Raw genomic sequence first — 72,089 nt, forward strand, 5'->3', positions numbered from 1 at the left:
ATCAGGGGGAAAATGCCCACCCAGTATTTACAGGAACATGCAGACCTTGGCACACAAAGAACCAAAATCCACATATTTTTCCTAATATCTCATAATTGGGAGGTATGTTTTGTGATTTTCATCTGTTGTAATCTAAAGTCTATGAAGTATGATTGTGCATCCTCTGTGATTTTCAGGTCAGGCTAGACAGCACAAAGTTACGGAAGACATATTGGGGGCTTACCAGGAACATACAGTGGGTTGGCACTGTCAAATGATTAACATTGGGTGGCTTTCCTGTCAATCTGATTTGGCTACTTTTTATTTGATTTCTTTTTTTTGTCAATCTTGTGTTTGCCCCTCCCATGGAACATTGCCTCTTCCCCATCTCTTTGATTGGCTATCTTCTAGACTTCCTTTGCTTGCTTTTAGGGAACCACTTTTTTCTTTTTGTTTAAGCACTCCATGAGAGTGCATGTATTATCCAGCTGTCTCCTATGTGTGCTTCTCTCCCCAAAACACACTTGTGTTGCTTCCACTCACCTACGTGCTTCTATCTACATGCTCCACATAGCTCTGTTTCACCGGTGTTCTCTCTCTCTTGTTGATTCTCCCCTGCCTGCCTGTTGTGTTGCTTCTCCTTGATGGAACATGCTGCTTCTAATTCCTCTCGAACTCACTCATCCATTATGAGTCTTTTTTAAAGTGCTTTTGTTCCATGTTTTTAAAAATCTCTTTCGGGCTACTTTAAAGAAATGTTCTGATCCATCTTAGATCAGTAAATAAAAAAATAGTGTTCCTTCTTACCTGCATTCATGTGTGTTGAATGCATGCTAGTTCCAACCAAATGATCGTGTCATTTTGTCTCTTTTTATGTTAGCCATGCTGTACAGCAACTGTGATGTTTTATCTATAGCATGTATAAAAACTTTAGCAATGCCAATAGATCTTATAGACAAGACCTTTTGGCTTTGGCAGTGCTTGTTTTAATCACATTTATTGACACTTTTAAAAATTGACCTTTTGTTTTAAATAGTACATTCATGTTTATGATGAATATATAGCTTTAAGTATGTCCTTTGTAACTGATATATTGAATGCCAAATAACTGGTGAGCATTTATGTACACAGGAACGTAAGATGTAACTTAACAGATCAGTGATTATTATGTGTTAAGCATGTATCTGTATTTCTCCATCTTCCTTTCAGAAGCCCAGATAATGATAAATGTAGATGCAATTGGGAAAACAGTGATAAAACACTAAATTAGACTGGTGTTTGTCAAACATTTGCATGAGTATTTGTGATTGTGATGTTTAAATGAGAACATCAATGTGCTAGGACTACTTACGAAATGCAGCTAACTGAAAGGATGGAATTTAAGCACCTTAACAACCTTCCATGATTAGCAATTTGCTGAATAGTCAACAGAAGACCATTCTAAAGCAGTGGGGAAAGAAGAGAAAAGGCCATACCACTGAGTTCAGAGTGCTTGTGGAAACATCAGATCATCAGCAAAAGCATAGAGCCAGATCAAAGCAACTGGGGGGTACCTGCTGAAAAAGTTTACCATTAATACAATTAAAACCCTTCTAATAAAGGCGTGGTGGCAACATTAATAGCCTTTAAATTCATCCACCACTTACCAGGAATCTGGGAAACTTCACAGACCTTTATGAAGGATAAATACCAACCTCAGCTCAATATTCTTAGTCAGCTACAGTCACTGAATTATATCAGAAGGTAAGTCCTAGCATAGTCACCTATTAATAGAATTTCCGCTCACACCACCAAAGAATGCAGACGTTGACAGATGAAAGGAAGACTCTTTTCCAGCAGCCACACCTGCTGCAAACACAGAGGGTTACAAAGCTCACTTGTTCCCGAAAAGACAGCAACTTATCGAAGCAAAAGCCAGAGTCATTAACCTTAGGGACTGGTCAGGAGGACATACCCATCTCACAGGGCCAAAAGGCTTGATTTTACAGCCTGATCTGGACCAACTTCTTATACCTGCCTTGTTGCAATTGAACTCAGTAAGTTACTACTGATCAACACCTCAAACCCAGACAAAGACTTCAAGTTAATCTGCCAACAGCACTGGGAACCGTGGAGCAGATTTACAAGCCCCTTGTGCCACCCGTACGTCATTTTTCCCATGTTAAAAATGAAGCAAAAGTGGTGTAAGGGGCTTGTAAATAAGCCCCTGTGTGTTTTGTGTTGAGACAGAAGAAAAACAACCATGACACAGTCAACTACGTTGCGCCTGTCTCCGTGACCTGAAGGCACCACCGGAGCATCACCCTGCTTCACAACGCAACCCTGGTCTCATCGACGCCGCCACATGATGCCAACACCACTGCTTGCACCATGACCTGTGGGCACTACACCTCACATTGCCTCACCACCCTGGTCTCATCGTCGACGATGCTCATGCTGACATTGATGCCGCTGCCAACACTGTGGCCTGTGGACACTACTCGTGAGGTACACACAGCATCGCTCCGTCCCACACCGCAACCCTGGTCCACCGACATCAGTGCCATTGATTCAAGCATCATTAACCGTTGTCGCTATTTGCACTGCGACCTGTGGGTATGGCACGAAGCATCGCCTCACTTCACACCACAGCCCTGGTCTCACCGACTACACCGTCTCCGAGCTGCAGATGCACCGTGACTTGTGTTCACTGCACGATGCATTGTCCCACTTCCCATCGCAGCCCCAATGCCATCAACAGCAGTGCTCCTGGCTTTGACCCCACGAGTTCGATTCTCAATGCTTGTGACTTCAAGGGCCTGGTGATTCCTGCACCGACCTCCGAAACCAATGACTGCTTATGACGATGCTTTTTCAGAGCTCATCACAAGGTCCACGAAGCCCTGCATTTCCAAGGTACTGTTTGCGGGTCTTATAGACACTGTAGCTAGCTCGTGACCTGGCGGTCATCCTGAACTGTTGGATTTGTATGTTCATGATGCCATGATAGCCCCGTATGGAGCTATCGACTTCAAGGAACTGTATTTGAAGCTTATCCTTGCAAAATTCATATCATGAGTACAGTATGTTGGATTTTTATTGTTTTGGTCTTGTTTCACACAGATAAATATTGACTATTTTTCTAAAACTGGTGTGGTGTCCTTTTGTAGTGTTTTGCACTGTATTGCTGTGTGTTATGTGCAAACGCTTTACACATTGCCTCCGAGATAAGCCTGACTGCACCTGCCAACCCACCAAGGGGGTAAGCAGGGGTTATTTTAGAAGTGTAACTCTCTTATCATGACCAGAAGGAAAGGTCTCTACATTGGCAGGGCACAAACCTGCCAACTATAGACCCCCATTTCTAACATCAATCATCACAAATCACTCACTCTCCATTGCAATTGTAGTTACCTCTTCCAATCCTAGCACAGGTAGGTTAGGTAATAGGTACACAATTGCATCTTTGGCACAGGCAACAATTTGGAATTTGTTATTGGCACTGTTGTAAATCAATGATCTTCTGAGGCAGCCCTGCTAAGTGATACAAAAAAGTATAGGCATGTAAGGGAGGGAGGCAGGCATTGACTCCAATGTCATGAAGGAATTGTGGAGGCTTCTTCACTGAACAGTGGTCCAACTGCAATCTGGCAATATGTGACTAGAAAATAGTGGGGCAGCATACAAATCTGACATGAACATAATGTTCCACTAGCTATTTATTTTGATTTTTTTGCAAAAAAGAAGTTTAACAACGAGAAATAATAAAAAGGTTCTATGGTGGCACTGGCATACTCAGTCCTTAAATTAGAGTTTGTACTCAAACGCATGTGGTTCACCCAGACGTTGATCAGCTAACACACTTGATTCTGACACACCATCCTACTCCTGTGCTGTTTCAGGAACTGTGTAATAGTGTGGTATGAAAAGTCGGCTCATTTTTGATCATAGTCAATCTCTCCTTGTTTTGCGGTGAGAGACTGGTCCTTCTCACTGTAACAGTGCACCAACTGCACTGAACACATGCTCAGCAGACAAACTGGCTCGAGGACAAGCCAGATACTTTATTTCCAGCCTGCTGAGCTCTGGCCAATGGCACATCTTCCCATACCAATACATCAATGAGTTTTCATCCACATAGACTTATTTTGGATTATCCAGATACTCCTGGATCATACTGTGGATGGTCATTGGTGCTGCCACTTGATCTACCTCTTTTGACATCGCCTCTACACTGGACTTAAGCCCTGCCAATTGAAACCAATACAATGCAGAGGTTGGGTCTGGTCCTTCTGTTGCTGTTGTTGCCGGTGTTCTGGTTGATGGTGTTGTTGCCTGCTGTGAGACAAGACTCCCCTCTCTGGAAGTTGAAGGCAGCACCCCAGAACTGTGGAGTGGGGCTCTAAGTTTCAGCCATTCTTCTTCCAGGTCTCCTCCTTGCTCATCAATCCTTCTCTTGTATATTGAAGTGGGCAGAATTGTTTTGTACCATGGATCAAATAGTGTGTTACAGATGTGATCTTTAGATGAGATGATGTTCTCTTGCAGCCTTGCATTGGAAGCCATTGAGTAAGCTCTCAACCAAGGCATGCACTTCTGTGACTTTATTCAAACCTGTGGAGGCAAACCTTTCAGACACCTTCCTTAGCTGGTCCTGTAGCAGATACAACAGCAGGATATCTTGACCCATCGTTCTGTCCTCCTTGCTAACTTCCCATGTTAAAACCTCAAAAGGGAGTACCATCTGTGTCAGGCATGTGACTGGGCCCCATTTCTTCACATCCACGGTCATAGGTTTCCCAATTGCATCCCGTCCTTGTTGAATGGCATAGTCATTGATCTGTTTGTACTGCTCAAACAGACGTCCAATGTGTATGCACCTCCTGTATCAGGGCTTTAACTGGTACACTATTGGCAGGCTGATTAATCCACAACTGCTTACGGGCTTTAAAAGAATGGCTGAATGAGTGCAGCTTCTTCTGTAGGGGGTCAGTAGTTTGCTGACTATATCTGCTATTTTTAGAAAGACTTGCACCACCAGGTTGATGCAGTGTGCCAAACACAGGACCCTAAAATAGCCACTGTGTGCCATGGTCTTGACTATGCTATGGCCATTGTCCGTGGCAACAAATCCAGTTCTGAGATCTCTGGGTCCCAATCACTTTTCTGTCAAATTCCTCCAAGATGTTTACAGCTTTATGTGATTTCTCCATGGCAAACATGGTCACTGGTGCATGCTGCTGAACGCTCGTAAAAGTTTCGTCAGAGCCAATACCTGTAGATATCTTTTGCTTTAGCCCCGTAAAAGAGATCCAGTGTGCAGTGATGCACATGTAATTAGTTGCCTGACAAGTGGTCCACATGTCTATTGTCAGGTGGATAGTGTGAACATCACTTTGCTGCAAAGATTCCCCATCCAATTGCAGCACAGCATGATGCAGCACTGGAACAGGAACAATGTCAAAAATGTCTGACTTTGAACCTTCCATTTAGGGCAGATGGGTACCAAAAAATCTAACAATCCCATGTCTTCTATAAAAGAAAAAGGTAGGAGGTCTAGCGCTAACATTTTTGCTGACTTCCCATTGTACAAACGTGCCATTGGGTAGTTGCAGTTGTAGGGTCCCTCCTGCCTAAACATGAGTCATCTTGTGCCATTGTAAAGTCACTGTGGTGGGTGATTCTGCTGACGCACTAATGGGGACAGGGCTGCTTTGCATGAGGATGTCACCCTCTTCTATCTCATTATCATCTCCCATTGTGATTGGACTTGTAGCTGATGTTCCCCGGCACTCCTCAGCACAACGTTCAGCAATATTTTTAAGGTGCTCCTCCCACTTGAATGCATGGTGTTTTTTTATAACGGTCGATTGGCATCCAGCACCATATTGTGAACCAGGCTTACCTCTATGAACATTCGTCTGGGAAATGGTGCATAATGCAATGTGCTCCCTTTCTTTGCTAACTGTAAAGAAGTCTCAAACTGGGGAGAAGTACTTTTTTACCATGCCACTGTGTCAGGGCTTCGGCTGCGAGGGCTCACAGCATCATGTTAAAACACATCCCGGGCTCTGTTCCTGAATTTCGGAGACCACAGGTGTTTGTCACTAAATCCTAGGCATTTGGACGGGCGCTCCCAAGATGGCGGCACACCAATACAATCCCCGGTCTAGTCTCTCTCGTTTGGTTGAAAGCCATATTGCAGACACAGCTGTGAAGTGCGGGGGCAGCGCTCTAAGGCGCGCACTTCACTGTTTACTTCACCGTGACAGGACCTATGCCCCTTAGCTCTTGTAGTCAGTCAGAGTTAGGTAGTTAGTTTTTGCCAGGCGTTAGGCGTAGGTTAGTTCCATAACGCTGTTCGTCGGATAGTTAGTTAGACAGAGAATTTTGAACATTTAACTGAGTAAACTCCTCCTTACTAAGTAATTTCTGAGAGACATTCCGAAGACTGGTCTTCTCCTCAGCGTTTCCCGAGGGACTTCTTCAACCAGTCCTTACCCTGAACTGAGTACTTCAAGAAACCACAAGTATTCTCCTGTTGGAGAGGAAGAATATATTTTGTGTTATTGTAAACGACATATAGAAACATTGTTTTTAGGGAGTTGTCAAAGTAGTTTTATATACTTACCTCAAACATAGTTTACTGAAACTACAAATATTCTAGAAACCTAAGAAAGATAAGAAAGAGTGTGAATTTCAACAAGAAAGCTAGAATAATAGTTTTCAGAAGAGAAGCAATTGCCTGACGCTAGAAGGGTAAAAATTCAGAGAACTCAGCAGGTATTATCAAGATAGAGCCCTCGGTGTGAGTTTGGAAGTTATTAACCCGTTCCGTGCTCATGTCGGGCAATGGCCATCATGAGCACTACCTCGCTAGTGCTGCGCACATCCGTTGGCCGATGCAGCCCCGCCCACTCATTAGAACTCCCGCACCGCGGTGAAATTTGCGCCGCGGTTAAGGAGTTGATGATATTGTTTGTTTTTTAGTTCACCAAGAAAGAAAGAATAGAGACAGAAGTGAGTTACCAAAAGAGAAGCAAGAGGGAGCTGAGAGAGAGAGTGGGAAAACGATGAAAGCGAGGCAGTCTCTTCTTGTCCCCTACCCCTTTCCCCTGGCAGGGTTCACATGACCCCCTGTGTATTGGGGTTCATGGGAAGGCCTGTAGAGAGAATTGGGAATTCTCAACATTCTGCTCCCGCGAGTACTGGATTAGAAGTGAGTATGCCAATGAGTACCTTGACACACTGCCAATGCCTGTAAGTAGATGGGTATGTCGTCGATTGCCTCTCTGCAGTGAATACTTCCACTGATTTAGGAGTTGGTGCAGGTCTCAGCTGAGGCTTGGCAAATATGAGAGATGGAAGTGCTATTGTAACACATCCCTCAGAGCAGGTTGAATAGCAGTATCAGACTACTCTGTACATTCATCATCATCATCATCCTCCTCATCATCCCCTTCCATAACTCTAAGCCTTTCAGGAACATTCCTTTTCCCGTGCCTCTCCTGCCATCTCCCGAACTCTTCCGGGGTCCCATCTAATTCCCTATCACCATCATCAGACGTGCAGCTTGGAGAAGATGGTGAAGTAGTAGCCTTTCTTTTCCTTGTTTGTGATCTGGGAGCCAATGATTCTACAAGAGGGGGTTCTTGGTCATCAGGAAGCTCAACCTCCTCTACTGCTCCTCATTCAGGAAGGTCTACTATTACTTGCTTTGTCTGCTGTCCACTTTGCTTCGTTTCCTGAAATGATTGGGTACTACTTTGTGAAAGGGACATATCCAATTTAATGTCACTGTTCGTTGGCATCACCATGATTGCAGTGGCTGCCTTACAGGCTGACATGGTCCTTGGCTTAGGTTGATGCAGGAGTGCTGCTAATAGCTTGTTCCCCGGAGTCCGGTGCGGAAGGCACACGACGTTGTCCGAAAAAGGTTTCAGCCGACACAACACTGGTGGAAAGCTGCTTCTTCTCACTGACCACTTTCTTTGAGCAACTTTTTTGGGGCCATCTTAAAGCTCTCAGTTGACAGAGCACTTTAGCTGCACAAGTGGAGGCACTGATGTGTGACATCACTGTATAGGCTGTCTGTTTAGCAGTACTGCGGCTGATGTCTCTTCTATTGTGCACCTATAAGCAAACACGTAAGAAAAACATTTTGTGAAATGACACATTGCTGCAGTTTGAATTAGTGCAGACAAAGGCAATATTAGTGCAGTTGGTTACTTAGGTAATAAGTAATAACCACTTGACAGTCAAACCACAACAGCACACCATAACATTTAATTTCACATCAGGATAACACACACAATAGACGGATAGAGCTCTTTCCTTTATGTCCAGAAAGGAGACACCTGTGGCACTCAAGAAACTGCATGGGTAAATAGAACAATAATCTTTTTAAAATTGCATGTACATTTGTTTGTGTATGGCAGGCAATGTGGCCTGGGGAAATGGAATAATCATTAAAAAAATGGATGATGCTGATGTGTCTGTAGTGCACCACAGCCAGGGTGTCCAGGAGGAAATAGAGGTATACCTAAAAACAGAATGCTGTTGTGCTGCTGTGCGCCTATGGTGGATGCATGGATGGATAGATAGATAAATGGATCGACTGAGGCAAAAAAAAATGATAAAAAATTAACAAATATTTAAAAAAATTCCAAAAATTAATTATTTTCAAAAAAGTTAATTTTTGTAAAACATATTTAAAAAAAATCAAAACATTTAAAAAAAAAAGATTTTTTTTAAAATGTAAAAATAATTAAAAATATAAAAGAGTAAAAAAAAACAGTAAATTTTTTTAGAACAAATCAAAAAGATTAAATAAAATGTAAATAAAAAACTATCAATAATTGTCAATGTTTGGAAGGATCAGAAGAAATCTACTATGAGGCAAAGATGTGCAAAATAAAAAAATGCATGTAATATATAAGCACTGTTCATTAAAATCATATTCTTAATATTCATACTACAATGATCCTCAAGCATATTATCAATCTGATATTACATTCATACATGCAAGCCTATGGCGAAGGCACACTGGCTGGAAGCACAAAATGGCTGTTAGCCAGTGCCACATGGTCAAACAACAATACTGAGTAAGGAGACATGAGGAACAAATAAAGCATGCAAGTCTATGACAAAAGCACATTGGCTGGATGCACAAAATGTCTGCCAGCCACATAGCTAAACAACAATAGAAAGCACAGAGAAATGGTGAAAAAAGACAACAGTCAGGCCTATGGACATAGACTCCACAAAATGGCCCATGGACACATGGCATGAAAAACAAAGGCAAATTAATGGGGGCCTATAACAAACACACAGTAGAAAGACACAAGAGGCATGTAACACTGAAGAAAACACTACCAGTGATTCAGTTATGCCAAAAACTGAGCTATAACATTTTTACAACATACATCTTCACAAGGCATCAAATCTTACCCCACAAATATACTTTTTGCACACAAAAAGAGGTGAAATACCAAAAAAAGAAACCTCACCACATTTTTTATTCAGTCCAATGCCATCCCAGCCATAGATGATGTTTTAAAACAACAAATACCACAGAAAAACGTGTTTCATGCACCCATGACTAGCAGTGGCCTGAGCCTACAGCAGTAGCGGTCCGTGGAGGGATTTCGGTGGGGCAGAGAGGCGGGAAGGGGCAGGGTGGGGAAATGTAAACACCGGAATATGGATGAACGGAGGTAAGTACACATTTAAATAAATAAAACAAATTCTTTTGCGCGTGCTGCATCGCAAAATGCGATGCAGCGCGTGCAACAAAATTCGTTTTATTTATTTAAATGTGTACTTACCTCCGTTCATCCATATTCCGGTGTTTACATTTCCCCACCATGCCCCTCTCCCGCCCCGCCTCACTGCCCACCGAACTCCCTCCGCGGACCGCTACTGGCCTACAGGATGGCCCCTTGGCAGACTAGGTCACATAGTAAAATAAATAAATATTGCAAATTTAACAAACATAGAGAAAATGTACTGTACTGTGTTCCTTTACAAAAGAAGAAAATAGAAATGCAAAAATATAACTAACCCCCTACTGACCAAATGCAGGCCACCCACCACAATAACTTTGAAATATCAAATAAAAGTACAAACAAATATTGGTGCATGCCCGCTATCAAACAAACAACACCCTTATACAATAGTTGTTTAACTTGGCTGCAAAATCTCAAATAAAAAGTCCCTAAATCCAATGGTATATATGCAGCAGACAAGGAGAGTAATCCTTCCAGCTTAAAATCTAAATGAAATGTGACCAGAAGATGGACAAAGCACTGGGATTAAATTGTTGGACAGAAACAAGAAGCTAGAGTCTTGGGGTACTTCCTTCTGTTGGAAAAAAAGTTTTAAAAAAAGGCTTCTGCAGAAAAAAACAACTCCAACAGTGCCCTGGAGTAGAAAATCCACTCAAAAAGCCTCTTTAGCTGCTTCTCAAGCACAAAAGCTACCCAAGATCGATGCATTTGCAACAATGAATGGCACAACATTGGGGCTGCCGTGGCTGGAAGAAGTGCGAGTGAGCGCGCAGTCTAGTGGGGGCTCGCTAGAAGTGTGAGCGAGGGTGAAGTCTTGCACGTGCTTGCTAGCAGCCTGAGAGTATTGTGGCGCTCACCAGTGAGTGCCAAAACAAATCTTGAGAGTGTGAATGGAAACAAAACTCTGCTTCACACCTGAAAGGTGGATTTCAGGTACTCCGCATTCCTCCGCAGAGCGCAGAGCGCAGAGCACCGCAATTTTGCAAACTCCACGAGCGGAGCAGAGTTTGTCTCCCAGGCCTAGTGACAATCTCACAATGTCTTTCATGTGCCACTTCAATGACTTGCAGTCTTAGACTTTCAGGAATTACAATTGTCGACCCTCGTAAAATAATTCCTTCTTGCGTAGCTGACAGTTCATCATGCACATTCTTGAATTCTATGATATTCGCTGTCAGTATCAAGGGGTTGAGCATGTGTTCTCCAGAATTTATGCATAATAATGTCTTTGAGGATGAGCATATTCCTATCTGCGTTGGAAGCAGGATATTTTTGCGCCACGAACACAGCTGCAGGAGTGCTGGATCTCAAAATGAAGTTAACGTATGCCTCTGCCACTTTAGAAGGGTACCCTGACACTGTATGAGCACTCAAAAAAAGTTGGCAGGGTTTTGATATTTTCCTGGCCAGTGCACGATTGTGTAGTCATACTCTTACAGTCGCAGACCTCACCACTCAATGTGAGGACGCAACTTGGCATTTGCATTGCCAAAAATAGAGAGCAGTTCTAGGTGATCAGTAACAAACATAAAATGTTTCCCACACAGAAACACATGAAATTGTTTGCTAGCTCACACAACAGCTAGGCTTTCTTTCTCAGGTTACAAGTAAGCAAACATCAGCTAGCATAGGCTAGCATAACCTACAATATGCCTTTGTGCATTTGCATAACCTCTATGTTGGCATATCCTTGCCTGAGGTGCCCCCTCCAGTCCTGGTCCTCGAAGTGGATTCTGCAGCTGATTTCTTGCAAAATCCGATGCATTGCCTTGACTCTGTGAGAATTTCCACTGCATCGCCCTTCGATGCAGATGCAGAAGCTGCTCGACGATGAAGAATCCACAGCCTGTGTGGCTCCAGCACCGCTGGACCCTGGCTGGGGGTCTAGGCAAAAGTTCCAAGGATGTATCATCCACTGGCACTGAGTTTTACAGGAGCTTAGGGGCAATCTCCTCTCTTTGAGAACAATTTCCATACTTATACTTCCCACTGCCCTCTCCAACATCCAATTAATTGAAGTGCACTTCAGTGGAGTAGCAGGAGCAGGTAATGTGCCAGATGGTTTTCTCTAACAATGGTGACAACACAGAGCAACCATGGGGAACCAACAATTGGGGAAAGGACACTCCAGGTGCTCCTGCTTGGAGCGAAGAAGGACATTAGCAAAGATGAAAACAAAATGATAAAATGTTATCTAAATGGAATTTTTTCCTAAAATACATATCACAATATACAGTTTAAACTGTCAAGTTAAAATGTCCCACGTCGCTGAGGGCATGCACTCTCGGAGGCTCTAGATGATACCCAGCCCCTCCACATCGGAGTAGATTTGAAAACAGGGGCCTACATTCTCCCTCAGGTGCCCCCCCTTGATAAAAGCAGCACAGAACCGGCGTGAAGTGTGAATGAATAGTGTTCTGCCATAATAAAGCTACATTAATATAATCATGTATCGATGAAAAAAGTCAGAGTTCCCCCACACTCACTCCTCAATCTTGAGACCCTGGGCGTAACAGCATGGAGGCAGAAGCAACCCCAATGAAGCTCAGGAAGAAGTACAAATGGTGACAAAATGGAGGAGTACCTGAGAGGAATGTAAATCCAGTCTAGCTCACTATACAACAACTCAATGCAGAACCATGGGTGGTGGCTCTGCCTCTTCCTGGTGCTGACGGGTGAAGGACAGGCCCACCCATGGCCTGGGCATCGCCCGCGCATGTCCCAAACAGTGGGAGAATCAGGAGTGTTAAGTAGCGCAGTGGGATCCTCCCCCTCTTCTCAGGTGCATGTGTCTCCTGGTGCAGCGTCTCTTGGGGTAAAGAGTCCCCCAAGCAGCGGCACAGCAGTATCATTTACTTGTTAAACCCAGACCCAACACAAAGAGTACTGGTGGGATTTACAATTCAACACAAATCGTGATTTGTGTTGGATTGTAACCCACAATAACACAATGCACTGCAATGCGCATCCTTACATTACGGTTGTATGACACAACCACGATTTTCTATACCATGCATTCCTTAATGCAGGTGGAACAACAAATGCGTCTGAACTACGCATTCCATTAACAACGCAAGTCATTACAACGACTTGCCTTAGGGGGGCTCTGGACTTAGTATCATTTAATATTCTTACTCCAGTCCCTGCAACAGTAGGGAAAGCATTGGGCAAGATAGCGGCCGGTAAGATGGCCGAGTGAGCCGGTCTGAGTGCTCTCCTTGAGAAACCCTCCCACGGCGTTCTGGTCTTGGCAGCTCAGAGATTAAGTGCTCATAAAATGGTTCAATTTTAATGAATTAAGAAGGGGACAAACCGGGGATGATCTGGTGGCTGTTGTTTGCACCCCTGAAGGACCCGACTTGGGTGCTGAGATCGTTCTGGATAGGACGCTGCTGCCTGGCGGTATCTTCCTCTGCTAGGGAAAAGGGAATGGCGCCGAAACAATTACCAAAGTCGGCGAAGGTCCGCGGTGCGGTGGTGACAGCGGCAGCAACAGCGGGTCTCTCTACACCCGTTAATGAGAACTTAAATACGGGAAACCCGGGAAGCTTCAGCGGTGGCAGTAGCAGCGTTCAACCAGATGCAAAAGCAACGCTGAATCGAGGTAAACAAACAGCACCTTTGATTTTTAAAACTCAGACTACTAAAAGCAAGAAGCCCGCTCAGGAAGGCAAAAATTAATGATAGGGTAGCAACTTCCAGCAATGTTGTGCCTGTTGCTGTGTCTGTTGTTGTCCCTCACTCTGCCGCAGCGGCCCTTTGTCCAGATATCCAGCGGACGTGAGAAAAAAACTACAGCCTCAGCGTAAGGTCCATGCTCTGAAGCGCCTGGTAAAGGGCTCAGAGAGTTGTGCCGGCATTGTTTATTTTTTAATATTGCCTTGTGCTTTTAACGCTGTGTCACTTTAAATCTGCTTTTAAAAACTCACTATTACTTAATTGCTCACCTTCACGCTGTGTCCTGCGATTCCCCGGTCCACCACTGAAAGTTCAGATTGTGTGGAGGGAAAATACCGCAACACAGGAAGTGAGGAAGCCCACACTACTTCCGCAGGTCAGCATTCTAGTAGCTGATTCCAGCCCTTCAAAAGCCACCTGTCTGTAGTCACGCGCAGCGGATGCGAGAAAAAGACTACAGCCTCAGCGTAAGGTCCATGCTCTGAAGCACCTGGTAAAGGGCTCAGAGAGTTGCGCCGGCATTGTTTATTTTTTAATATTGCCTTGTGCTTTTAACGCTGTGTCACTGTGAATCTGCTTTTAAAAACTCACTATTACTTATTTGCTCACCTTCACGCTGTGTCCTGCGATTCCCCGGTCCACCACTGAAAGTTCAGATTGTGTGGAGGGAAAATACTGCAACACAGGAAGTGAGGAAGCCCACACTACTTCCGCAGGTCAGCATTCTAGTAGCTGATTCCTGTCCTTCAAAAGCCACATGTCTGTAGTCACGCGCAGCGGAAGTGCGCAGCGGGTGCGCCAAAGGCGCGCCAAAAACAAACCCGTCTGCGCCCGTCCACGCCAGACCGGGTCCAGGGCCCACAAATCCTGCATCTTGTTCCCCCATTCAACATCGTTACTCCATTACCCAGCTCAAACAGCTTAATAGAACTTTAAGAAACGCCTGCACACATTCCATCCTGCCGGATAAATTACCCGAACACTGTCCTCATTGTCTGCACAAATTTACCCCTCCCAACCTAGAGCCTTCCACTCCCTCTGCGTTTTTCAAAATTTCACTACTAAACTGTAGATCCCCCCCCAAACATACTACCGAAATCTGGATGCTTCTCAGAGATCTGGATCCAGATGTACTATTTCTGATGGAAACATGGCTTACCTCATGCGCCGAACTCGACATCATTCAAGCCCTCCCTCAAGGCTTTGTGATGCAGAGGGTCGATCGCGCAATAGGCAGGGGGGGCGGGATTGCGATTATTCATAAGAACCAATTCATCTGCCGCCTGCTTGGGAGTCCAATCACCGACTGTGAAAGCACCCATTTTAACATAGAACTCTCACCGAGCTTATCATTTTCGGGTATCTTTATTTATAGGCCTAGGCTAAATTTCCGTTCCGCTCGCGGAAATTGCGATAATTTGACACTTTCGCGTTCCGCGGAGAGCGCTAAAATGTCAATATTTCTGCATTCCGCAGCTTAGCGATAATTTGTTTCTTGCTCGCGCTGCAAAATAATACATTCTCGCGCGCGCGCGATCACCTTACCTGAATCCCCGCGTTCACCGACAAGTTTTCCCGATCCGGTCGCGTTCTCCACGACATGTTGGATTGTTGGTAGCCATTTGCGCCGTCTCGCGGCAGTTCGCGCCCGCAGTAATGTCATTGGTCACGCGATCACATCTTTCTTCTCGCGATCATGCACCGCGAGAAGAGTGAAAACAAGATGGCCGCGCCCGCGAGCAACCGCATTGGTAAGTTGGCGAGCCGTGACCACGCAGAAAATACCGCGAACGGGCGGGAAAAAAACTTCCGCATCTTCGCGATATTTCCGCGTGTTTGCGGAGATTTTTAACATTTTCGTGATAATTTGCGAAAGTCACTTTCGCAAATTCCGCCCACCCCTACTTATTTATCGCCCCCCTGGAGCTCTGGGCTCATTCCACCACTCGCTGCTCGAGGCCGCAGCTAACCTAGCAAGTTCAGCACCCAAATTCACTCTCCTGGGAGACTATAACCTCAACTTTGACGATATCTCGGCTGGTAACGCTAATGAGCTGACTAGGGACCTCTCTGCACTACATTTGATGGAAAAGATTCTACAAGCCACCCATGTCAAAGGCCACCTATTAGACCAGGTTTTCTCAAATCTAGTGGACCTCAAAGGAGTTGACCCTATTCCCCTCCCATGGACTGATCATTTCTTGATAAACCTTTCCTGGAGCCTTCAACACACGAATCCTCCCCTCCAACCCACCTGGACTTTTGACCGTCCTTGGTCCAAACTTCCTCTGGAGAAATGGATCCAAACCCTAGAAAGAACCCAACCCAAAGCTAACCCCTGTCCAACAATTGCCAACAAATTTTTTTCAGATTGTGTAAATCAATCACTGGACTCCGTCTTCCCCAAAGTCAGAATAAAAAAGTCCGAAAGGTCCTATAATGCCCCTTGGTTCTCTTGGCTAGCTTCTTCAACCACAAGGTACAAACCATCCTCGAATCCCTTCCTCAGAGGAACGAAGCTCAGGAAACACCGATCAACCCAGACCCTCACACCACCAAACCCACTCTGGAGACCTTTCCCCCTATGCCCCTGGAAACTCTTCTCACTTTGCTATCCACCATTAAAAGTGGATCACCAAAAGACCCAGCTCCACTCTACATCCTGAAGAAAGCAATAGCCACCTTAGCCCCCTAAATATACTGAACCTGATTAACGCCTCACTCAACACAGGATCGATACCTTCCAGCTGGAAACAGGCCATGGTTAAGGCTTTACTTAAGAAGCCTAACCTAGATCCTGCTGAAATGGGAAACTACCGCCCAATTTCTCTTTTACCAGGAATAAGCAAAGTTACTGAAAAGTTTGTCAACCAGACCCTTTTGGGTTTCCTTGAAACTCACAATCTGCTTCACTCCTCCCAGACAGGATTCCGGCCTCGTCAGAGCACGGAAACAGCTCTGCTAGCAGTAGTAGAGGAAAGCAGAAAAATCCTCGACTCAGGAGGTTCCACGGCCATCATCCTCCTCGACATAAGCGCAGCATTCGACACAGTGAACCATGAGACCCTAATCAACCGTCTGAGGAATATAGGAGTCACAGGCACTGTGCTTCAATGGATGCGGTCCCTCCTAGAAGGAAGAACGTTTTACGTCTTTGAGGAGAAAGTAACTTCTGAACCGGCCAATTTAACGAGTGGGGTCCCACAGGGCTCCTCTCTTAGCCCGACCCTTTTTAACGTTTACATGTCCCCCCAGGCAACCATAGTTGCCCCCCATGGAATCCGCATAGTGACCTACGCGGACGACACGCAACTGGTGGTAGCACTCAATCAGGCTGTTGAAAATTGAAACAGCGATATGATTAAGCATTCACTAAAGACATGAATCCCCCTTCCTTGGACCAAGTTTCTCTTCTTATGTTGACTAATGTCTGGACTCCATTTTGTATTGTCGTGTCTCCACATGCTCAGCACGAGAAGAGTCCTATCTTCTTGTCAGTTGCTCTCATAATCTGCCTAGTAACAGTCTATAAATAGCTCCTTTGTCCGTCTGGCGCATGCCCAGACTTGACCACATCTGTTATCAGTTAGCCCTTGCTTGACCATGTTTTCGCGGGCTTAGGAGTATGTTAACTCCGCCCACATATTGATTCTGTATCGAAAATGACCATAAAAGGTAATGAATTTTGCTTCATGTTGTATCCACCCACTTATGAGGCCCTCTGTTGTGTATAAAAGGGGACTGTGTACGCAAGTTCTTTGTGCTACTCTATGCAATACTGAAGAGTGTTGTATGGGTTGTAGGACCACCCTTAAGGGTTAATAAACTCTGTCTTTGTATTTGCAGTTTCCGTGCCAACTTCCTTTTAGCTTTCGTTACAGAAGGGCGAACCTTTGTATTTGCGGGCCTAGCTGGGGCCTGTATTCATCAATTGGCGCCCGTCACGTGGGGCTCATCGGCGACTCAGATGCTCGAAGGACTGGTCGTGACGAAGGTGAGGAATTTGCCAGGGATGTGATCACTGCCAGTGGCGTTTTAGTCCTGGCATCCCGAGGTTTTCTTCCTTCCCTTCCGAACTGACCTTCTGGGCGGCGCCGGTCCTCGACTGAGACCTCTTCTGTCGGTTTGCCGCGACAGCCGTTTGGGCGAATTTTGGAACTTGGCAGTTGGAACCTGGACACTCTTGATTGGTAAGAACCGTTGTACGGTACTTGCTCCGAGTTTTGAAGCCTGGGTTGGCTATTTGAGTTTGATTTGTGATGACCGGTCATATTTTGTATTGATTACTGTGAGAATATATGCGTTGCAACACATATAGGCAGGTAATGTGGAGATATTTCTCCGGAGCTGTGTAAATTTGAACGGCGCAAAGTTTAAGTGCCATTTTTTTGATAATACTGCATATTTTGCATTATTTTTGAGCATGCCTGCTTTTAGCGCACTCCGTAAGTGGTGCTGCTGCTTTGGAAACCGGTTGAACCTCGAGGAATCTGCTCCAGCCCCCCCAGAGGGGACTCCTAATAGGGATATGTATGTGAAGCATGGTCTTTCCTCTATAATGTACAGCACAGTATGGAGGAAATACACCAAAAAGGATCCTGAGTTGCGCTGGCCTTTGTATGGATCGTTTGATATGCGTAAGATTGAGTATAAGGAACAGTGTATGTGTAAACGGCGTGCTCGGCAAGACATGTTTGAATGTGTACGGTTATGGGTGAAGGAAGTGCGTGAGCGAGAGAAACGTGAGAAAGCGCTGTTTGATAAAGAGCAACGGAAAAATGATCATGTGCGAGCACAGGAAGCCAAGCGTCGGGAGGAAAGAGAACTGGCGGAGAGACAAGAGAAAGAGCGTAGGTTGCAAGTCTCGGGTCAATATGCTGTCCGCCAGCCACTTTATCGTGTCCTTACTAATCTTGAAGATGATTTTTATTTATTAGATCGTTCTCCGCCCCCTTATGATGGCGCGTCCACCCCGAGATCACAGGAGTCTGGATTGGTTTCGGATAAGGTAGACACGCGGTCTATGTTATCAGTTGAGCGTATGGGTGAGCTTCGGAAAATTTCTCTTTGTGCACTTAAGGGCAAGTTGTCCCTTGCTGAATTGTTGGACTCTTTGGAAAAGTGGCGGGATAGAGAGAAGTTGTATTTTCTGGAAACCTTTTCTGATGAAGTGATTACTGCCTTTCGGAAATACTCAGAAGTTTTTGAGCCTGATGATGTAGTATTAGATGCTAAAGCATTACGTAACGGTGTTTTTTCTCCCTCTAAGGCGCCTGATGCGGTCCGACGGCTGTTTGCATTGCGGGACGCGGCGAGTGACCTTAAAGAGAGAGCGCGCCTAAAGGCAGGGGAGGAGGAGCAGTCGGATCCACGTATCGGCGATGACCAATCATCTACTTCCCTTTCAGATAAGAGCGAACTAGTGCATGCTAAACCGATGCGAGAGGCGGCACCTTTGTATGTTCCTCCTAAAGGAGCGGGAACTAGTTCGGATATTACTTCCGCCGATGCTAAGGGATATTTTGTGTATAATTGGGTCTATACTCCCTGGCATAGGGCTGATGTTATGGCATTAAAGAATGCATTGCCTGACCCCCGCAAGAATCCAGCGGCCTTTTATGAAGAGGTCGAAGGGGCCTTGAATTCTTGTACTATGACTTTAGCAGATATAGACTTGTTCTTTGGGCTCATTTTACCACCGGATATGTGGAGATCTGTGCGGAAGGTGGATGATCAAGCTGCTTTTAAGGCCAAATGGTCTGAGATTGAGGATGAGGATAGGGAGAGAAAACCCGCGCAAAAACCACTGCGGATTATTTTAGATCTTCCTGCTGCTATCTTGACCAAGTTGAAAACGATTATTCCCCCTAAAAAGATTGACTGGAATATGTTAGCATCGTGTAAACAGAAGGTTGATGAATCAGTCTCAGATTTCTTTACACGCTTTGAGGAGACATTTCATGATTTCAGTGGTCAGTCACTTACGGATCGACATCTTTTTGTGGATAAATATGTGGCGAATTTATTACCGGGAATAGCAGCTCGTTTAAAAGCGAGTGAAAGTTCTTGGTCCACCTCGTCTCCGGCATCCCTCCTGACTATGGCTCAGTATTATGAGCATCAGGAACATGAAGCGAAGGGGAATGAGGAGAAGAAAGTGAAAGATTTGAAAACTAAGGTGATGTTAGCACAAGTATATGGTCCGCCTCGTCGGGGTGTAGAAAGAGGTAGGGGAGGATTCTATGGTCCCCCTTCGGGTCGGTCAGATGTAAATAGAAATCAATGTGCGTATTGTAAACAGTCGGGTCATTGGGCCAGAGATTGTCCGGTGTTGTATGCATCTCGTCAGGACGTGGTCAGGGACCACCGAGAGGTAGAGGGGGCTTCTCGAATTTCAGAGGGAATTCTAATGATCGTGCTTGTTTTGAACCTAATGCACAGCAACGAGATAGACCCAATGTATTTGATCGGCAAAGTCAGTATCAGATGTCTGGGACTGACCGCTCTGGATACCATGATTCGCAGCATGCATAGGATTGCGTTGGATGGGGGTTAGAATCAGTTGAAGTGCCGGTTGATCAGAAGGGTCCTTATGGGTTCTACTGATCGGTACCTAGTTGATACAGGAGCTACCCGCAGTGCGCTATCCAAACAATTGGTTCCGAGGGCTCCCCCATCTGGCTTAATGGTTACATCGGTAGGGTTTGATGTTACACTCTCTCGAAGCCCTCTTTCCCGACCCCTTGCATTCCATGTTGACCACTTTTCTGCGCCGTGTCCGTTTCTGCTTGCCCCGAACACACCTGACAACATTATGGGTCTTGATATGCTCAAGTACTTCAGAGCAACGATCCGCTGCTCCCCTACTGGAGTACGTGTGATCTTAAATGATAATCACCCCATGGCAGAACGGATGTGTGTGGTTGCGGAGGATACTGCATTAGCTTCCCTCCCTCATTCTTTGTGGGCCACTTCGGATACCGATGTGGGACAGATGGTGATTCCGCCTGTCCACATTAGTGTCCAGGAGGGTACGGTGTTACCGCGCCACCCTCAGTATCGTATTTCCCAGGAGGGGGAGGAGGCACTCATACTGATTGTGCAGGATTTGATTAAGGTGGGAGTAGTGGAGGAAGTTCCCTATAATGTCTGCAACAGTCCCATTTTACCCATTTTGAAGAAGGATACCGATGCCAGGGTTTATCGTTTTATTATTGATTTAAGGGAAGTGAACAAGATTGTGATACCTCAGTATCCAGTGGTTTCTGATATCACGGCGTTACTCACTTTGGTCCCGCCAACGGCGACCACGTTTTCAGTTATTGGTTTGAAAAATGCTTTCTTTTCCATTCCTATCCACCCTGATAGCCGATATCTTTTCGGTTTCACTTTGGATAATAGGTCTTATAGATTTTGTAGAATCCCTCAGGGTTATACAGAGAGCCCTAGTATTTATAGTCAAGCATTGAAAAGGCAATTGGATTCCTTTGTTCTGCCTGAGGGTGTCGCCCTTATACAATATGTCGATGACATCTTGTTGGCGGCCGACACTCCTGAGTTGTGTGAGCAGTGTACGTTATCCTTGCTTTCCTTTTTGGCATCTCACAATCACAAAGTGTCGAGGAAGAAATTGCAATTTTGTAGACCGAAGGTGACTTATTTGGGTCACCTTTTGTCTAAGGAGGGGCGTGCACTCACACCAGACCGTATTCAAGCAATTTTGGACACGCCAGTACCTTCCACACAGAAGGATGTGCGTGCATTTTTGGGTCTTGCTTCTTTCTGTAGGCAATGGATATTGGGGTTTTCACACATAGCTAAGCCATTGTTAGCACTTTTGACAAAAGACACACCGATCCCTCTTCCCTGGTCAAATGAGTGTGAAATTGCCTTTCAGCAATTACGACAAGCCCTTTGTTCAGCACCAGTGTTAGGTACCCCTGATTATACGAAGCCCTTTTCACTGTACGTGCATGAGAAAGATGGATGTGCATTATCAGTTTTAGTGCAGATGCACGGCGACAAGCAGCGCCCTTGTGCATATTTTTCGGCTGTACTTGATCCTGTTGCCCGAGCGTTGCCTGGTTGTTTTCGCTCGGTTGCAGCGACAGCTGTGTCAATACCCCAAAGCGAGGGAATTGTGTTATCTCATAAGCTGTTGGTATTAGTCCCCCATGCTGTTGATGCCCTGCTTAATCAGACAAAGACGCAACTTTTGACCAGTGCCCGTTTAACGGGATATGAGTTGACGCTTTTGGCTCCTCATATTACGTTAAAGAGGTGTGCAACGTTAAATCCAGCCACATTGTTGCCGTTCCCGGAAACTCAGTCTGAAGCACGAAAAGCACATGACTGTATTCTTGTGACTGAGGAACAGACAAAGGGTCGTATTGAGCTCCAGGATACGCCCTTTACAGATGTAGATGGAGAACTGTGGGTGGACAGATCATGCCTGAAGCTACCAGATGGTACGACTTCAGCAGCATATGCAATTACCACATTACGAACAATAGTGGAGACTGCACGCATACCGCAGAAATCAGCTCAAGCAGCGGAACTGATAGCATTAACACGAGCATGTGAGCTCAGTGCAGGATTGTGTGTGAATGTTTATACAGATAGCCGCTATGCCTTCGGAGTAGCGCACGATTTCGGCCTACTCTGGAAGGAGAGAGGCTTTCTAACGTCACATGGAGCACAGATAATGTATGGGGAGTTAGTTCACAACCTTTTGACTGCATTAACATATCCAAAGAAGATTGCTATAGTTAAATGTAGTGCCCATAAGAAAGTGGTTGATAAAGTTGGAGAAGGGAATGCTTTAGCAGACCGGGTGGCACGAGAGACTGCGATGCAGCCTGGTGCTACTGCAATGTATGTTGTGAAGTCACAGGCAGAAAGATGGCACGATGCTAGGAGAGAAGTGCTGGAAATACAGAGGACCGCTTCCGATAAGGAACGGGAGCAATGGTCCAACTATGGAGAATTAGATGATGAAGGGTGTTGGAGAAGTAAGCAGATGGATAAGTGGAAGTTACCCACAGCCTTTGTACAACCTATGGTTCAGATGGCACATGGACTAGAGCATGTCGGAGCTTCCGCAATTGTTAAATTACTCACACGAGTTTGGGAGCATCCGGAGATTGCTAGTAAGGCAAAGAGGGTAGTGCAGACTTGCATGATTTACCTGAGGTATAACCCAGGAAAGGGTACACGAACTCCAGCAGGAGGATTTGCGACACCTACTGCACCCTTTGAGGTTTTGCAGATGGATTACATTCAGCTCGAGCGCTGTAGCAATCTGAAGTATGTTCTAGTAGTGGTTTGTGCCTTCAGCAAATGGGTTGAGGCATACCCTACGAAAGATAATACTGCAATGACTACAGCCAAGATGCTATTGAAGGAGTTCTTCCCTCGATATGGTGTTTGCAGATTGTTGTGGAGTGATAACGGACCTCATTTTATAGCAGACGTTATCAAGTATGTCCTGAAAGGCCTGGGAATTACCCAAAAATTTCATGCAGTGTTTCACCCTCAGTCTGCGGGATTGGTCGAGAAATATAATGGTACTCTGAAGCTTCAGATCGCGAAGATTCAAGCTTCGACTTCTTTGACTTGGCCAGACGCTTTACCGCTGGCATTATTGTCAATTAGATCGATACCGCATTCTCGGACCGGTCTCACGCCTTACGAGATCGTGTTTGGACGCCCAATGAATATTTGGGGTCCACCAAAACCGAGGTTAGTGTATGACGTACCTTGTGTAATGATGAATGATTATCTGGCACAGTTAACGGATAATTTGGTTTCTATTCACCAACAGGTTCGAGAAGCGCTCCCTGATCGGTCCACAGGTGAAGGACATAACCTCCGGCCTGGGGATCATGTCATGATCAAGGTGTTCGAAAGGACGAACAGTCTGGAGCCGAGATGGGTTGGTCCTGAGCAAGTCTTGCTCGCAACGAGGACAGCTGTGCGTGTCTCCAACCGGAAGAACTGGATCCACTCCTTGCACTGTCGTAAAGTGACGCCTGGATTGGTGGCACCTGTTGTGTTGACCGACCATTGAGAAATCCTGACTGCAGAGAAAGGCCGTGCTGTGGAACCGAACGACACTGAGGAGCTCTTCCGGGACCAAGCTATTCCTGGAGGAAGAAGATATCACCTTAGACCAAGGAAGTGATTGCTGTATCCAGAGTTGTCAGAACGGCCCTTAGGTTAGTGAAACGGAGAGCCAATGTGGCAAGGGGGGGATCAGCCCTGCATTAGTGTACTGACACCCGTCTTGGCCCGTTGGTGAAGAAATCTATGGCTGCCTAAGGGGAAGAGTTCTGACAACCTTTTAGTTTCAGGAAGATAGTGATTTCTTACTACAAGATGGAGAAGAAGAAGATTTTTTGTGCGACAAGCTTTATTATCATTGTGGCTATTGTTGGTATAACCACATGGTTTGTTGAGGATGTGACTCCTGCCCGTGAGTTGCTTGTTTTGACCACTCCAGTGCCTGAGGAGCACTACTTTTATACCCTTCCGTATGAAGAATTGAAGCATCGTCAGTCTTATTTGAATAACACCTTCATCCAGATGTTGCATCATACCCATGTTGCTACGAATGCTACGAATTGTTGGATATGTGGTATGATGCCAGCTCATCAGAAGAAAGGAGGAACGCCATTCATACCTCTTCCTTTTTCTCATAATGGCTCTTGTAGAGCATGGTACACTTTGCTTTTTGCCACACGGAAACCTACAGTGGGACGACTACTTTTCAGACTTAATAAGGAATGTCATCAAGATAAAGATGGTTATCCACAAGCGAATGGGACAATATGGGAATGGGAAGAATATCGACCAGACAATGAATCGATCCCCTACATTTTCACGAACACCAGAGACACTACAAGGAATGAACAATTTGTGATTCAAGTGGCACAAGCTCAAGCGGACCTGTGTGTCCAGAGTGTGGGTTATATTCCTGTTGGTGTTAGCGATTGTATTATTGTATTGAACATAGACGGGTTGAATAATAGTACTTTCTTAGCCTCCCATAACACATACTTTGTATGTGGGAATAAGGGTTATTATCGTTTGCCAGCCGGCTGGTCCGGAGTATGTTATGTGGCATTCTTATTACCTCCTGTATTCTTGGCACCTGCATCTTATCATAAAGATTTGAAGTTGTTGAATAATGTGACTGTAAATAGGTATAAACGTACTCTATCTATTGATGATGTTGATCAAACTGATACTAGCTTGCAGCAGTATATTGATTTTAACTTAGGATTGTTTTTCTTTGTTGGAGCTGCCCTAAATAGTAGGAAAGTTTGAAGATTAACAAGAGTTGTAGAGGCTGTGACAAATCAAACCGCTGCTGCTCTTGGGAATCTTACGGAAGAATTACAAATTACTAGAATTGTTGCATTACAGAATCGTATGGTATTAGATGTTATGTTAGCTGACCGAGGTGGAGCATGTAAAATTATCGGAAGTAGTTGTTGTGTGTTTATTCCTGACCACACGCCATCAGTTTATAATGCTATTAATAAATTGCATAAAATTGCAGCTGAAATCCATACAGAAAATGGCACTTGGACCTTTTCTGGATGGTTTTGGGCATTGATCACTACATGGGGGTGGAAGGTTTTGACTGGTCTCTGCATAATTGTAGCAATTCTGTTTTCTTGTTGCAGCTATTGCCAATGTCACCTATCAGAAACATTTAACCAAAGAGGTGGAAGAGATGATGAAAATTGACATATACGATGATTATCCTAATAAGCCGGATGTCTTCAGTAAATGCTGAAAGGGTCGTCTGTTGAAAATTGAAACAGCCATATGATTAAGCATTCACTAAAGACATGAATTCCCCTTCCTTGGACCAAGTTTCTCTTCTTATGTTGACTAATGTCTGGACTCCATTTTGTATTGTCGTGTCTCCACGTGCTCAGCACGAGAAGAGTCCTATCTTCTTGTCAGTTGCTCTCATAATCTGCCTAGTAACAGTCTATAAATAGCTCCTTTGTCCGTCTGGCGCATGCCCAGACTTGACCACATCTGTTATCAGTTAGCCCTTGCTTGACCATGTTTTCGCGGGCTTAGGAGTATGTTAACTCCGCCCACATATTGATTCTGTATCGAAAATGACCATAAAAGGTAATGAATTTTGCTTCATGTTGTATCCACCCACTTATGAGCTCCTCTGTTGTGTATAAAAGGGGACTGTGTACGCAAGTTCTTTGTGCTACTCTATGCAATACTGAAGAGTGTTGTATGGGTTGTAGGACCACCCTTAAGGGTTAATAAACTCTGTCTTTGTATTTGCAGTTTCCGTGCCAACTTCCTTTTAGCTTTCGTTACAGAAGGGCGAACCTTTGTATTTGCGGGCCTAGCTGGGGCCTGTATTCATCAAGGCAGAAAAATATACCAACAGCCTCCATTCCTGTCTAGAAGACATCTCAGAATGGATGGATTACCCCCAACTCAAGCTCAACGGTGGAAAGACCGAGATTATGGTCTTAGGCAACCACAGCAGCTTTCACCCCAACTCAATGTGGCCTCTAAACATGGGACCCCCCCTACCCATAAGACCGAAATCAAAAGTCTAGACATCTGGCTGGACTAAGATTTGAACTTTAGAACACAGGCCAGGAAGACAACAGCTACCTGTTTCGGCATGCTCAGAATGGCCCGGAAAGTCCTCCCTCTGCTCCCCACTCCAGCAAAAAAGATACTGATACAATCCCTTATACTCTCTAGGCTTGACTATGGGAACGCATTATACCTAGGCTCACCCTCCTCAGTAATTGCCAAACTCCAGTTAGTTCAAAACAGCGCAGCCAGAATTCTGACGGGCACCTCAAACAGACAATCAGCTAAACCAGCTATACAATCCCTCCACTGGCTTCCTGTGCTTGAATGCATTCAATTTAAATCATTGTGCATTTAAATTGAATGCGTTCAAGCATGGGAAGCCAGTGGATCATTGTGCATTGGAATCAGCCTACACACATACAACCTAAACCGTAGGCAAGATGGCTGCCGAGAGACCGTAGGGGAAAGTCGCTTACTCCCTCCTCTCTCCAAGATGCAAAGCTACTCTGACAACCTGCGTTAAGAGTTTTCATTTTTCTGTTTTGACCCTCGTAGCGAACTTTGATTGTCACTCTACATTTGCTGGATAAGCGTTGTTATGAGTTATGAGACGGCGCTCACGGATACAACTGAGTGCCCTGAAGCTAGCGACGCATTCTGTTGGACTTTGCAGTGTGTGCCAGCTGACCGTGACTATTAATTGGGTCACTTTCCCTCGGCACAGTAAAATTAGGAAAATGACTTCAAAAAGGGGGCTAAGGGATCCCGGAGAAGAGGAGAAAGACCCCCAGAATGATAGTCTTGGACATAGTGATCCCGGTGCCCCTGCAGACAATTTGACTCGCTTGAAAACCCTGGTACAGAAGGACGGCGGGAAAAATACTCGAGTAGAGAGAAACGAGAAGATTTCCAGGAGTGTCCCAAGAAAAGAAAAGGAATTTAAGAGAACGAAGGCGTTGCCAACCAAAAGAGTCACTAAAGAGCGTTTAGCTGACACGGGGACAGGATTGCCGGGGGTCGAAGGAGTGAGAGATGCAGTGCTTCGTCAGCCTACCTTGAGGGAAGTTTTTTCCGCTTCAGTAACACCGGCTACTCGAGGATCCCCCCAGGATCGAGAGGAGGCATTTCTTCCACCACCACCGCTTCTCTCCGATGTTGCCGGAAAAGACGTCGGCTGCTACACAGCCTCACGCATGCGGGGTGAGAAGACGAGCGGTGAGCTATCGACCGAGCTATCGACCGAGCAAGAAGCTCAGCCTACGGATTACACACAAGGAGCCCAGAGAGCGAGCATAAGGCAGATGATTCCCAGGGATGTGGCTGTTGAGAAATCAACAGCACTGGATCTGGAGCCTCAGTTGCAGCAACACGAAAATGAAATTGATTTGGACCCTGCTAGCGCTCCTACAGACATCCAGGTACAGACACAGCTACGGGGGGGCAGTAAAAGTGAGAGTTTACAATTAGTACTTGCAGATATTGCTACTGACTTACCTTGCAAAACTGCAGATCCAGAGCCTGTGACTAAATTTGACACAAAGTCCGCTGCTATGGGGGGGCCAGGCAATAGGCAATATTTAGCTGAATCTTCAATTGAATCTGCTCAGATTACCACTGATGGCAGGGGGAAAAAAATAAGGGGCCATGTCATTGAAGATATTCAGGGTACTAATGACCTTACGGGGCAGGGAGTAATTATCCCAGGCTCACCAATTGATGATTGTTTCTACTCAGTTGATGATGACGAGGAGGATCATGCGGGCAAAGACAAGGGGAAGGGCAAGGGCACTTCCCAAACAGGCTTAAATATAGACTCAGCCTCGGGATCAAGCGATAGATCCGACTCATATCTGGATTCGGATTCAGACTCAGGCTCATTGTCATCTTCTTTTCCACCGGGACATCAGACCAGAAACTCTGAGATCGAGACTTCAGAAGTAGAAGTAGAAGTAGAAAAGGCAATGAGGGGTAGAGACCCCAGAGGTCGTAGGATGAAGAGTGTAAGAAAGTGGTCGCATGCAAAAGCACAAGACCCAGCACAGATCTTAGCAAGTCCTACGCAGCGGGAAGTGGCTAAGAAGTTGGACTGGGATTACTCTCACAGGTTTATCAAGAGGGAAACATACATTCCCAACCCCAGCAATCTCTTCAACATGATCATCTTGAGCAGTTAACTACCCAGAATTCTAACTTTGACTTGCTGCTTGGGACATTAAAGCAAATGCAGAGCGAAGCAAGGGCAGAAGGTCGAAGAGCTAGACAGGCTAATAAAAAAATAGAAGGATCCTTGCGGAAGGTGAACAAACTATATGCAGATATGGCTGGTAGAGTTACAGAGGTAGAGGAAAGGACGGGGAAGCTGGAGGATACAGTTGCCAAGCTTCAGGAAGATAAACACGTACAGGAGAAAACAGTAACAGATGTTCTTTGGAAACTTGAGGAGTTTGAGAATAGGCAAAGGCGGAACAATATAAGACTTCTTGGCATGGAGGAAGGCAAGGAAGGCCAGGTTTTTCGGGCCTTTGTGGTTGACCTATTTAGAGGTGCATTTCCTGCAATTACTAAATGGAGTTGCGAAAATGAGATCCAGCGGGCCCACCGTTTTCCTCTGATCCAGAAAAGAGGAAGTACAGATGGCAACCCAAGAGCGATTCTCGTGTACGTTGGTAATTTCCTGGCAAGAGAGTAGATTATGAGTAAAGCAAAGCCAGCGACTAAGAGATCTTATAAAGATATACATTTTTTCGCTCGGCCAGACTTTTGTCACACTACCGTTGAAAGAAGATGGCGGATGAGACAATTAATAACTCCTTTCCAAAATGCAGGATGTGAAGCTTATCTGATGTTTCCTTCCCGGCTTAAAGTAGTAGCTAATGGGCAATTTAGGGTGTTCACCTCTGAGGTACTCGCTCAGGAGTATCTGTTAGCACTGAAGGAGAAAAGGGGTCAAAAGAGTTAAACAACTATCTCAGATGCAATTTGATGAATATGCTGAATAATAGGATGTTTATAAGTTAGTTATAAGTTAATTAAATCTGCAAGTGTGAGTACAAATTGGGTAACAAGGATGAAATAACGGGTGGTGATAGTGGTAGCACATGGGATCAAGGTAGGAAAAAGGTAGTAGATGAGAGGGGGGGAGGAGATGGACTTCCTGGGTTTTAGGCTGCCATACATAGGTCAGGATTGACCTATTTGCCAATAAGGGGGGAGGGCAAGTGGGGGGGGATTGGGGAGGGTGGGGGCACAGAGAAGGAGGGCAGGGCACGACAAACTAAAAATTGTACAATCAAAGAAATGCAAGTATGGGAAGGATCAGTATTGTTCTGTACTTTAAGAATGGAGGGAAAGTTACTTGAACAGAAACTAGAAAACAGTATTAGATGTAATGCAATTATATTTTTGAAGCAAAGTTTCTTTAACTTCTGTCTCGTCTCTGGAAAATCAATCCTATTTGACCTACAATGGTTATCAGAGTAGCAACATGGAACGTTAGTGGTCTGAACGATCGCCAGAAAAGACAAAGGATTGCCGTGTTATTAAAACAAATGAATGTGGACTTTATACTCATACAAGAAACTCATATAATGGCCTCGCAGGCATATCTTTTGGATCAATTAGGCTTTCAAGTTTTAGCATATTCAAAACAAGGCTCTAAACACAGAGGGGTTGCAATATTATCAAAAAACAGAAACGTGAACATTAGGAAAAAGCTAGAAGGTCAATGGGGTAGGTGGGCACTAATTGAATGTCTTATTGAGGGAGAGTGGTGTACCCTTGGGGTAATTTATGTGTCAACAGAGGATGATCCAGAGAGTTTCGAATTTTTAGATGCAGAACTATCCTCCTGGGCACCTCAGATTATACTAGGAGGGGATTTTAATATAAATGGTGCAGATGGGTTAGGTGTAGAGACAGTGTCATTCGGGAGGTATCAGGGAAGAAAGAAAAGAGTACAGCGAGAACTAGGAGAGCTTGCAAAGAACAATATGTTGTCAGATGTTTGGGGGAAGCTAAAAAATGAGGATAGTGGATTTACGTATTATTCTGCCCCTCATCAGATCTGCGTAAGATTAGATTACTTCTTTACGTCTAACTCAATGATCTCCTATGTAAAGATAGAAAGACTTCCCCGTATACTTAGTGATCATAACCCTTTGATCCTGAGCTTGAATATGCCCTCACGACCCAGGAAAGTTAGAATATGGACATTTGAGCGTGGGCTTCTTCAGGATCAAAAATATATTCAGTATATGACTCGATGGATCAAGGAGTTCTTTGAAAATAATAGAGGTAGTGCAGAGACAGGAATAGTATGGGATGCCTTTAAGGCGCGGATACGTGGGGAGACCTTAAGCTTTAATATCTTTAAACGTAAACAGGAGCAATCTAGAGCTAGAGAAGTAACTGGGGCAGTCTTGGATGCAGAGGAAGAGCTGCAACACTGTGTTTTAGCAGGGTCTTCCTTAGATCAAGTGCTTCTAAAATTAACAAAGGCAAAAATGGATGCAGAAGAGGTTATTGCGAATGAAGCGGCTAAGATATATTTGATCAACAGAGAAAGGTGTTATGAATTTAGTGAAACAGTTGGGAGAACACTAGCTATACGCACAAGACAAAGGACTGCTTTAGGCGAGATAAGAGAAATCACAGACTCTGAAGGTAATCTGCGTACAAACCCAGATGAAATAAGTGAGGTATTTAGGAAATTCTATATCTCGCTATATGATGAGCAAAATGGTCGGGATTTGGATGAGATAGGGATATACTTGGAGGATATCCCAGTGGTGCGAATGATAGAGGAAGAATCAGAGGGGTTGGAAAAACTAGTGGACCTACAAGAGATTAAAAATGCTATAGCGAATCTCCCTGCGGGTAAAGCGTCAGGCCCTGACCAAATACCAATTGAATTTTATAAAGTATTCTGGGATGCTCTCTCTCAAGACCTGGCGGCAACGATACAGAAAGCACAATCTGGGCTTTCCATACCAGCGTCATGGGGTGGCGCTGAAATAGTGGTAATTTTGAAAAAAGGAAAATCTCCCACTATCCCGGCATCATATAGGCCAATTACGCTTATGAATTCTGACGCTAAAATCTTCTCTAAAATATTAGCAACAAGATTTGCTCAAATGATAGGTTCCCTCGTGAGTAGTAACCCGCATGGGTTTATCCCAGGCAGGGGTACGACCCACTATACCCGCAAGGTTATTACTTTGTTTGACGCCATGGAGGTCTCAGGAGACCCGATGGCTGTAATGTTACTAGACACAGAAAAAGCATTCGATCGGGTCTCCTGGAACTATTTGTGGCATATCCTGAAAAGAGCAGGCATAAAAGATGGATATATCAAGGCAATCCAAGCATTATATAGAGCTCCAAGTGCTGTAATCCGGATCAATTCAGCCTTAACAAAACCCTTCCAAATTAAGAGAGGTACCAGACAGGGCTGCCCATGCTCCCCGCTCTTATTTGCGATGTATATCGACCCTTTGATCCGAAGATTGGAGAGTTGTGATAGGATTTCCCCAGTGTATACGCGCATAGGATATTCTAAGGTCCTCGCATACGCTGATGACGTGGCAGTGATTACATCTAATCCCACAGAAGCTATAGGACAGGTTGAAATTGAGGCCACTAGATTTGGACTGCTATCAGGTTACAAATTGAACTCCAACAAGACACAGATAATTAAGAATAAATATGTAAACTGCTCTGATCACCGAGTGGTGCAGGATGGGGCGTACTTGGGGGTAATTATCTCTTCCAACTTAGATACTTTGGTAGAGAAAAATACGACACCGGTTATTGTTAAAGCGAGAAAGGATTTAGATAGGCTTGAGAATCTCCATCTTTCAATTGTGGGGCGTACCAACATCATAAAGATGTTGATTCTACCGAAGTTTCTATATCTTTTTAGAGCAATACCATTATTATTCGGATCCAGATGGTTTAAGGAATGCGAAAATATGATTAATAGATTTATCTGGGCAAAGGGAAAGACAAGGAGAGCTCTTAGGTATATGGCATTGCCTCCTGATAGGGGTGGATGGTCGCTCCCGGATCTAAAATTATATTATTGGGCAGCTGCCTTACAGAATATGGTGGGCTTGATAGGAGGGGCAGAGATTGAAGGACAGGACGAGTTTGGTACGTTGGCAATCCATGGCTTAGTTATGGGGGCAGAAGCTGAGAATCTATTTTTGAAACATACTGATTTTTGTTACTTTAAAAGGACGCGATTCAAGGCGGTTTTAGCGGCTCATAACATATGGAAAGCATTTTCAAAAAGTTTTGGTTTGGGGAAATATAACGCATACACCAGAATGAGTGCGAACCCTACTTTACCAGTAGATATTTTTACAGGTTGGGTTTTTGGAGAAGGGGGAAGAAAAGGGATAAGGATGTTGGGAGACATTAGGACTACACGTGGGGTATTGCAATTCTCGGAGTTACAGGCAAACTATGGTATAGAGACAAGACATTTTTTAAAGTTTTTACAAATAAGAAGCTATATTGAAACAAAGCGGGGGGGCCCGACTGGGTTTGGTAGGATTCCAATCATGGATTTAGTACAAGCAGGATCAGATTGTACTATTAGGAGGTTCTATTCGGAATTGATAAAAGCTAAACCGGATGACAAGGATAGAATGGCGCAGAAATGGGCGACAAAGCTAGATATAGTAGAAGAGTGCTTTCTTGTATCATTAGAGCTGGGACAGAGTATTTTATGCTCTGCATCCCTACAGGCACAGCATTATAAAACTATTTACCATCTCTACTATACTCCTGCGAGAATCGCACAGTGGGGAGGGATCTCGGGGATTAGATGTCCCAGGTGTCGAAGTTCAGAGGCTGATTTGGCACACATGCTTGCAACATGTATCCATTTGCAACCAACTCAAAAGAATATTGAGGAATTTCTCTCCGGAGTGCTGGCTGTTGAAATAACGCTGTCTCCATCGATAATTCTTCTTGGTGTTAATCACAATGATATTTATATGAAGGGGGGACACCTTATATTTGTTGCAATGGCAGTATTAAGACTATGCATAACCTCCGCTTGGCTAGATCCTATACCGCCATCGCACCATCAGTGGCTTGCTCGACTATTGGCAATATACAATTTAGAGAATGCAATATTTGCTAGAAAGGGAAAAAGAGGGAGGAAATTAGGGAGAAAAATTTGGGATCCAATTAAGCAATGGAAATAGGAATCTAATTGTCTCCCTACTGAAGCTTTGCAGTAATAAGAGTATCTTATAAGACCTGTCTTTATTCTGTATAGAAAGGGTATCTATCTGGTTGTTGTTTTGAATACTATTTCATTTCAAAAGTGTTGTGCCTTGTAAAAATGTATATATGCATATCAGAAACTCAATAAAAATATATTTAAAAAAACAATAAATAAATAAATAAATAAATCAGTGTGCATTGCCCACAAAACATTGTCAGGAACAGGCCCCGCCATTAACTCAGCCTTGATTCTCCCCTACAAAGGTAAGAGAAAACTCCGATCAGATGACCTGCGTCTGGCCGAGGTGCCGAGAATAAAAAGAGCCAGAAGTGGGGGACGACTCTTTTCTTACAATGCCTCCAAACTCTGGAGCTCCCTGCCACTCCATCTACGCCTGATTTCCAATCACCTGACCTTCAGGAAACAACTTAAGACCTTGCTGTTTGCCTAGTCTGGTCTCCGTTCTGGTTTGGTTCCTAAGCGCTGGGACACTCCCGGGTAGCCATGCGCTTTATAAATATTGTTTTCATTTAATTTCATTCATTTCATTTCATATGAGCCTTGCAGCTAAACCCATAGATGTTTTTGATATTACAAAGGCACCCGGTGAGCTGCTTGAAGAGAGCCCGGGGGGTACGGAGAATTTTGGCACTACTAAGATGCTTCTAACTTCAGGAGTTGTTTCAGGAGAAGAACACAGTCTCAAAAATAATCCCTTGGCCAGTGGCATTATGGGCAATGTAGTTTTTTTGAGGAACAAACACGGAACTCCCGGGCTGATGGTTAATGAGGTACTAGACAAGGAAGCTGCGATTAAGCAAAATATCCCGCAGGTATATCACCAAGCTGAGGGTGGTTTGGAAAATTAACTAATGGATAATTTTTTTTCTCTGTCGGACCCTTCATCTTCATCCGAGGAAGGAGATTTAAGTAAAGACTGGGCTAACTATGATACAGACAGCACAGGTCAAGAAAAATTGCCTATATCCCAGATAGGAACAGTCCGCAGACCTAAGACACATGTGGAGTCAGGGGGGAAGTCATGGGCTTGCGGGTACTCTGGATTGAGACTATTCATTCTCAACCTCATTGGGTAACCCGCCCTTGGTGGATAAGGGGGAAGTAGTATCTGTGATAAACCCGGACCATGATCCTCCGAAGGAGATTACCCTTGATAAGATTTACCAGACTATTGTTGACCATCGTGCTGAGAGTGCCCGGACTCAGGGGGCTTGCCGCAAACATCAGAACGCCATCAGGATGATGGCTAAGACCTGTACAGACATCAGTGTTAAGGTAGGAGAAGCGGAGGATCGAATCTCCATGCTCGAAGACGAACTTGTGGTACAGAAGGTTTTCACAGAGACATTAAGAAATCAGAAAGATGATGTTAAATGGAAGCTCTCCGACTTAGAGAACTGGATGAGAAGGAATAACCTTCAGATCCTAGGTATTCCAGAGGGGTCAGAAGGCGAGGACACACGCCAGTTTGTGATAGAGCTTTTTACAGCGGCATTCCCGGAGTTGAGTCACTGGGATTGGAAGGTTGAGCTGCAGAGAGCCCACTGATTCCCATTTCACCTAAGGTCACAACCTGGACAATCTAATGTACTACCCCGGGCTATTTTGATCTCTATGAACAATTTCTTAGCACGAGAAGCTGTTTTTGACCTTGCTAGGCATAACAGAAAAAGGGCTGCTAGGGAGTTTGAGTTTTTTGTAAGGCCAGATTTCTGTTAGGCGACAGTTGAGCGAAGGTGGCAGCTTCACCAACTAATTTCTTTATTTCAAGCCGAAGGGGCACAGGTATTTTTGCTTAACTCCCCAAAATTAAAAGTGATGCATAAGGGACAATCAAAGTTTTTTACGTCGGAAATACAGGCAAAGGAGTTTCTGCATCTAATATAAGGGGTCAGAGGTGGGGTAATATAATTGAAATGCTCCGTGGGAGGGTCATTCTCAGTAGGGGGCTCCCGGCTCTCCATCGCTAGGGACCAACGGTCCTTTTGCCGCGTGAAGAGGGTGGGGAGGGGTGGTGGGGGTTTGGGGTGCAGAGGGGTAGAGGGAGGGGTTTTAGGGGTGGGATGGGGGAAAAAGGGGGAAAAAATGTTCCACAGTTTCATGTTTTTACTTAAGATCATTGTTATTGATTTTCAGATTGTAATACTTCAAATGCAGATTTCGAAGGCTTATCTATGGCTAACGTAGGCCTACAAATATGTTCCTTTAACGTATGTGGGCTTAATAATTATGATAAAAGGAAGAGAGTCCAATCTGAGCTTAGGGTCATTAACCCAGATATAGTATGTATACAGGAGACTCATCTTCCATGGCTCAAGTGGCAGAGTCTGTTAGATCTGGGGTTTAACCTATTGGCCACCTCTAAGCAATCTAATACAGTTAGAGGGGTAGCGATATTAGCCAGATCTTCGGCAGTGGCCCCAGGGCATCAAATGGTAGATAACCAGGGGCGTTGGGCCATCGTGGAGTGTTTAGTTGGGGAAGCAAGATTCACCTTATGTACAGTTTATGGGTCCAATTTGGACGAGGACACGGTTTTGGAATATTTGAATGGTGAGCTAGCACTTTGGCCCTCACCTTTAGTAGTATGTGGTGGTATGAACATTAACCTGTCTGGTTATATACTTCAGCTGTGTAGACAAGATTCTAAAGGTCGTAAACCTAAAGTTTTTGGGGCACTGAGGTCTCTGCTTACGGATCACGGGCTGGTTGATGTTTGGGCCACCCATCATGTGCAGGATTCAGGTTATACTTTTTTTTCTTGTCTCCATAAGAAGCTTGTCCATTTGGATTATTTTTTTACATCTGCTGCTTGGGCCTCTGAAGCCTTAATGCAAGTTTATCCCAGGGTTCCATCGGACCATGCTCCGGTCGTTATTAGGGTTTCTAATATGACGATATATAAACCCCCTAAGTCTTTTACGTTTGATAGGCAGCTTCTTTTAGATTCAACCTTTGGTTAGTTACATGAAGAGCTGGATTAAAGATTATTTCCTAATAAATAGAAATTCTGCGTCTTGTGACATGGTCTGGGACTCGTTTAAAAAGCCTGCTTTAGAGGTGAAGTGCTGAGTTATGGGCTTTTTTTTACAGAAACAGGCGAAACTTACTATTTTGGAGTTATATAATCAACTTAAAAAAGCAGAAGAAAAGCTCTCTGGTGGTTTGGGGGCCGGCCAGGATGTAACTGACTTGTTGGATAACTTGGTGCAATGCAAGGCTAATATAAATCAAATATGGTCCCAAGAAATTGCTTGTAAGCATCAGATGTACAAGAAGCACTTGTATGAGTATGGGGAAGCTACTGGTCGGTGCCTTGCCCAGAAAATCCGTGCTAAAGAGGCTCATCAAAGAATACAAGTTATTAAGGATATGGGAGGCTCATTGGTTTATGACCCACAGGAGATTTTAAAGGTTTTCCATATGTTTTATACAGACTTATACGCAGAGCAGGTGCTAGGTAAACTTGCCCTTGATCTGGGACACCCTCCCTTGCCATGGGAACATCTGGATCCTGTAGATTTTGAGATGTTAGAGAGGCCTTTCACCAGAGAGGAGTTGGAACAAGCTTTGAGCAGTATGGCGGGGGGAAGGCTGCAGGGCCAGAAAGGGTCCCTGTGGAGGTTTATAAAGTCTTCTTTCAAGAGCTGAAGGATGATATGCTTGTTGTATTTCAAGCAGCCCATCTTGGTAATGCCCCAAGATCCTGGCAGTAAGCCAACATAGTTATCGTAAGGAAAAAAGACAAACCTGCCGACCTCCCCGGTTCGTACCGCCCAATCTCCCTGGTAAATTGTGACGGCAAGCTATATGCAAAAATGTTAGCTAATAGGTTGTCATCGGTTGTGTCACCTTTGGTTTCGATAAGACAACACAGCTTTATTCCAGGGCGGGGGATGGCCAACCATGTCAACGGAGTCGTGGCCCTTCTCGACATCACGCAGGTCAAGTCTAGGATGTTTGGACTCGTCCTGCTCGATGCTGAGAAGGCGTTTGACCGGGTGGCCTGGGGATATCTCTGGGGGGTTTTACAGCATATGGGATTTGGCCCAGGGTTCATCCAGGCTCTCCCACTGCTAAGATATGTGTAATGGGATATAGCTCCAAGGATGTTTTGATATCTAGGGGTACGTGTTCCCCGCTCCTGTTTGCGTTGTATATCAATCCCTTTTTAAACATGCTGGAACTAAGTAACCATATTCCACCGTTTATGGTGAATCATGAGCATTTCTCTGTGTTAGCGTATGCAGACGATATTGCTGTTATAACAACTGACCCAGATATAGCTATTCCAGAGATTGAACACTTAGCTGGTAGATTTGGTGCTATGTCTGGATTCAAGCTAAATATTACTAAAACACAATTAATCTGTACAGACCGCTCACGGGTAAAGGACCAGAGAGTAGTGGAAGAAGCCATGTACTTGGGCATTAAAATAAGACCCTGTCTAAAAGATTTAGTACAGGTAAACTGGGACTCTATAGTGGATAAGACTAAAGCAGCTTTGACAAATTAGGAAAGTTTGCATCTTTCATTAGTGGGAAGATCTAACTTATTGAAAATGGTTGACCTCCCGAGAGTTATGCATTTTTTTAGGGTGGTTCCCCTTGGGATTCCCAAAACCCAGATACAACATTTTCAATCATTATGTGCTAGGTATCTTTGGGCTCCAGAGAGACCTCGGAGAGCTGCTCGATTCATGACTCTACCACTGGATCGGGGTGGGTGGGCAGTGCCAAATTTCTTTTTCTATCATATATCCTGCCTATTCGCTAATATGCGTATATTATTGACTGGGGAAGTGGTGAACAACCCAGCAGAGTCACCCTCTCTCTATCAGATGGTATTGGTTCCTGCGACATTTAACTGTTTATTTTCTAGACCTGATGGAAGCTACTATAAGAGGACTCGATTTAAAATCTTGGGGGCTGCCTTTTGGGTCTGGGATATTGTTAGGAAAGCATTTCAGATGCCTAGGCTCTCCTTATACACACCGCTATCAGCAGATCAATTATTACCCTCCATTTTCTGTGATAATATAGTTATGGACTGGAGATTAAAAGGCATTATACGTTTGGGTGATTTTTATTTCGCTGGTGGGGTTTGTGTTTCTTTTTCTAATTTGAGGGATAAATACAATGTATCATCTACACGATTTTTTAAGTTTTTGCAGATTTGTGATTTTCTAAAGAAGCATGTCCCGTCTGTAAATTCCTATGAAATAGTTGAGGCTATCAGGCGTAAGGCAAGGATAGGAGTGCTGTATCAAATATTGTTAACATCTAGAGGGGATGACATGGTGAAAGTCAATCTTAGATGGAGGGACATTCTGGCAGACAGTGCGGTTTCGGTTGAAAACTCTATTAAAGTTGCCAGAAAAGTATGTCTTACAGCTTCTTTGAGGGCACAGCATTATAAAATGGTTTTTAATTTGTATCGTACTCCTGCCGCTATGATGAAATGGGGTGGGGCGGTGAATTTTGGAAATAATGGGAAATGCTCCGCTGCAGGGGTGACAATGCGGATATTGTGCATATACTTTTTCTGTGTCCCAAGCCTGGACAATTTTTGGGTCACATTGAAAAATTTATATAATTATTGGAAAACCGATTCGATTTTCTGCTAGTACGATGCTACTAGGGATTGGGGAGGATCTTAAGGAGGATCAACGTTTGTTTAAATACCGTTTCATAATTTTCATAGTGGCAGCAGTAGCACAACTTTGTATAGCTACTTCTTGGCTACAACCTGAGGCCCCCCATTTTGAATTATGGAGGGCAAAGTTTTATAACATCTTTAATTTAGAAGTCAGTTTATACTCACTTAAAAACCCCACCAGGAGAAAGTTTGGCCTTGCGATCTGGGAACCCATGATTGATTATTTTAGGGGGTAGCTATCGGTAATAGAGGCGGTGGTATTAACTTGTTATTGGATAGTTGATTGACCCTTCTGTTATGTATGATATGTTTATATTTGTATATGAATGTATACATTTTGTTTTTCTTGAAACTGTGGATATATAAATAAAGTAAAAAATAAATTTTAAAAAATGAACTACGCATTCCATTAACAACGCATGTCATTACAACGACTTGCCTTAGGGGGGCTCTGGACTTTGGAATAGAATCATTTAATATTCCAACTCCAGTCCCTGCAACAGTAGGGAAAGCATTGGACTTTTAAGTCCAACACCGCTTTGCCTAGCACATGTCGTGGTAACACTTTGTTCCATCCACGTTGCAAAGGCAATGCCTTGTTCGGCAGTTATGGTATTTGCTGTTTCTCTTGTGTTACTGTGCATCAAGGGGGCATTCCATGGGAGTTGCATGGGCGTTCCCATGTAACCACCTATGGATTTTAATGAAACTCCCTATCTACAAAGAATTTTAGACATGGATTAGCACCAAAATCCTGCGTCTCAGTGAGGCAAGCGTGATAAGGAAAAAAAAATCATTTCTCCTAGTTTTTGTTCCTCTTTGAATGTGTGATGTATTAGGGAGCCCACATGCAAAGATGAAAAGGCCTTAAAGCATAGTTGTTGAGTTTCTGCGTTGGAGCATTGTCTGTCAAAAGTGCGCCAGCACAGGGAGAGAGCAGAACTGGGTCACTTCTCAATAGATATGGCGCAGTTCCACTCTCTCCCATTCATGAAACGCAGCGTAGCAACTTTGCTTGCTTCACTGAAGTGCCTGAACTCTTTGTAAATCTGACCCATAATTGTGGGAGACCATGATTCATGCTGAAGATAAGGGATTAAAGCTTTAAGCAAAGCCAGAGGGCACATAATGACTGGCAGACAAGCAAATGTTTTCATTTAAAGAGGCGCGGATGGTCCCAGTGAAGTTTTCCCCATTTACTGTGACATATAAAGCCAGAAGCAATTATGAGGTGCAAAAATACCCTAGTGCAAAAGGCATCTGCACTTGGCTGTGTGTGTTATCTGCACTTGGTTAAAACCTAGGTGCAAAATAATGGGGAATAATGTGGTCACAAGCTTCTAATATTATCCCTTGCACAGAGGTTTGCCCAGGCACATTATCACTAGACAAACCCTGGGATGGGATTAAGAAAGTGTCATACTAGGGCACTGGGCATTTGCACCTACTTTACACATTTCCAGGGGACGTTCACTACAAGAGGATTGAAACTTGGGCAGACTCTGACATTCAACGCATTGCACAAGTGCACAATTCATGCCCAGGCAATGTGAAAGGGAATTCATTTTTTGGCCTAGGGATGCAATTCCATTCAAATAACGCTACACCTTTGCACATGCACCTGTACGTTATACAGAAGGAGGTGCATGTGCAAAGAGGCCCTTGGGATGGGCCACCTAGCATTTCACTGCATCCGCAGGTCCTCCTCCACAGAGGATTGAGGTCAACAAGTATACTCGTGTGAGTATAAAATGAATTGTTCCATGAATTAGGACCAATACAAACCACAATGAACAAAGACGTCCCAAAAAAAGTTGAAAACAATCACTGTCTACTGTGTAAAAACATCACAGTCATTTTAACTATTTCATCAGTTATTATGATACAATCGTATAAATAAAGAATTTAAAAGGAGCTATTAAACTACATAGTGTAAGAGTTCTGATTCTTTAAACTTTTTTCTTAATTTAATGAAATTTTAGATCTTTTAGAGTAGCTTTTCTTAAAGAAATCCTGAAAACATTTCCAGCACACCAAACAAGCTTATACCTCAAGGTACCTGTCACGGGGTGAGGGATCAACAGGGGGCATTATACCTCCAACCGGAGTCCGCACACCCAAGGGGGCCCTGCTGGGGGCCTCAAAAATGCCTTCTGACAAGGTTTCCATGTCGGACAGGCCGCACATGGAAACCATGTCAGAAACCGTGCATCGTAATCCTAATTGCGGAAAGGCCCGACATTTGGGATCACGAGCCAGTTCCGACTGGCCGGCGGGCTCCTTGAGCCCATCGGACGCCAGGCAGAATGATGGCCGGTTTCAATTCTGACCGGCTGCATCTTTATCAGCCGGTCTGAATGTAAACCGACCGATTTCGTAATAGGCCCCTGAATATCAACTCTGCCTTATATGTGCATAAGCAGCATATGTGATTACGACCTGGGAGCTCTCTCAATATCTTTGAATTTGAAAAAAGCAAGAAAATAATGCAAGATAATGCAATGTATTAAAAATGGTTCCTATGGGATCAATCCTGTAAATCTATTTCACAATGTCTAGAATCAAGTTTTGTTTTTTGAATTGATTCTTAAAGTTCAAATAGGAACTAACAAATTCCAATTGCTTGAGGATTTCAAGATCTTCTAAAGCAGTATTCACATTGTTTCACAATGGATTATGTCCTTGATGGAATCGGCTGGTGCAATCTTGGCCCAGTGACGGATCTTCAGATGTTGAGACCGAAGGGCCATATAATAACTATTTAAAATACCTTCTGGTCTCATTTGTGATTGATGTGTGGCTGACAGTTGTCTAATAAGGACCTGTTTAATGTATATTGTGCCATATTGAGAAGGCACAAGAGTATCTCACATGAAGCATGAGCCACATATTTCTCCTATTACAGCACGTATCGGAGTTGATGAGTATCACTAGGTTAGGCTTATATATAGCTGCCTTAATGCATAACCAGTGTTCCTGGTTTGCTTTTCAATGCTGTCTTATGCACTTTGATCAATTCTGTTGTTAACAGATGAGATCCCGGACTTCTGAATTTTGCATCCAAACATAACTATGTTGTTTTCCTCAGGCTGACAGTTAGGTCATTCTTTTTAATATTATACTTTTCTAAGGCACTTTATGTCCACTAAAGGCCAACCCTACTGTATGCTTGACTCTTGTCTATGTTCTGAAGTATATTCACATATTGTTCCTCACATCTTTTTGTTCCATTGCAGAACTTTAATCACCCTTTAAATGTTTTCTACAATCCATAAGACATGCATATGAGGGTGGCTTTTGCCAATGGCCTTGAATGTGGATCAATAAGTAAACTGCCAAAATGTTATCTAAAGTTCCTCAATTATAACAGAAGCACATTTTGTAGAGCGGGATGAGGTTTGTGCTCCACAAAAAGTAAATCAGGAACTGAGAGTTGTTCCAATTGCATAACTGTTGGGACACCATTAGTGCTGGCAGCCCCATTTGCTCTGGAGTCTCTAATGAAAAAGTCATTTTTTTTCTGAAGAGTTATTGTTAGATCTGTCATCCTAAGGGTATTCTTCCACTAAACGCTTTGCCTGCTTCCCTCCTTTTTTTGCTGTATCTTTTTGTTGGCCTATGGGCTCTCAGCACTTTACCACTGCTGACCAGGACTAAAGTGCATGTGCTTCTCCCCTAAACATTGTAATATTGGTGTTTACACCATTGACATATTTAGTTTACTTATAAGTCCCTTGTTAAGTGGTATGTCATAAACCTAGGGCCTGTAACCTAAATGTTACTAGTGGGCCTGCAGCATTGATTGTGTCACTCACACAAGTAAATCAACATACAAAAAGAGAACTGGGGGTCAGTAATAAGAGCACATGGAGAGATACACAGAGATTGAAGGATTGTTAGAATCCCACTCAGGCTTTCAGAGCAGAGCAAGGATTACCATCAAATTGCTACTCGTGGTAGAGCTAAGGTATCAAGCACTGATGATCAATGTTATCATTTGGTCATCTGCCAAGAGTAGAAGGTCAGTCCCTTGATCATAGGGATTGCTTCTATGGCAAGCTCTAGAAAGTGGACATTTCTCTGTCTGACTGTGCTGTGTGCCTTGCAGCCTCTCTCCAACACATGTCTTTGGTGGATGACAGCTAAACTTTGTGCATTCCCTCTAGACAGCCACAAACACAGGAAGGGTGGGTGTGACACAGAACACTTCTGCATTCATCTGCATTCTGATAGCTCTTCCTGGGCATTAGGAGAGGTGGGATCTGACACACCTCAATTGGCAGTGTTCTTTTTCCCACACAAAAATCTGATAACCCCCTATTGATAGTCTGGAGCCAGGGCTGGGAAGAAAGGGGGACATGTGCACTTCAAGGGGCTGCTTCGAAGTTACCCTCACTTCAAAGGCACAACTGGGCATTAGTACTGGGCCTCTGACACTACCAAGACAGTACACTACTGGACCTGTGAATAACCCTGCCAGGATTAAAGACTGCGGTACTCCAATAATTGCAACTGTGCTTGACTGCTGATCTGGAAGAACAGCTTTTCTCCTTTGCTGTGCTGCTCTGCTGCCTTCTGATCTCTCCCCTGCCGAGAACAAGAACTGGACCCATCTAACATGAACCCCGTGGGACTGCAAGGGCTTGCTGGCTTGCCCCCTGTTCGGAAGTCTCAGGGGAATCAAAGACTTCCTACAACTTTGCAACAGCACCATCAAAGTTAGTACCTAGAAGCCGACACAGGAGCCAATCGACAACACCGTTTCAACAGACTGCACTGCTTGATGATGATGGACAGTGTGGCTCGAGGACGCATCTCCTGCATCGTAAAGGGGTCATCCGCAAAACCTCAATCGCCTGTGCATATCAGAATCGATGCATCAACGTCAACTCTTGCTCCATCCAACGTACTTTTACCTGAGCGCTATTTGCTACTAAGCACTACTTTTTGGTTATTTCTTTAAAACTTCATAACTCTAATTCTACGTATTGGATTTTTTTCAGTTTGATCTTATTTTGCTCATAAAAATATGATCTATTTTGCTAATCCTCTGTGCAGTTTGTTTGTGTTGTATTCATTGTGTTACTGTGTGAGTGTGTTACACAAATACTTTACACATTGCCTCTTTAGATATGCCTGACTGCTCTGTGCCATGCCGAGCTACCAGAGGGTGAGGACAGGTTATCCTTTAGTGTGCATATAGCTTACCCTGACTAGAGTGATGGTTCCTGCTAGGACAGGGTGCATGCATCTGCCAGCCAGAAACCCCAGTCCAAACAGTTATGATTCCCAATGGATCACTTCAAGGTGTTTCCAATGCAATAGTTGGCTGGGGTTCTTTTCTGATCCATAGAATATAATGCACTTGCAATAAGGCAGATTGGATATCTGTCTTATATGTGACAGAGTTATTCCTCCGTCAAACTCTAAATCAGGCCATTACTTTGCCATTTTCCTGATGTCTAGTCAGCCATCTTGGTTGTCTAGTTACAGGGCCCTGGAGATGCTGACCCCAGGATGATAATCTACTGCTTATCCTATCGGATCTGTTGAGATCAGACAAGCCCCATACATTACACAATATATCCCCAGAGGAGGGGACTCTAGATGGACATATATATACACATGTAGCTGGAACAGTGTTAGGAATCAGCAGTTCTGATAAATATTCTGCAAATAACAGAGGTTTTTATACTGGGCAAATCCCAAGTGGCCTTGGTTCTAATAATTCACTGTTCAAAATGGGGTCCGTAGTTGGCAGAGGTATGCACACTCAGTCAGGGTAAGTGTGGTACATACTAAAAGTTTACCTGTGCTCACTCTTGGTTAGGTTGGCACAGAACAGTCAGGCTAAATGAAAGAAGCAATATGTAAAGTATTTGCGTGCACACACACACACAGAAACACAGTGAAAACACCACAAAAATAAGCCACACCAGTTTAGGAAAATAGCCAATATTAATCTGAGTAAAAGAAGAGCAAAATGACAAGATTCCAATATACATAAGTCAAGATATAAATTTTAAAGATTAGATAAAAAATGCAATGCATAGAAGTCTATAGCTCCAACTGAGGCGATCTGGTTGTCCTTCAGTACCTTGGTGGCGTCGAAAACCAAAAATTCAGCTTCAGACGAAGGACACAGCTTCGGAAACCAAGGGCGCGGCATCACATAGTGGAGGTGAGGTATTGCAGTTGCAGGTGAGGCATATGTTCCTTAAGGCGGTGCAGGGTTGTTGAAGCTTTTGACGCTCTGCGTCAGTTGCGGGTGTGAGTCCTCGGTTCAAGAAGACAATGTGGTGTCGGGGCAAAGTCGATTTCATGAGCATTGAACCACTGGGCCCTAGCCACTGTGTCACTCGGGAGTCACGCAAAGCCAGGGAAACTTCAGTGTCGGGAAGAGGACCCAGGGATGTCGGTGGCTCAGTCTTGAGGCAAACGCCGCAGTATTTCTCCATTGGTGATGCAGCAAGTTTTGGGCTGCATTTGAAGTCATGGCATTGCAAACCCGACGAGCAGTGTCCACGGATTCGGTGCAGGCAGCGGTGATGCGTCTGCACTGGTTCCACTTTCGTTCGGTGTTGATTTTCTTGGTGTGAAGCATCAAATGCACCTCCAAAGGCCCAGGACTTGGCTTGGCCCTGACTTGGCAGGTAAGGACGGACTCACAGCAGAGGAGCCCAGGTGCTGGTTGCAAGATGCATGTGAAGTCTTTGATGTCCCTGAGACTTCATAAACAGGAGGCAAGATCAGTCAAACCCTTGGAGACCCTTTGGAATGCAGGAGGCAGAGAGAAAATTATACTCCCCTCATTCCCAGCCAAGAAGCAGAAGGAAGCAGGCCAACACAGCAAAGCAAGCAGCAAAGTGGTAGTCCCTCCTGGCAGCACAACAGCTCTTCTTCTTGGCAGAATGTCCTCAGTCCAGAAGTTTTCTGAATATATGGTGTCTGATGGCCAGTGCCCATTGTAGCCTTTGAAGTAGGTCAAAGGAAGGCCTATGTAGTGCACTTGACTCTGCCCTTCCTGGCCCTGGCTCCAGGCACACAACAGGAGGGTATGCAGCTCATTGTGAGGGGACAGGCACAGCCCTAGTCAGGTGAAAGTATCCCACCACTTTAGCTAAGGAGTACCCATCAGCCTGGTGATGGGCCATCAGGATATGCAGGGCATGCCTCAGCTCTCTTTGTGTGTCTGTCTAGAGTGAATTCAAAAAGCGAACTGTCATCCAACCCAGATGTGTATTCTAGGGTCAGGCAAAGGCACAGAAGAGTTGAAGTAAGAAAGTGACAAAGTTCTAAAAGTGGCATTTTCACACCTGCAATTTAAAAACCAACTTCACTTAAAGATGTGTTTTTAAATTGTGAGTCCAGAGACACCAAACGCCAATTTTCAATCTGCTCCCGATTGGAAAATACACTTGTAAGTTGTTACAAGGCAGCTCCAATGCTAACCTGAGGGAGAGATAAGCTTGCGTACTGAAAAACTGATTTAGCAGTTTTTAACTACCAGGACATGTAAAACTCAAAGGTACATGTCCTAGCTTTTAAATACACTGCACCCTGCCCATGGGCCTACCTAAGGCCTGTCTAAGGGGTGCCTTGCATGTAGTAAAATTGGAGGCTTGACCTGGCAAGTAGTTGAACTTGTCAGGTCGACATGACCGTTTAAAAATGCACACACAGGCTCTGTGATGGCTTAACTGGGACAGGTTTGAAGGGCTTCTAAAGTGGGTGGCACAATCAGTGCTGAAGGCCCACTAGTAGCATTTGATGTAAAGTCCCTGGGCACATATAGTGCACTGTACTAGGGACTTATTAGTAGATCAAATATGTCAAACATTTAGAAACCAACTGTCATTACATTTTAAACACAGAGCATATGCACTTTAGCACTGGTCAGCAGCAGTAAAGTGAACAGAGTCCTAAAACCAACAAAAATGAAGTTCAGTGCACAGTTAAAAACAAGAGGTCAGAAGCAAAAAGACTGGGGAAACCATGCCAAAAGATGTCAGGTTTAGCATCCGATCAGAACAACAGGCCAGTCATAATTTACAACATAAATGGCGTTTGATGGGCCATGGAGAATGCTTCCATAATTATCTTCCAACAATGAAAACTGGCTCTGATGGATGGCAGGAACAGGCTCTGCAAATGGTTGCTTTTGAGAACACCTTGCAGACTAGAATGACGTCCAACCCAAAACATGTAGAGATCTTGGACTACTTTTATCAGATAGCCTAAGTATGTTTCGAATTGAAAAAACGGACACCAAGATGTTTTTCAATTGCCCTTGCATTAGTGTTGTGTTTTAACTTCACAATTCTAGAATGGAGTTGTGCCTTTTTCAGGGCAGTGGGGATAGTTTGGTGAAAGGGCAATGAATGTTTATGGTTTCAGTTTCTTCTAGCTTCTGCATGTTTAATGAGGATGGATTAAAACTCTTCAATGAAAAGCAGTTATTAAAAAAAATCCTCAGATTCAATGCTACCTTTTTAGGCATTTGCTGAAGCTTATTGTGAAACCAGTGGAGGTCATTGATAACCATTGAAGGAAATCAGGTAAGGAAAAGCAGTGCACAAAATATGATAATGTCAGAAGCCATCTACAATCTGGAACAACTAATGGTAGTAATGTAGTGTCTACCCTTTGTAAATGACTTACTCATATATTGGAATTCTGGGGAAATCTTTAAGCCTTTTGCTCTTGAACTTACCTTGAAGATGTTAATTTCATAAACCCACGCACAAGTTAAGAATCAATGTGAGTGGCAGTCTTCAACCAAAAAGTAGACCCCAAACGGGGTTGCATTTATTATATGCTCTTGAGCCTAATTTTAGATAAGTACATTTTATAAAACATATTACAAACACTAATTGGTCTAATAGAAGGTAAATACACTTTAGTTTGAAGGGCATGGTGAGTATTTCTCTTTAAATAGAGGGAAGCTTGGTCACCTTAATTGCTAGTCCGCATACTGAAATGGGAAACAAATAATTTCAATGGGATATCCTCTACGTGGTCTTTGCAAAAATAGAACAGAACACTACAAAAGATTCACTTAATGAACATCCATACATGGTTAAAACACATTATTATTTTCTAACTCCAAAACATCTGCCTAGTATCATGAGACACAGTGCCGTTGTAGTTCAAAATGTAACCTTACACCTGTGGCCTGAACATGCAAATTAAGGCCTAAAACATGAAGGGCACATACATTTAGGGCACTGAGAATAACCTTCATTAGTGTTTGATATAATTAACTAAGCTGAAACCTTTGGATTCAGAAAGAATTATAAACCATTGAACTGTTCTTTTAAAATGCTATGGACTAATCCCAAGGGGATAGTGTAGTCTGAGTTTAAGTAGTCAGTTATTACTGGAGATTTGAAGTAATTTGGAACATTCATCATTTCTTGTTGTTGTTGTTCATAATGTGGTCAGAAATGTTTCTACAAAATACAGAGCAGGCTAAAGCTATCAGTGTGATAACTGAGGGAAAATCTCTCATGTAGATGATTATGTTGCCTAAATTACTTGACATTTTCCAAGCTATACTTGATGTGACCTAGAGGTATATGGAATGATCTAACCAAATACCAGTGTCCAGGAGGGTTTTGCATGAGGTTCTACTTTTCACTCACTCACTCATCACCATGAACCCCGCGTGCAGGTCGATGGATCTTTGATGTTGGCTGAGACATAAGGAATTGAATCTCAATATAAATCATTATTAATTATCATTACATTAGTTCATTCAATAAATATGTTGAGGATTTAATTTTCAAAATATTTTAAGCATTCATTCTTTTATTGAAACATTATTCGACAAGTTTTGTCATTAAAGGTTAACTTAATTAATCGTCAATATTTAGTAATAAGGTAAGTCACTTCAGTAAATTAAAATAAAGCATCAATAAAATAAATGCAATGAGGTAAGTAATTGTAGAAATAACATAGAAGACTTTCCACGATGTGTAGAAGATTTATTGGTAGGGCGTAGACAAAGCGTACACCACACAAGCTGACCAGACACCAACTGACAAGTCTGGAATGCAGCTTGGCTTAGGGAGAGGCATTTGGAATACCACAAGTATTCTACAGTAACAGTGGGGAACGGACACAAAGGAAGGGCTAATGATTATTAAGGGTGGTAATCATGTTAAAAGTAAATAACATATTTACAACACATCTTCTCCCCTTGGAATTGAATCAAATGAACTAAGATTGGAGAAAACGCACATCTGATACATTAACATAAATAATCATTCAAATAGACAGGAGGTGTACGAGATCTCACAGCTCTAGCTCCATTAGATTGATGAGAAGAAGCATTATTGTGAGAAACTTGATTCTGCACATCATTGGGATAAGAGGCATCACCACCACCTTCCTCCCTACGACACATTACATTTGGTAAAGAAGTAGTAAACTCCGGGGTAGATAGCGTATAACCACTATTGGACTGAGAAGTCTTTACAGACTGAGTGGTGCTACTGGAGGGTGTAGACTTGGGGTAAAGTGCTACTCTGCGAAGGTTCCACTTCTCATCATTATCAAGCACAACATAATGTGGAAAAAATGTCTTAACTAAGTAGGGACCTCTGAATTTGGAAAGCCCTTTGGTCACTCTCCCCGGTTTAACTTTAACCAGATCACCCACAGAAATTGAGTTAGAGACATAGACATGGGACTCTGGATGAGTACCCTCAACGACACAGATTTTAATCCAAGAAGGCGCAAGCTTAGTGCCAGGACGTCTGCCACGCATGAGCTTGAAGGGAGACTTACCATCTTGTTTGTTTTCCGATATGCCCACACCATTTCTTCAACCATTTCATTGACAAAACCACCAGAAATACATGTCATTGAATAATCCCTTTAACTAGTCTGTTAGCCCTCTCACACATGCCATTAGCCTGTGGGTTATAAGAGAAGTGCGATGGTGAGTCACTCCACAACCAGATAAAAACAAACACATTTTATGTGAGATAAGCTGAGTGCCATTATCTGTGATTAGTACTGAGGGATAACCTTCATCAAGAAACTGTTGCAAACCGTTGATTGACTGGCAGTTCATCCATCGGACCAATGAAGTCAAGACACACACTATGCCACCGTTGATCTGGAGTGACAATGTGACCCAACATGGAACCTGAGCCAATTTTGAGTCTCTTTTCGCTATCTCTACAGACAGCGCAATTTTCTACCCAGGATTCTACCTGTGCATCCATGGCTGGCCACCAAAAGTCTGCCTTGAGCCTGCGTTGTGTGAGTGTTTGCCCTAAGTGACCTTCATGAGCCAGTTTCAATAGTTTCTGCTTTAAATTACATGGCGGGATGTATCTGTCAACTCTCATAAGAATACTGTCACCACAGACCTACAATTCATCCAAAGCTTTAGGGAACGGTCGCACTGGGGGTTGAACACAGCTCTCCCGCCTGGCACTTAATTTTACAAGCTCTATGACCTTATTAAGAACTACATCTTTTTCCATGGCAGCATACCATTCATCCTTGGTAAAAGTACCATCACTTAGAGCCACAACATCATGAATAAAGCGTACAGCACCATCTGTTTGTGCATCTGAAAACTCATTCGATGTACCTTCAACCCTGACTGGGAGTCCAGAGAGGCAATCAGCCTGTACATTATGCCAACCTTGAATATATGAAATGTCATACTAATATTCCTGAAGTCTGGAGGCGAATCTTGCTAATCTTGGTGAGCCTTTCCCAGCGCCCCCTGGCGACAAAACTCTAACCAAAGGTTTGTGATCGGTTTTGAGTTGAAATTTCGTACCCCACAAGTATGTCCTAAAATATTGTACTGCCCAAGCAGCAGCTAACGCTTCTTTTTCAATTGCTGAGTAGTTTTGCTCAGAAGGAGAAAGGGTACGCGAAGCAAATGCAATTGTCTTTTCTCCTTCGTGACATTTCTGTAAGAGAACTGCTCCTAACCCTATGGCACTCGCATCCACCATCAATACGGAAGAATGCCTGATGTCAAAGGGAGTCAATACTTTAGCCTCACACAATTCTTTTTTTAAGGCATTGAAACATTCAGCATGATTATCATTCCAAGAAAATGTTGCTCCGTTCTTGAGTAACAGTCTCAACGTTAATGTTTTGTCCGAGAAGTTCTTCACAAATTTAGAATAAAACTCTATAAGGCCCATGAATGACCGGAGTTGATTCTTGTCAGTGGGACACAGAGCCAAATTTATAGCCTCTAAGAGATTTTTCTTTGGTTTGACCCCCTGAGCTGAAATCTCATAGCCCAAGTACTCTATGTGCTGAACAAGAAAACAACATTATTCTTTGCGTAAAGTCAACCCCGCTTCATCTATTCTGATCAACACATCTTTGAGCACCAGGTTGTGTTCTGAGATGGTATCACCGAACACAAGTATATCATCTTGGAAAAACACAGCTTTTTTTATTCCTTTAAAAATCTCCGTCACCATATGTTGAAAAACGCTGGCAGCGGAGATTAATTCAAAAGGGAGTCTCGTGAGCTGGAATGTACCCTCGGTGGTTATGAACGCTGTTAAATGTTTTGAGTCATCATGGAGGCAGATCTGATGATACGCGCTCTTCAAATCTAATTTCGTGAAGAACTTCGCTCCCTATAAGGTGGAGACTAACTCTTTTATGTTGGGAAGTGGAAAGGCGTCTGCCACCACATTTTTATTTAGCGATCTTAAGTCCACACAAAATCTAATCTTGCCATCCGCCTTTTGCGTGATGACGACCTGAGACACCCATGAGGAGGCCTCAACTGGTTCAATGACACCACCCTGTAACATTTCATTAATCATATTTTTGACCTCCTCTTTGACTGCAAGGGGAATTTTTCTCACTTTGTGTTGTACCAGGATAGTGCCATTCTTTATAACAATCTTGTGTACATACCCCTTTAATTCTCCTAATTCATCTCTAAAGACATTACTTGCATCATGTGGGATGTCGCTGAGTGTGCAATCATCTATCACCATGACTGGGTTAGGTGCTCTTGGGTTTACAATTATATGCAAATCATATTGGTGGATCCAACCAAGAATTGGTGGTCCATCAATAGCAACATATATCTTCCCTTTGATTGACCTAACCTTAAAACGAATGTCTGCATCAAAGTGCCCTAACAACTCTATGCTCTCACCTTGATACCCAGTAGGAGAAATGTCACTCTCCTTCAATACCATGTCACACCACTCATCCTTGAATAGGGATTATAGTATAACTTGAACCTGTGTCGACCATCAGAGTTACTGTGTGACCATTAACCTCAAATTCTGCTTTTGGTCTTCTTTCTCTCTTCTCATTGCAGATATTGATATCTTGATCGTCAATTATCAAAATGATGTCTCTTTCCCTTCTAACCTCTATGGGTTGATCCTCTATGACAGCCACCTTGGCATGACCTTTGCTCCTGCACATTCTTGAGAAGTGACCTAACTTCCCACACTTGAGGCACTCCTTGTTGTTGGCAAAACAACATTTTGCATCTGAGCTATGTGTATTACTACCACATCTGGAACAAAATCTAGTGGGAGATTTCACAAAATTATTTTTCTTTATGGGATTTTTCCCTTTAGACTTTACTAACCCAATGGCTTCTTCACCCCCAGTCTCACACTCATTCTTTGACTTCTCAGACACCTCAGAAATGTATTGTTGCGAACTACATTTTTCCAATTCTTTCATACATTTTTCCGATTCTTCCACCACTTTCGCTTAGTCTATTGCTAATTTTAAAGAAGGATTCTTGGCTGCCCACAACCTCTCCTGAATTTTCCTATTGTTGCATTGTACGATTAGTTGATCGCGAATCAACTCATCACTCATTGCCTCAAAATTACATTTTACAGATAATTCTCTAAGACATGCTACAAAATCATCAATGGATTCCTCACAACGTTGTTTATGAGTGTAGAACCTATATCTGTTCATGACAAGATTCTCTTCTTTTCAAAACCTTACTTCAAGTCTTGTTACAGCCTCTTTATACTCATTTGGGATGGGCTGTCCACTGGCTTGCAACGCTTGAGGAAGGTACTTAAATTCTCGTTTACCTTCTTTGCCTAAAGCACTTAGTAATAATGCTTTTTTGCGTTTAGCGGAAAAGCCTTGTCCCTCCAATGTGTCCAAGTAGTGGTCGAACATGACTATCCAGTCTTCCCAAAAGATTGACGGTGAGCCTGGTTCACTGAGAAATTGAGGGGGCAAAGCTACCGCTATTTGTTGATTTGATTCTTGAGCCATGTTGGTGCGTTGCAGACAATAATAAAAGATTAAAATAAGTTTGGTGAATAAGTCTTGACTATTTACTGTTGGTCGTGTATGTTGAGATTTTACCGTCAATCCTAAAAAAAAAAAAAAAAAAAAAATTCCAATCACTAAAAGTCTTTTTCCACTGGAGGTGAAGAATGGTGAGTGTATCACCGTGTATGGATAACACTCATGAATGTAGCAAACAGTAGCTGTGCAGACTCATTCAACTTTTCCTTTCAGCTGAGGATGTCACTGTATAGAGGACTGAATGTTAAGATACTCTTTGTTATCACCTCTTTCCTCTTTTTCCTTTTATGCGCTATCCAAATTAGTCGAAAAGAAAACGCAGCTAAATGTAATATTACGGCAGGGAAACACTTCACGTTTGGATCGGTAAAGTTTCCCAATCTAAGATGGCCGCTCTACGTTACGCGTGATGTCAGTACGTTGAGTAATTGTGCTTGAACTCGCTAAGGCCGGAATGCGCCATTGCCTAGCAGCGTTCGTCGCAACTTGAAGCTTGCGCGCAGAGAGAGACAACAAAGGTGCTACCTAGCAACCTTGATCGTGCACAAGTCTTGCGTATGCGGGTGGGTGACTCACGGTTTTGTCGATGACGTCACCTTTACGAGAGATCGCGTTAATCTTTTCAAAATTTCCTTGTGGTGTTGATGGCAGCAACGCTTCGGTGAATGGCAAGTCAACATATACGCAGTGGGTTCTTCTAGGGGGTGCCGCTTGTCTTACCAAAATGTCTATAAATTCCGCTCTACTGGAAATACTTCATCGTGCCTGGTCAGCGCAGAGGATCGTTGCCAAAATGAGGTAAGTAATTGTAGAAATAACGTAGAAGCCTTTCCACGATGTGTAGAAGATTTATTGGTAGAGCGTAGACAAAGCGTACACCACACCAGCTGACCAGACACCAACTGACAAGTCTGGAATGCAGCTTGGCTTAGGGAGAGGCATTTGAAATACCACAAGTATTCTACAGGAACAGTGGGGAACGGACACAAAGGAAGGGCTAATGATTAAGAAGGGTTGGTAATCTTGTTAAAAGTAAATAACATATTTACAACATGCAACAACTGCGTTCCATAAAGAAACTTCCCTATTCTAAGCTAATTCAGGAGCAATGTGGGAACAATTACATGTGTCGGTTCAGATACCCATGAAGAGGTCTGATGAAAGAATCAAGCATAAGCATAAAGCTTTAGGAGAATAAGCTGGAAAGTACTCTCAGCTCAAATAACAGCAGATCAAGACATAAACTAAGACTTCTCATAAACAGATGTCTAAAGGGTCTCCTCACACTGGGCCTGATTCACAGAAGTAATCTGAGATGAAAGTTTAACTTTACGACTTTCGGTATTCACAAAGGGCATTTACGAGTAGTAAAGTTAAACTTTTGGTCTAAGTTTAGACCAAAAGTCTACCTTTACTACTCATAAATGCCCTTTGTGAATATCAAAAGTCTTAAAGTTAGACTTTCCTCTCAGATTTCTTCTGTGAATAGGGCCCACTGTGTCTGGGACATACACCAACTGCTGGAAATCGGAATCTCAAAAATCTGAAACTAGTCTAGGAACATGCACTAATATAAACATACCTTTTGTATGTTGCAACATTAATATTCTTTCTTCTTCATTGCAAAAAGGCTGGGTCTTGGGGGATGGGGCCTTGGGTCAAAGATGAACCTGGGGAGGGGGTCTGCGCAGCCCCCTCCCCTAATATGTTTTTTTTTAAAGGCCGGCCCAGGGAAAGTCGCACAGGCCCATCTTCCTTTCTTAGCCACAATGCAAAGTGACCTCCTGGTACACAACTTGTTGGAAGATGAAGTCCCCTTGACTGGTGAGGGTCCTTGGGGGCCAACAACCCCTCCTGTTTCCTCCAGTAAGTCCCACACAGTGAGATTGCTGAGAGGTCATCAGAGGCCCTTCCCCCTTTCTCCACCACTTTGCAAACACACCTCCTGGCACACTAATGGTTGGGGGATAAAGTCCCCTTGTATGCTGAGGGTTCATGCGGGCCCAAGAACCCTTCCTGTTTCCTCCAGGAAGTACCACACAGTGGGATTGCTGAGAAATCTTTAAAGGTCCTGCCCCTTTCTCCACCACTCTGCAAACATACCTCCTGGCGCAATACTTGTTGGGTGATAAAGACCCTTTGGATGCCTAGGGTCCTTGGGGGCTAAGAAGCCCTCCAGTTACCAGTAGTAAGTTCCACCCAGTGGGATTGCTGAGAGCTGGTTGGAGGCCCCACATCCTTTCTCCAAGCCTCTGCAAACACACCTAGTTGTTAAAACCCATAGAAATTCACCTAATAAACCAGAGGTTACAAGGATGTTATAGTTAGGAAATAAAATTAAAAAAATCTTAGAAATTCACTGAAAAAAACAAAGGTTGCAGGGATGTTATCATTCACATTTCACTCGTACCAAACCAGAGAAAATCAGCAGTTATATTTAGCTGAGCTGGCTATAATGTATGCCCCCGCAATGCACTGCTTATGACCTCACATATTACATCACTCTTGACATGGTCAGTGATATCACTCATGACATCTGTAGGCGGGAAGGTGGTGATTAAGTCTGGGCAGTGAACTCTGCTCCACTCGCGGAGTTTGCAGAGATTTCCACACTCTGTGTTACCCAGAGCTCACGGAGTTCTGAAAAACTCTGCTCAGTGTAGCGGAGCGGAATTTTTCCCCTCACTCATGTTTATTTGTTCCTAGCGACATATTTCCTCGTTCGCGATCATAAACATCAAGTTGGCGAGAACAAGAGTGGAAAATCAACTTCCAGGTGAGATTTCTCAACGCAGGCAGTCAGATTTCTTATTGTGAGTGGTCTCGTATGCTCGCGACCGATCACAGTGAGAAAATGTCCGTTCGCTTTGAGAAAACTGCAGCTCGAGTAAAATTCTCCTCGAGCGGCAGAAAGGAAGCAGCGCCTGCTTGCACTGTGCATGAAGCCGTTCGCAATTATTGCACAGTGCAGACAAACACCTGCCACTGAAAATCACTGCCAACAGCATTTATCCAATGCACTCCTCCACTTGTGGAGCTCTACGTAGCGCACCGGAGTTTTTTTGCACTTCGCGGAGTTCCGGGTAGCAAAACTCAGCGAACTCAGCCCAGGCTTAGTGCTGATCCCCGGGGCTATGATAAGCCCTAGGAGGGGGGCCCGTGCACTTCCCTTCTATTTTTAAGAGGTGCCCCCGAGACCTGGCCTATCGGGGGTTTAATTAAAAACAAGCTCAGGATCCAGGCTTGGTGTTTTTTTATTTTTACAGTGTATTTGCAAATATTGTGATTTCATCGTAGTTCTTTTATGCTTTTTTGGCCTGTTGGGGTCTCTCTGGGACCCCTGGTCCAACTTTATGGGATTCCGGATATTCCTACCCTGCCCCCTTTTCTTTTTTTAAATATTTTTGTTCGGGGACTCGGCTGAAGCAGATTCCCAAGATGGCTGCCAACACTTCTTGGTTGAAGTGTTGGTAGCCGTTCAGAGCTCCACATTTCCCTGCATGAACTTGTCTTTTTATCGCAACCACAGACATCGCTTTTGTTTTTTAATTTGTCAACAATTACTGAATGGATTTACACCAAATAACTGAAAGCTTGATCTGCCTAACCAAATCGAGCTTTCTGTCAAACTCGGTGTAATTCCGTTCAGTGGATCGGGGTGTAGGCATGTTAACAGGTCCTATGGGAATTAACATTGCAAAGTAACCCTTTTTTAACCCCATTTTTCTCAGCCCCTGCTTCACGAATTGTCCCTAAACCTTTCATAACCAACAAGATTCACTGGAGCACTTTTTTGGGAACTTTTTGTGAAGATTGGTCAAACAACACCAAAGATATAGGCAAATCAAAAACACTTTTCCTATGGAAACATGGTCCTAACTATAGCTACCTACTGGTGACTGCCAGTAGGTAATATGTCTTTAAGGTATGTAGATGTGCAGTTAAAAATAATAAATAGATATGTCCCTATATGCCCTATATTCACTTACCTTTCAATATTTTGGTTCTCCATATTTTGATTACAATAGTAGTTTATCACGAAATTACCTACTTAATGTTCCAGTCTACAACTGTCCACCCTCTTATATTATGTGTAATTTCCTCCCACTGGGACACAATCACAGACATTATGGATTCTCAGAGGTGTCTTATAGACAAAGCAGGACAGTAGGAATAGAAGTATCAGGAACCGGGGTACAGAGACACTAGGAAAATGGGAGATACAGAGACATGGAAATGCTGACTTTAAAACCAAGACAAGGAGATGAAGGAAATCGCCCGAAAGAAAACTCACATTCATTGAAAATCGCACCATCCAGCACATAAGAGTCACAGAAGTGTGCTCTGTAAGTGCCAATTAACACAACAAAAGTACACATGCCTATTAACCCTACTTCCGACTCTGCGCATTTCTTTCCCTAGAACGATTCAGCTTCTGACTAAATTCTGATGTGCTTTTAATCACTGTCATATGCTAAAAGCAGAGTCTGAAAATGCAGAGCAAAACTTTATTATATATTGTTATCTAATCTATAACGTTCCCAGAGAAGAAAATACTGCGTTGGTATCTGCCATGTGTACTTTCGCTCAGTCCGTGCTGATTTATATAAAATGCTTCTGGGGATTCAAAACTCTTACTTCTTTATAATCAGCCCTTTCCTTCTGGTAGATTTTTTTGTCTGTCATCAGTCGAGCCTTAATTTTTTTTCACGGTAAATTTGGAAGGAAATAATGGATTAGTCAAGGAATGGCAACTAAAATATCTTGATGAATGGCGTTTAATCCAAAAGGTTGACTTTGATGCAGGTAGTCGCTGTGTTGGCTACTCTTTTTTACGTTTACCCGAATACTAACAGTACCATAACTCAATTTTATGTGATAAGGACATTAAGTGCATTAAAAATAACCAATTTAGCGAATTGCCTCAAACAAATAAAATCATAGCCAAGATAAGATTTTGCCCTGCTTTGAAAATAAATCAGAAATGAAGACGTTATGTATGTTTGAAAAATGTATTACATCGTTCAAACAAAACTTTTTTAAATCACAGAACAGATAATGGCATTACGAAATAAACGCACCCACGTGGAAATTAAGAAGTATTGTTGGAAAACATTCAGGCCCTTATTTATGAAGGGCTTACGCCGTCGTTGCGTCACTCTTTGTGACTCTGCTGCTGTGTAAAAAATGCTGCACACTGCACCATATTTCCAAAGTGACGGATCTAGGCAGATGCATCACTTTGTAAACCCCTGCATCAGATTATACCTGCGTCAGGTATAATGTATGCAAGGTGGGCAATCCCCCATAAAAAAAGCTCGTAGAAGTGGCGCAGTGAAATCTATGAGATTTCACTGCACCATGTCTGTAAATTCGTTTTTCTGTTTCTATGCAGCTACAGCACACATAGAAAGAGGACAAAACAAGGAGAAATAAACATATTTCTGCCTGTTACTCCTCCACTCGGGAAGCGTATAGATTTGGCGCATCCCCATGTTTGTATGATTTTGTAAATCTGGGGCAGCGTCAAATTCCATGAGGGTTGCATGGGAAAACCCACAACACATCTCACATGGAACGCCTCCTTGTCGCAGAATAAGGCGACATAGCAATTTGCGCTGTGTCACCTTACTCATGATTTATGAGGTTACTCAAAGCCACGCAGGGCGTCTTTGCATGGCTTCATAAATCGGATTGAGAGCCCTGCATCACGCATTCACCACTTATGTGGTGCAAAAGTGACGCAGGGCTCTCCAAAGTCACCCCCTTGGAATTGTAAGTTTGAATAGTGCATAGGTTTTGCACGTATTATAAGTGTTAGGGATGGAGAAGGCGTGGCTGAGCAGTCAGGACACTGTGACCACGTTTACTAGGCTTAAGTGAGGACAAAATAAATCTAACTAGACAGAATGCGATTAGAATGAATAATGTGTGCTACATATTGGGAAGAGATGGCTTGCATCTACCTCAGTACAGCAGCTGTGTAATTCCCCTGATTAAAAACAAAACAAAACAAAACAAAAAAACATGCAACGGACATGATCGCGCCCTGAACCCATCCATGACGAACAAATAAAAATGTGTTTTTTGCTTGGTGATATATATGTCCGTTTTCAAACCATGGGTAAAGGGTGATATCTTAATGCAAACAATGGAGATTCTTTCGTGAGTGCTGCATATTGAAATGCTATTAGTCACTCACAACAAACAGTTCATGCAGTTATCATATTTGCTGGATTTGAAAAGTGAAGCAGACACCTCAATCTGGTCTAAAAGAGTGAAGAAGAAGAGGAGAGACACGGTTCCGAGAAAATACGAAAGGAGGAAAAAAACGCAAAACGCAAACAAATGTAGAAAAGAATAACTACAATAAATATGCCATCAAAGGTAACAGAGTGCACAAAAATCAAGTATAAGGACCTGGAGTAGAACGTTCAGAGCAAGCCAGCCAATCAGAATACTCCCCTTGAAGGCTTAGCTACCATTAAAAGGTGTGCAAATAGAGCATTCTGTTGCTGCCAGTTTCCTGCTCCTCCTGGCCGGAGGCTGCCTCAGTCCAGTGGGCAGCATCCCAGCCGCATCTCCCCACTAGTCTAGGGGGCCAACGCTCTGTTGGTTGCCACAGCAACAGCTCTTCTTCAAAAGCAACTCTTGATTTCACTCTGCAATCTCCCCCTCTTTACTCGTGAAAGTGGAAGTAGTAGAATTTCAAAACTCAGGAAATAGAAAAAAAATAAAAACTGATATGTTTATTTGTATCTATTACTCTGTTGCATTGAGGATTTAATTTCAACTTTCCGAAAGTATGGGAGTGATTTGCAAAGACTGAATCCAAGATTGACTTCTGTAGAAAGATCTGCCGCTACTGTACTCACAGGGACTGTCTGTACTAGGTGAGTTGAATTCTCATTTGACAGTGGAGCAGGTGGTTCTAATAGCCTGTTCCCCTGTGGCTCGAGCCCATATTACTCCTACAACTCAGGCCCATATTCAACAGCCAGTAGTGCCCAAAGGTATGGACAAAAATACATAGTTTGAATGTTAGAATTTCATAATGGGTGACATGTGAACCGCTCCAACACTCCAATGCTTGACTTTCTGTTTCTCCCTGTTTAGGTTAGAGCATTCTAGACTCAATTTATATGATGTTCTAAAAGCTTTATAGGCCATCTGCCTTGAGCTATATCAAATGTAAAGGCCCTCTCCCTCATTATATATCATAAGCTGAGGGCTATTAACAACTGTATAGACCTTGGAAGCTAATTATGATTCTATATTACGTTGAAAACCATCTCGTAAGGTAAGGTATCCCTTACATAGTTTTAGTGATTTTTGCATAGACAATTAAGTGAACATAAATTTGAAAATGTGATAAGGGTTTTAGTACTACAAACAGCAGTTCATCAGGCACCTGGGTGATACCCTCACTGCACCTCATACTGTAATTTTGTTTAGTCTCTAGATACTTATTATCTTCTGCATTAACCATAGTGCATTGGTTTGGGGAGTGTGGCCAAAATGGCAGCCTCATTGATTTTTTTTACTGCGCTCTGGCAGAGGTCCCTGAAAACTGCTATGATCCTGTAATAATTACCCCATTGACCATGGCCGATTACGCTGCTGACCCCCTCTGCAGGGCCAGAGACATAGCCTAACCTAGAGGTTGTTTGGCGACTGGGGAGTGTGATGCGCACCTCTGTGGTCTGCTGCACCTGTTGAGGACAGCACTGGTAGCTAAACCAGTGAGCTTTTGCTGCTGGGGGTGGTGTAAATCTAAGGTGTATGCCCCTTTGCTGGAGCGGTGCTGGCAGTGGGAGCCCAGAACGACTGAGCAAAGTCTAAAGGCATGGCCATCAGGACTGTGAGCCGCGCCATGAAGGCGATGCAGCGGGCACTAGACCCTACCTGGATGAGAGGTGAGGATGATGGCACACCACTAGAACCTGCAGGCAGCTACCTCACAGGAATGAGAAGGGCAGAGGCAAATGCATTCTCTCTGCTGGGGTTTGTTGGTGGGCCTCCCTGAGGAACAACTGAGTGGAGGTTAAGAGCATCGCTACGAGCACAAAGGACCACCCTGAGAGGGTCGATGCAGTGGGTGCTGGGGCCTCCTGCAGATAAGAGGTTGAGAGGTGAGAGAGACAGCGCACCACTGTGGCCTGCAGGTGGCAAACTCATGAGTATGAGGAGATTGGCAGCGAGTGGATTCTCGTTGCTGGTGTTTACTGTTGGAGTCCACTGAGAAGCAGCTTCCTGATTGGAGCCCAATCACTGAACTGGGCCCAAAAGTAGAGGCGGTAGGGTGCCCAGGCAGTAGACTCCACTTGGGACCCATCCAAGACAATTAAGGCACTCAGAGGCTCTGAGATGGGCCTTTCATTCAGACGCTGGGCTGGAGGTTCCCCAACCCAACCTATACAGAAGACTGGGTCTTGAGGCAGATGCCGCCCTATGCCGAGGCGGGCCAGTCCTGTGGGTATGCCTGTGCGGAGCTCATTGAGTTTCAATTCTGGAATTCTGTGGAGTTACTGAAAAACTCTGTAAGATTCCACAGAGTTCCGCAAGTGAGCAGAGTTCCGAACTTGGTGGCATTTCATGCAAGATGAAGAGTAATTAGCAACTGTGAACACTAAAAGGCATAAGGGTATTTAAGCTGTTAGCACTCTCCACCCTTATCACACCCAGCACACACAAATGAACATGTCAAGTGTCTTTTTCTGCTTCATATTACTATCACTGAACTGATACTTCAGGCTAAGTCAAGCACCGCAACCTCATCAGCAGAAATTAACAACTCTACGCGCGCAGCTTATAGTAGGACAATCAGTTCGCATCTGCAACAGTTTTGAGAAGTTTAATATTCAATTCGGCATTTTCTGCCTGCCACCCTCTACTGCTCAGATTATCAGAAACGGTACGAGACCACACCTGCGACCACATGCATGCCAGAAGCTGTTCAAAGCACTTGACTACGTTAGCAGCAGCGTTGTGTGTCCTCAGCTCCTTTATAAACTGACACTAGGCATTTGCGCTTGCATGCACAAACATAAAAAATGTCTTTGTTTCTTCATTTAATTTCAGCACCACTGTTAGACCTGTCATCTTTTGGCCTGTTTCCCCTGCCTTTTTGCTTTCTGACCTCTTGGTTTTTACTTTGCTGGTTTAGTGTCTCTGTGCACTTTCATACTGCTGTTCATTGTATAAGTGCAAGTGCTCCTACTGTAAATTATGTTATAGATTGGTGTTTCCATGATTGGGATGTTGTATTTACTGGTAAGTCCCTAGTAAAGTGCACTGAGAGTGGAAGGGCCTGTAAACCAACTGCTGCTAATCGGCCTGCAGCACTGATTGTGCGACCCACAGAAGTAGCCCTGTAAAGGTATCTCAGACCAGCCACTGCAGTGTCTGCGTTCAGTTTTGGCTGGCACTGTAGACTTGGCAAGTACGCCCACTTGCCAAGCCGTAACATTTCCTTTTATTACATATAGGACACCCCTAAGATAGGGTCAAAGTACCCCTATGGGAAGAGGGCAGTGTATGTGCAAGGTAGGACATGTACTGGTGTATGTGACATGTCCTGATAGTGAAATACAGTGAATTTCGTTTTTCACTATGGAAAGGCTATCTGTCCCATAGTATAGAATGGGAGATACTTTGTAACAACTTCCCATTGGGACAAGATAAAGAAATAGAGTTTAGTATGCCTGAACTTAGAATGTAAAAATGCATCTGTTTGTAAAGATGATTTGTATGTTGTTTGTTTGAAAATACTTTTAGAAAGTGGGTATTTTCTTACTTAGCAAACCTATGTGCCTCTGCTGGGTTGAGGATTGACTGTCTGTCTTTAGAGTAACAGGGGCTCGGGAAGTGCATTCACTGTAGACAGCCAATGGGGGGAAAGGGCTGAGGTGTGTCCTGCCTGTCCTGGATAAGTCAAGCCTGGACTGAATAGACCTGGGCTGCATTTAGCGTAGTTAGAGAAGATTTCCTTTGACCTGAATAGGCCTGGTCTGCTTTGGACAATGCTGCCTCCACCTCCTGCCATGAAGCTGGGGAAGAGAGGACAGAACTGGTATGGGATGAGCACAGAATCTCTCTGCCACAAGAGAACAAAGAGAAATATGGTATACGTATGGGGGCCCAGAACTTTAGAACTATTTTGGACCAAGAAGAAGAGCTGGAGAAGCTGTGAGGAGGCACTACTACTTTGATGTGTGCTTTGCTGTGTTGGTCTGCAGTGGCTGCTTCTGTCTTGGGCAGTGAAGGCACCGCAGAAGGCACCACTGCACTTTGTACCGCAACCCTGGTCTCACGATAATGCTCTTCAATGCCGCAACCGAGCCGCTGCTTGTACTGCGACCTGTGGGCACCACACTTTGCACCACCCCGCTTCATGACATCGCCCTGGTATCCCCGACACTGCCACTCCATGGCGACATCGATACAGCTGCTTGCAAAGTGGATCGAGGGCACTGCGCATAAGTCACACATCACACCGCCCTCATCCCGCACCACAGTCTTTGCCTGCCGACGTCGGTGCCATTAACTCCAGTTCGTCTGCCGACGACCACGCTTCAGAAACTGTGCCTCCACTACTTGCACCATGACCTGCCAGCACCACAAATAACATCGCATCACTTCACACCACAGCCCTGGTCTTGTCGACGCCACTGGATGAGTGCCACTGAGCAGATGCCCGTACTGCGACCTGAGGGCACCGCACGCCACACCGCTGCGCTTCGCACCACAGCCCCAACGCCTGCTGATGCTTGAGCTCCTGACTTCAACTACGGGGAGTTCGATCAGCAATGCGTGTGACTTCAAGGGCCCAACGACTCCTGCACCGACCTCCGGAACTGACGCCTGCTGACGCCAGCAGTTTGAAGCTCAACGATAACTCGCCAACAAACTTCATTTCTAAAGGTACTGTTTTGAGGGTCTTCCCAACACCATAGCTGGCCCACGATGCCACGGTAAACCAGAGATGTTTGGATTTGATGTCCACGATGCCGAGATAGCCCCCAACAGAGCTATTGACCTCAAGGAACTGCCATTTAAGCCTCTTTTTGGTTATTGAGATTTCTGAGAACTGTATGGTGGATTTTTATTGTTTTTGGTCTTGTTTGCACAGATAAAATGTTGGTTATTTTTCTAAAACTGGTGTGGTGTCCTTTTGTGGTGTTTTCATTGTGTTACTGTTGGTTATGTGCAAATGCTTTGCACAGTGCCTCTGGGATAATCCTGACTGCTTGGGCGAAGCTACCAAGGGGGTGAGCAGGGGTTATTTCAGTAGTGTATCCCCCTTATCCTGACTAGGAAGAAGGGTCCCTACTTGGGCAGGGTAACAACCTGCCAACTAGAGACCCCCATTTCTAACAATCACAAAACATTTTGCGTTCAGTTTAAATAATCCTACCTCACTCCTCCTCTCATCTCACTTGACGATGTGAGAATATTAAACTGTATCATCACCAGTCTTGTGTTGGACATTAGCACCATCTAGTAGAGAAAGAAAGTATCAACTACATCTAAATCTAGGCTCGAGCAGAGATCATGTAGCTGCCCTATGCAGAACTTTGCAAAGTTGTAAAAATACTGTCGCGCTATGTGGTATTCTACGATCGGACGGAGATCCCTTGTCCCGCCCATTCACGTGACTGTTTACTCCATACATCAATGCAAAATTGCATGCAGAACTGCACCACGAGGTGCACATGGGTGGGGTCATCTTTTTTCTCACTCTGTTTATGGTGCTGGGGCCTACTTTTTCCCTCATTTGCATTTATTATCTTATATTTTGTCTTTCCGGGTGTGTTATTTAGGTTTTTTCAACTTTTTGATGTGTTTTTTGTGTGAGTTTTGTACTTTTTATTTTTTTACGTTTACTTCCTTGGCTTTACCTTCCTCAGTTCTTTTTCCTGTTTCTTTTTTTCTCTCTTCCCCCCAGCGCCATGGCAGAGCAGGGTGCATAAAAAAGGGCATTAGCCGCCTTCTGTCACAAAGGGGTGCAGCGCTGTGGCTTGTTTTCAGAGGTGGAGGTGGCAGTGCTGGTGGTTTATGTCCAGTGCCACCTCTCCTCCATCCTGTCAGCAGGCAGCAGGCCTGGTCAATCAATCAATCATGGGGTTTTAAGCACGCAACTGACCTGTGAGCTGGGGGGGTAGCCTGGTTCCGGGTACGGACTCATGGAGCGCCGGCAGCGTTGGGTGGGTATGTGCTGGACAGTGTAATGTCACTCTCGGGTCTGGCACACTGAGCAGCAGCTAATGCACCGGTTGTCCGACATCCTGGACTGAGACCAGGACCTGCTGGACCTGCTAGGAGTGGAGGTCGCTGGGCTCAGTAAGTAATTATTGATATTATTATTACTTGTGTTCTATGCTATTGATAATATTTATTCCCAAATAGCAAGCATGCTGCTCACATATATAATATTATTTGATCATTGTTCTAGACAGGTGCTCGGCGCTACCCAATCGTACTTGTTGGCGTTTGCTTGGTCTGATTATGTAAGAAGTAATGCACTGACTCCTTTGTCCTGTCACTAAAATAGTGGTAGTTAGTATTTGTAATTTAGCAGCACATGTCCTCTCACTTCAGTTCTTAGAGCCTTTTTTGTTGCTCTTACAGTGGCAAGCAACCAATTTGTTGTATATGCATGCGTCAATCTATGCATTTAAAGAAAAATGCAGACTTAGTGATTTGGCCAGTCAAAGGGAGTTGAGATTGTAAATGAGATGAGAAGAAGCAAACATCATTCATTACACTTTATTAGCAATTCCAAAATCTAGTTTACTAAATTTGAAATAGGGCTACATAGGCTTAGGAAATTTGGGATCGGATAGGATGGTTAGCAATACTACTTGTCGATCTGATTTAGAAAATATCAATGTTATTGCGATTGCCATTTCCTGCTCAAAAATATTTTTGGAAAGATTATTTATTTACCACCAATCTTTTTTTGTGTTCATGTCTTACATCAGCATCCAGGGGCAAGAAAAGGGCTGAGGCAAGTGAGGGAGCTGGAGGTACCACCCAGTCCCAAAGTTCCTCGGCCGATGGCACTTTTGGCCCAGTCAGTGCTCTTGTTGTTAACATTATTATTTATTTCCCTAACTTTACCACTCCTAATTTTGAATTATTATGTCTCCCTGTTTCCTAATTTTTTGCCAAATCCTCTTCGATCTATCTATTTTTAAATTATAGTTATCCCTGCATTATCATATTTACTTATTTTGTATATTTCAACTTTCTGTACTTTACTTCAAACTGTCTCTGTACTAGTCTGTCTGTAGCTTCCTTTCTTCTGCTTTGTCAGTCAGCTTTCCCTCTCCTCTTATATATTTTGTGGACTGTCTAGTGGTGGTGCTATAAGACCCAGAGAACTCATTGGTCATGTACTACTACTCTGCTGTGAAGATTGCATGTCCCTACTCTACACACGTTTGTTGAGATGAGAAGGCTTTCTTTTACTTGCTCATGCTCAATCAGTAAAACAAGAGAGTGTCCATGGTAATGTTAGACACCTCAAAGTTGTGTCTTAGCTAGACCTACTATTATTAACAGCAGTTGGTGAACTGATGACCATGTGCCTTGGCTGGAAGGAAGTATGAGGAGGACAGTCCCATTGCATTTGCAAACCGATACCTTATGTCCAGTTGTCCACTCTTTTATTTCTTTAAAAAAACTCAGATTTATCAATAGCTCTGCCACTCCATTACAGTTTTTTGTTAGGCTTTTCAAAAATTGCCACCCAAAAAATGCCTAACCTAATATTTTTCATTGAAGATACTGTAACTGAATTGTTGTAATGTGTGTGGTTGTATTTTGCAATAAAAAACGAATGTGTGAGGCGTATCTGGCATTAAAAAATTTGCAATGTTTTTCTAGCCACACCGACCACTGGTAGTGACGGTGACAGCCAGTCTGCAGATGCATCAGCGGTACGCAGTGAGCCAGCGACAGTGATGGGTGGTGGTAAGTCATAATGCTTGCTTATTGACAATTCTTTATATACTTACTTAAGGATGTACTGTCGACTCGTTAACAGTTGAATATACCCTTCTTTAGCATATACAGCGGGAGTTAAGTAATGGCCTCTTTTATCTGCAAATCAGCAGGAAAAGTTTCATAAAGACCTTTAGCTATGATGGGCTAATAGAAAAGGGAAAGAAGGATGGAAGGAGAAAGGATGAGTGAAATGTAATATGATTGGAAGAGAAGGATGCGTGGGTGAAAACATGCTTATAGGTGGCTGATAGGAGGCATTGAAAGAATGAATGTTAAAGTTCTAAAGCGCAAACTTAGCCCAGAGGCGTCAAGGCGCTGCAGGAGGGATTGTCATACAGAAATAAAAGAAGAGCTCAGACTGACGTCTCTGTAAAGAGGCAGGTCTTAAGAGCCTTGCGTAAAAGAGAATGAGATACTTGTCCAGAAAGATCGCCAGGGAGGGAATTCCATAGCCTGGCAGCTGTAATGGAAAACGCCCTGCCTCCCCATCTAGTCTTCTTGAACCTTGGAACTACCAGTAGATTTTTATTAGCTGATCTAAACTGCTTGGCGGGGACATAGCGCCGGAACTGCCCTTTAATAGAATCCGAGCCTAGGCCATAAAAAGCCTTTTGGGCAAGACATAGGGCTTTAAACATCATTCTTTGATTTAAAGGAAGCCAATGCAGCTTGCTGAGGGAGGCCGAGACTAAGTGGTATTTTGGAAGATCCATCACCAGCCTGGCCGCTGCATTCTGCACCAGCTGCAGATGACAAACAAGGCTCGTGTTAATCCCCAGATAGAGGGCATTACAATAGTCCTATCTGGACATCACTAAGATAATCACCGTCTGCTTTCGGGATGCAAAAGAAAGGAAATTAGAAATTTTCCTGAGAATCCTAATGATCCCAAAGCATGTGGAGTGCAGACTCAGAGAAAGAGAGTTGTCCACTATGACCCCTAAGTTTCTACCATGGGATACAGGGCCACTACAGCAACCAAGCGTATCTGGCCACCAGACACTGGACCAGATATTCTGCTGGTTTCCTTAGATTAGGACCTCTGTATCTTCCCTATTGAGTTTAAGGTAGTTCTCAACCATCCAAGAGGAGACTGCCTGCATGTAGTTTTTGAAATTAGTAGCAGATTCCCTAATGCTGTGAGTAATAGACACCATGATTTGCGTGTCATCAGCATAGGAAAGTACCTCCAATCCAATTGATCTTACAACCCTTGCCAGAGGGGTGACATAAATATTAAAAAGGGTCGGGCTCAGGGAGTAGCCTTGTGGGACTCCGCATGACAGATGATTAGGAGCCGAGTACTATTGACCCATTTTCACAATCTGAGCACGATTACAGAGGAAGGAGGTAAGAAGCTTGAGGGTCATGCCCCCAATCCCTATCTCCTTGAGCCGTTCCACCAGTCTCAAAGGAAATAGGGTATCAAAAGCTGCGGTCAGGTCAAGAAGAACCAATAGTGTGGTGTGTCCTGCATCAACCTGAATACGAATATTATCAAATACCGAGGTTAGCGCTGTCTCCATGCTATGTTCACCTCATAGCTGTGAGCCATCAAGCAGCTGGTACTCCCTTAAATAGGCACTGAGGTGAGAGTTCAAATAATTCTCCAACATTTTGTCGGGAACTGGTAGCAGGGAAATAGGGCAATAGTTCTAATTCCGCTGAATCCAGAGAAGGCTTTTTTAAGAGAGGTTTAACCACTGTAGTCTTCCAAGGGATGAGTTACTGCCCCACTGAAATAGCTACATTAAGTACTGAGGTGAGGTGGGGAACAATATCTTACCCTTCCTATTTTCAGAATCTTCAAAGGGCAAGACTCCATCGGGGACCCGGATGTAATCCCCCTAGCAGATGGTCCGTGAGTTGTGGAGACAAAGGGGGGAAAGTGAGAAGCTTCGGTAACTCCTCTGAAGTTGCGGAGTCGTTAGAATAGAGGTGAGAGGGATTTATGAGGACAGATGGGGCCCTCTCAACATTGGCAGTTTCCAGCAAATAGTAAATATCCATGATTTTAATGCGGAAAAAAATCAGCCATTTTATCACAAAGCTCCTGGGATATATCCGTCAAATCAGAGACAGGGGAAGAAACAAGCAAATTAATAACATTAAAAAGCTTTCTAGGAGATTTAATGCATTCAGTAGCCGTAGAGTAAAATATTACTTTTTCCTCAATAATGGACATTTTATATTCCCTCAGGCATAGTTTGTGTAGCTCTTTACCCGCAGGGCTGAGATGTGAGCGCCATAACCTTTCCTGCTTACAACAGAACTGCCTCAATTTTCTAAGACTGTCGGAGAACCATGGGGTAGAGGGCTTTTGATCTCGCTGCATTATGCTCCTTAAGGAGCGCTGAAGTATCCATGGCCGCTAGAAGCCAATTAGAGAAATCAGCAGCCACTAAATTAGCATCGGAGTGCATGGGGGACTGATAGTTTTTGAAAACGTTAAGAGCCTCTTTACTGATAAAGTTGAGATTTCTCTTTTTCTCTATTACCCTTTTATTAGCGGGGACAGTACCTGGTGCCAAAATCTTAAGAGTAAAAGGAATGGCCAGATGGTCCGACCAGGAGAGAGGTATGGGCTCTCCTGCCTTGATTCATAAATCGTTGGAAAATATGCTATCTAATACATGTCCTTCCACATGGGTGGGGCTCAATACCAGCTTTGGCAAACCACAGAAACCCAGAGTTTCTAAGAGTGTTTGAGTATCCTTACATAAAGCTTTATCCAGATGAAAATTAAAATCACCCAACAGGGTAAGGTTGGGTCTTGCCAGATAAGGTTCTAAAAGGTTGCTAAAATCCTGGCTAAATGACGATCGTGGTCCGGGTTGCCGGTAAGTAACAATATCAGTAAAGCTTTCAGTCGGGTGAAATCTTATTGAAAAGTATAATGCCTGGTATGGGTCAGAAGATGTTGTGAGTGGCTTGATGCGACAGGTACAGACATCCTTGTACAGAATACCCAGACCCCCACTGATTCTACCTTCCCTATTGAATCTAGCTAGGGCATATTCAGATGGAGTTGCATTCACAAGATCAGGACCTGAACAATCCCTTGCCCAGGTCTCGGTAACAAACACCCAGTCTGGTTTGCGAATGTATTGGTGGGTGAAGGATAGATGAAAGGGTATATGGGTGAAAGGATACCTGCCTGGGTGGGTGAAAGTGTTTGGGTGAAACAATGCCTGCCTGGGTGGGTGAAAGGAATCCTCGGGTGCGTTCGATGGGTGAAAGGATGCATGGGTGGATAAATGTATGTTGGTAAATGTTCATTGAGACTGAGAGCCTTGTTTGAATGGATGTATGTATGGATGGATGGATGGTTTTCAATGGTGAAGTGTAAAATGGATTGAGAGAATTTAAAATTTAAAAGGTGAGTAGCAAAGCCAAGCAACAATGCAATGATGAATGAAAAAATCCTTGGACTGAAGAAGAAACAAGGGACTAGGGTGCTCCTCTGTAGTGGCACTCTTCTCACCTTTACTTGCTTGTAATTGTTTTTTCAAGGTTTTGATTCAAAGGGTTGAGGTGACGTTTCAGATTACTCCCATGACTTGCAGTAGTTTTCAAGCACGACTTATATATACATATTCCTACACACCCACCCATCATTAATCACCTCACTCCCTACTTACCCATGGCATTTCACCAGTGACACCCATAGTGACCTAACGGGTGCATTGTTACATCGGCTGAAATGCATTGTTGGCTGTGCAATGTGCATCTGCCTCAGTTAATGTGTAGGCCCATTTACAAATTTCATGGCAATGCAAAACGTAGTTGTGCCTAACTTCACTCCCAGTGCCCACTCAGTCACTTTTATAACATAGCTCATTTCCTAAGCACCTTCTGTCCAATCCTTCCATAAAATTTGGAAAAACATTCTTTGCATGCCCCACATTCCTCTGGCCAAGTGATACATTTTATCATGGCTTCCATAACGGATTACGTCTGTTCAAATTTTTCCCTTTTTCAATTGCCGAACAAAGTGACTCACTACTAGCAAAAGCTCACGCACTTGATGATGATGATCAGTGAAATGTCTACCTGCCTGGCCTAATCCCTCTAACACACCCGTAGCAGAGTAAGTTAATGATTCTTTTCCTTACTGCCAAGCAAATCTATTTGATTGGAAAAAAAGTCATGACAAAGTGTGGTGATGAAGGCTGAGGATAGGGAGTTAGGTGGGACTAAGAGTAAGTGACTTTGCATTTTGCGGATGGGATAGTCTGTGACGAGCGTGCCAAATACAATATCATGTTCCTTAATCCTATCCCTGTACTGTAGTGAATTGCTTTTCCCACCGTCTACTTAGGGATGACTGGAGGATGTCTGTCTGCATGATTGTTGTTATATAGAACCTCACGTGATGTATATCATTCATAGTAACTATTCAACTGCCTTGTAGTCAGGGTGAAATTGAAGAACATTAAACAGAGCATGACCATGAGGAATAAGGTAATTGTCTAGTACAGCTGCCAGACCTGCAGACAGCCGCAAAGGAACGCAAGTATACCTAGGGTGCCGCTGAGCTAGCATGACTTCATTAATTTAGCTCAACAAGAGAGAGAAGAATACTTGTGTACTCTATAGTACATAATTCCTGAAACTGTAATCACATCACAATTGAATGGCCTGAGGATAACAGCAAATGTACTGCTACTGTGCCACTATTTTGTGTGTTTTGGTAAGAAGATTGTTTGCAATTTGTGTTTTTTATGTCTTGATATAGCTACTCCTGCTGATCCAACTCCTTATGGGCAGGAGAGAGCAGCCAGACCCGGCAGAGGAAACTGGAGGCCATCACGGCTGAATACCAGTGGCTGGTGGTCCTGGAGGAG

This window comes from Triturus cristatus, chromosome 3_2 (genome assembly GCF_964204655.1).
Source record: "Triturus cristatus chromosome 3_2, aTriCri1.1, whole genome shotgun sequence".
In the NCBI taxonomy this organism is placed as follows: Eukaryota; Metazoa; Chordata; class Amphibia; order Caudata; family Salamandridae; genus Triturus; species Triturus cristatus.